The following is a 72089-nucleotide window of genomic DNA, read 5'->3' on the forward strand; positions in this document are numbered from 1 at the left end:
TAATGTTAGGATGTGGGAATAAAGCTTTATGAGACAAGCTCGTCTGGCCTTGTGAGGCCTTGTGACATACAAAACATTGGACGATAGTCCAGCATTGTTTACGTATTTGTATATTTTTAAATTAAAAAAGTAATTTCAAAAAAGGTAATCAGCTATTCTTGGTGTAAATGATACTGTCTAAATATTTGCATTTAATAAGTGTATAAACTTTTAGTATCGACGAGGATAAAGGCTTATTTATTTTAAAGATCACATCATTATGAACATGTCTACTAAGTCTCAAGTGATTGTAACCACAACGTTATGGTAAACTACCTCAAACCAAGTAAGCTGCTTTACGTTCTTGCGTAAACCAAAAGTTTAACTTGATACTAAAGGAACATGTAGACAAACAGACGAATTATAGGACGGACATGCAGGAAAACGTTATACCCCAAGTACTATCGCAGGCGGGCATACTTCATTTATTCGGAGTAATATGCATGTAACCCCATTTCGTTAGTTTTGCTCTTTTTTCTGTTATCATATTACTATTTTTTCTATTTTTTATTTTTTTCTGATTTGGTAAGTGACAGAAGAGAACTGAAGTATCAGATCACATTAATCAAAGAAATAATATAAGACAATTGATTATCAATGATAAGTATATCATTCCCGATTAAGACTTATCACTGAATTAGTAGTTATAATGTATAAGTAACACGACGGTTGTCACATGTGGATTAGCATCTGCTTTCTCTTCCGGAGCACCTAAGATCACCCCCAGTTTTTGGTGGGGTTTGTGTTGCTCAGTTTTAATTTTCTATGTTGTGTTTTATAGACTGTTGTTTGTCTTTCCGTTGTTTGTCTTTTTGTGGTTTTTCGGTTTTTGCTTTGCGTTGTCAATTTATCTTGGACATGAGTCATTAAACAAAGAAATTTAATGGATGGAAAATTAAAAAAAAAAAGAATATCAAATATAAATAAAACGTGAATTTGTAATTAATCAGTGAAGTTTGTTTGAAAATAAGTTTATTGTTGTTTAATTTTTACTTTCATTCTATACATTTGATTGGTTTCATGTAATAGACAAAAAATAATTAACTTGATAGAAATTAGAACAACGACATGTGTGTAATACATTTCAGTTTTCATACAATCGATTTTACGTGTTTAACATTTTTCAAAGCTTGTGCAAAATATACAATTGATATATGAACAAGGACAACCAACAAACGGATAAACTGTTAAAACACCAAAGACAGACCAATTAAGCATTAGTCCAAATCGACGATTAAACAGGTACCATCAGTTTTATAGAGATGTCTTTCTCTGAAAAATTTCTTTTTCACCCGGAGAAAACATCTGTTCTCTGATATTTGTGCGAAAATAAAAACTGTTTCTCTTTTTTCCTGTCAATAAATTATGTATAAAAAAAAAAAACGAGGCGCATATTTTATGTTATGGCAACTATGTTTTGATTAGAAAATAGATAATGAAAGCATATATTAAATGTTGATGAATCATTTTAATTCACGAAACCCTAAATGAGTAAATACTATGAGTAGCCGTGATTGCATGTTTATAAATGTTTGTTTTAGAGGATTACCACTGAGAAATCTGTGTAACACATTAATAAAGAATTTCGGTGAATGGGTTTATTTTTTTTTTTTTTTTTGCTACAGAAACAACTTTTGAAAGCATTGATATGGGTACAGATGTTATACAGAAAATAATTCAGCTCGTATGACACATTGATTTCAACGATGTGCACCTACAATGTATAAAGGTTGTTTTAATTGTACAAAATGGTACTGTTTACTCTAGCAATAGTATAATAACAAAATATTCTTGGTTGAAACATCTGGGACAATTTGTGAGCACATAGTAGACTTTGGTCTCGATATTGTGAATGATTGTTACAAAGAATTGTTTAAATTCGTCAACTGGGCTAGATAGATGTGTTTAGTGACCTATTGCAACCCAATGTGTCTCATTGAAAAAGGCTTATAAAGCATGTTTAAGAACTACTATATAGTTGTTTATATGTTTGTCCTGTTTAAATCATGGATAGTTGTCTATGACAATTATACCACATCTTCTTGTCTTTATATTAATATAACTTCAAATGAGCATACCTATTATACACCTTTTCGTAGTTTTACCCATGCTAGTAATTGCGCTTTTTGTTTAAAAAATAATGCTATATTGGTAGAATAATGTGTCGACTAGATAGTAAGGACAACGGGAGGCAATGTAACGATGTTTTCTTGGGTGTAGAATGGTACTAAGAAATTAAAATTCACTGGTTCGAGGTGAGGAAACTCGATTTTATTTTCCAGAATTGATTTTAATATTGTTCAATTTGGATTCGTAGAGCAGCCAACTCTTACCAATACAAAAGATTAAAGAGACAGGTAATTCTTCACAGTTCCTAGACCATTTCTAGACTGATGAATATGCCATTTTAAATGAATGTTTTGAATATTTAACAGTTGGGGTTGTTTTATTTTATGCTAATTTCATCATGATAGAAGCAAGCAATTTAACAAGTTATAAATTGTTTACGTTTATTGATACATTGTCAATGAAAAGTAAAAGTAAATGATTCCCAAATTATATTAACATTGATTGATTGCTGCTTAACGAACAGTGGCAAATATCACAAGCATGATCAGAACGATCATATATAAATATAAATGTGGATGAGATGAGAAACGATATTTTAGGTTAGTTGATTCTAGGTGTACATATCTTTTAGAAGGTAGTTTAGTTTGTGTAAAAACATATCAAGGAAGGAGAGCGGTTCTTATATTTGTCAACATAAAAAATTCTGTTGTTAAAATATTAACAGCGCAAAAGTTTCCCTTTCATTAGCCTGCGCACCTTCGCCAAGATTCTAACTTAATTCCTGATCATACACTAAATCCATGGTACATTTATGTCGTACTATAGATATTACCTTCACATCAATTACTGATATACGATTATAAAATCAATGTCAATGTTCGTTCTTTACTTTACTCATTTGTCCCAATTATGTAAATACATATTAAATCAATGCGAAAGCTTCAAATAAAAGACAATATACTGAAATATAAATTCGAAATTTCTTAAAAATGAAGGACGATCATGAAATATACAACAATGTTATGAAGTCAAAGTCATATAAAAATAAAAATCATATTGTAACACAATCTATAACGGCTTGATATAATCATTGTGTTGGCCATAATGTATCAATTGCAAAGAGAATATCGTTAATATTGCCATCAAGTAGTGTGTCGTTTAAAATGACCTCTTCATTTGAGACTGCTTTCATTGCTTCCGTCCTATTGTCCTCGTTCTCTGAAGACTTTATTGTCATCAGACTGCTACTCTTTCTTCGTACAAGTGACTTCAATTTTGAAGTCTTCTCCCTTATATTCCCAACACTTCGACTCAAAATTCCTAAAGGAGTACGCTTGTTTTGTTGGTTTTTTGATGATTCAAAACTGACATCAAATTTTCCGGCGTTATCGTTTTCAACCGACAATGGTCTTAAAGGAATCATTTCCTCTTCACTATCCTGGTGAATATTTTCAATTATGACTCCATCTTCATCTTCGATGCTAATGGTGGTTTGTCGGCTCATTGAATTCTTTGACGATTTGACACTGTCGTCGAGGAAAATGTCGAAAGATTTGACAGGCTTGTTCCGAATACTCATTCGATATTTCTCTTTCTTTCGGAATCCTTCCTCACTAATTGTTCTTTTACCTTTTGCTCGAGGACTAGTTGATATGCATCGTGCAGAATCGCTGTCAAATGATTTAGAAGATGTTGATAAATAGTCTTTCTTGCTAGAAGAGCTTTCGTCGCTTGACTGTCTTATGTATGCCGGTGAAAATGGCTTGGGGACATCCAAAAAATTATCAAATGATTTAGTCCCTAGTCCTAGCTTTTGTCTTGGCTGCAATTTGTTTCTGAAGGATTCTGGTTCAGAGCTTTGTTTAATAAGCGTATTTTGTTCTTTTTTCGACATAATATTTTGATATCGTGCCTTCAATAACTCGGTTTCTTTCATTTTTAAGTTAGGTTCTATATCCTTGCGATCCCTAGCAGATTTTAGAGATTTCATTGATTTGCTCATTTCTGAAGATTTATGTATATCAAGAGATTTATTTAATTCCTTTGGTTTACTAAATTCAAGCGATTTGTCCCTGTTTAAGGCTTTTGGGGCTGTTCTTGAATCACAAGCTACCGAAATTTGCTTCAGAAAAACACCTCGTTGTTTTGGTCTAACTGATTCAATGTCCTCTGACTGTGCACGACCCAGGTAACGAGTTTCCGGTATTGTGCATATTGACCTTGAATCGGGACTGATAGACGACTTCCAGGACATATTTTCAGAACCACTGCCTACAGAATCAATGGAAGCCTGCTGGCTTGACAAGTTAAGAGATCTTGATGTGTCCGAGTCAGTACCAGTATTATGTAAAACCGTTTCTCCATCTAGCATATCTTGCATAAGCTCTTTTCCAGTGCAATCCGTATCCGCCATATCTATAATCCATGTTACAAGTTTCCCATATGCGTCATCCTTTAAATTATCGTCACTATTTGTTTCTTCCTGTAATGCATTACCTGAAATTAGCAAAGATGAGTCATTAAAAGCTCCATTATCCATAATATAAAACCTTTTAGACAGATGACTAGGGAAAATTCGATGGTTGTTGCATGCTCACTTTTAATGGTTTATTGCATTGATTGCTTTTTTATGTCATATACATAAAAAGGATCACTTAAGGTCTTTCTTTGTTCTTTTAAAATGAATATTTGATACATATATATATATAAGTTTCTAATTAATTGGAAATGCTACGACATTAGGGCATTTAAGGTCTTCACGTAAAAGGTAACCTCTCTGATAATGTATCTTAAAATTCTTTTTCATTATTAGCCGCACAATTAATTAAACTGAAAGGAGGCAATGTTCGAGGACATCATAGAAAGGTTAGTGTTCGATTCCTTCTTTTGTCGAATTTGTTGTATACACTAGAATGAGGTTGCTTACAACGTTACCATCTCGTTTTCCCTTGTCATCTGTGAATAGCTACAAGTCAATGTAAATCAGAGAACCATGGGAGAGAAAAAAAAGTCTGAATCTCAGACCTCCAACTAGGAGTAAGACAAGGGCCACGAACAGGACAATATTTAAATAGGGAGGTTTGGGATGCTTGTCCTTGCCACAACTATTTATTAAAAACAAGCAAAATGGACAATTTCCTGCTATATCCATGCATACCCGTCATTCAAATTCAACAGCAAATGTCACGGCTAGGAAATGACATTAAGACATCCTTGTCTTCTTTGATTAAGCAGTCAATTTTTCTCTCGCCTTGTATACATCATTCGTGTCCTTGTATTGTTACTATATTTGCCGCGTGTTTGTTGTTTTTTATTTCTTTTTTTTTCTCATCTTCAAAACATTTTGCATAAAGATTTTGTACTAATCCTAAAATGGTAACTTATTTAAAGACATCGTGTTCATAGTTTAGCCTCGAAGCAGATATATTATTTTAAAATGAGTTTACTTATTAAGGGTTAAATATCAAACAAGAATCGGTATCATAAAAAAATATCCTAACCTAAGTAAACGTTTGACAGAATAGATCAAAAGTAATGGGTAATTAATTGGTTTCGAATGACTCCTACCTGCCATATATGATAAACACATTACTTCTCGAAAAAGTTTCTTTTTTAATTAATCAAATGTTATCTAGTAACAAGGTAAACAAGCGTATATACTGTTAAATATATTCTGGTAAAAAAGAAGTATCTGAAACTAAATACTGATTTGTTTCTATTGAAAGATTTTTAAAAAAATCAACAAAAAGAACTGTATTCATTATTCTGTTTAATATTTCATCCGTTTCTACGAAATTTCAATCACTGGTATTATACGATTTTTTTGTTCATCATCGGAATAAATTTTATATGTAGATAATATGAATAAATGAAGATGTCGGGTATATGCACATGAAGGCGACAGAATCCCCCAAAATACTAGAAAAAATAAATTCGTCTAACGTCACGGTACCCAAATTGCACCTATTTAGCAAAAATAACAGTGGAAGTCTTGCAAGATTTCTTAGAGACTAAATGATCTGTATGTTTATGATTTGACATTATACACGTTTTTCAACTTAGCTAAATATGTTTGAATATACACAAAACATTCACAGTATATATCAAAGATGGAGTATCCACTAGGAAAAGTAACATCTACGGAAACGTCGCCATAACACAAAAAGTCAACTTTTAAAAATGAGCAATTAAAATATGTTACAGGCATCAATTCTTAAAAAAAGTGAATAGTAAGCATGGACCATTGTAAAATTGTTCTAAATATTTGGAGAAATAAAATAAAACATCAGTTATTTGATTTTTACGGATGTGAATTTAAGCATGGGTGCAATTTGATTACTCCTCATAACAGAATCATAGATCGTTGGAGGTCGGTTCAAACCCATTTTCTATGATTTAATAAGGAGTCAAAATTTAATTGGTGGAACTATAAAGTAAATAATGATACATCTACAGAATGGAAACTTTTGTCGGGATCATAAATAAACTTAGGTGAAAAAAATGTCAAAATAGATGCAATTTATTTTTATTGGTTGGGTTCATGTTGCTAAATTTTAAGTTTCCTATGCAGTGTTTTTTCTTCGTCGTTTTCTGTTGCTCTTATAGTCATGGTTTTTTTCTGTTCGTCATCGCTCTCTATGAGTGAAACAAATGTCGGGAAAAGATATATTAGACGACTTTCGAATTCGTTGACTTTCCCGTATATTTCCTATGTCACACTGCTTAATGCTATTCCATCACAGTAAGAACCGATTGTTCGTTGACGTCGTTTACGTTTGGGAAGTAATGTAGGATATCAATAAAAACAATTGTTTATCGTGCAAACATAATATATGGACGTGGACACGTATATCTACACTCGGGATCTTCTTGGGAACATGTGTTCTCGTTTAATACAACTTGAAATATGATACATTTAAAAGAAAAAAATATTTAGAGCGCTTTCTTGTCAAGTCCAACAGAGTTGATGAGTTAAGTTCGAGAGGCTGGTCTCGTCAAGTAAAATTTTACACTTTGCCTTATTAGACTTATGTTTCAAAGCTGCCAGCATTTGTTTGATAACCCAATTATCATTAACCTTCTTTTTCAAATTAAAATTAACATAGGTTAACGAAGTAAAATGGCTTCTGTAATTGTTATGCTGTTATCTACAACATTCAGATGTGGGATAATGGACACGTTTTCTTTGTATTGATATAAAGTTACAGATGTCATGTTAAGATTTTACTAATCAAGAAAATTTACTGTACTCAATTAACTTCATTAAATTAAGTGTTGTTGTAATTGAAACCAAATCTTAAACATGGCATAACCGGATAACATACAACACACCATTGAACAGACAGAAAAATCAATGATATAGGTGGGTGTTCAGGTAAGAGCTTCGCAACAATGGTTAAGATAACTTATTACACTTCTGTCTACTCAAAGACCCCAAACGGACAAATATGGAACATCGAAAACAAAATCTTCTTATTACTTGTTAAATAAATAAAGCAACTGAAATAGGACTGACACAAAAATTTTGAGGAACCTTGTCAGTCAAACACAATTAGTCATATAAAATTTGGTTCAAAAAATTTGTTGTATTCAATAGTAAATTGCAGGTATGTTACTTTCTTAGTTGAAAACAAATTATGCCGTATGGGCTTTGCTCATTGTTGAAGGCCGAACGGTGACCTATAGTTGTTCATTTCTGTGTCATTTGGTCTTTTGTGGAGAGTTGTCTCTTTGGCAATCATACAACATCTTCTTTTTAATTAGACGACTGAGGAATCAAAAAGAAAAACATGTATATCATCCAATCGAAATGTTTAGAGTATGATAGTAAAGACAACCGCGAAAACACAGAATCGTAATACGTATTAGTAGTCATTTTGTTGTTGACTGCTTTAATTGTGTGTATATAAAAATTGAAATAAGCATTGAAAAATAAGCGCGAACATATTCCCAAAGTAGAAACCTTGTTTACAATTAAAAACCAATTGTTCAGAGAACAATTGAAGGTCTTTCCACTAATAAAGATCTATTTTGAAATAGAACTATTAAAATTTGGTTTAAAATATCATATTCAGCGTTTAATGATAGTTTATTGTACACTGATTCCAAAATTACATGATTTCTATACATTTTTTTCAAAATAAGGGAGATAAATTGTTACTTCCGGTTTTAAAGATGTCACTTCCGGTTTTATTTGATAGTTTACTTGATACTGATTCCAAAAATATAGGGTTTAATATACTTTTACATTAAATAAGTACAAACAATAGCTACTTCCGGTTTACACAAGGTCACTTCCGGTTGGCTTTTCCATGGTCAAGTGGCTTGCAACGTAATGCAAAAAGTCCTATGGCTTTATCACGTATACTAACGAGGAAAAAGCAAAGGTCAAAATCTAGAACGTCAAATTTACCTATGACCTTTAGCTCAGTTTCAAGGTCATAAACCGAGGGCTTCAAATCAAAAGACCATAGGTCTTAATTATATATGGTTAATGATTTATATCACTTTACGCCTAATTTTTAACATAAGAGGGGAGAAAACTCCAATTTAATGTTAGCGTACCATTTCAACCAAAATTTATGTGTTACGACATGTCGCAACTTACAATTTAGTAAAAATATCTTGTCGATATCTTATACGGTTTTTGAAAAGAAGTGAAAATAAGCCAAAATCAAAATTTATAATATGACCTTGACCTCTGACCTTGACCTTATTTTCTTTTTTTTGGATCAAGGACCTCAAATCAAAAGATCCTAGGTCTCTATCACTTATGGTTTACAAGATAGAAATGCATATCACTAATAACAAACGCATAAGGGGAAATAACTCTCATATGGAGTGTTCATATTGCTTCGGTCAAAATAGGACAAATCATGCGAAGGATATAACAAGCAATTTTATAAAATAAATTTGTCGTTTTCTTTTACGGTTACAGAGGAGATGCAGTCACAAGGAAAACAGTGTTCGCGGAGATAACTCCTACAAAGAAAAGTATTCGGTTAAGCATGGTGAATTTCAAAGGCGCATAAACTGTTCGATATCATATGCCAAACATCTAAGCGACATCTTGCGAAACAAAATTTATACGCAAGAAATAAAAGTGGCGGAAGAAGAAAAAAAAAAAATAATAATCAGAACAAATACAATAGGTCTTTCCACCGAAAAGTGGAAAGACCTAATTATCTTTTCCTAAACAAGTTTGTAGAACATCCTTATTTTTATGAATATAAAAATAAGATGTGGTATGATTGCCAATAAGACAACTCTCCACCGGAGACCAAATGTAATAGAAGTTAACAACAGCGATAAAAGGCCCCTTAAAATGACAAATGTAAACAATTCAAACGAGAAAACTAATTGCCTGATTTATGCACACACGAAAAAAACAATGAACGAAAAACAAATATGATATAAAGCAACAAACGACAACCACTGAATTACAGGCTCCTGACTTGTGACAGACACCTATAGAATGTGGCGGGGTTAAACTAGTTTGCTAGCGCCAATTTCTCCCCCTTACCTGGGACAGCGGTGTAACAGTTGAAAAGGGCTCAATAGTACGTTTCTAAGTATGTTGGCGTTTGTTTTTGTTGCAGTTCAGTGTTTCTGTTGTTCCTTTGTTTTCCTCTCATAATTGATGTGTTTCCCTCGGTTTTGGTTTGTGACACGGATTTGTTTTCCCTTAATTAATTTATGACTATTGAACAGCGGTATACGACTGTTGCCTTTAGATCGATACAAAGCAGAAAATATCTTACAAATACACAGACCGCACGTAGATGGGTATTTATACATCCCCACAACAACAAAAATACAGATCTGAGAGTACTCGCAGTTACTGACAGCTAGATCAAAGCCAATAACAACTTATAAAATCAAAGTACTGAAGTACTGAACATCGGATGACCGCAGGTTCTTGTGGATGGTCAAAAGCACATGTCACAGAAACAGATCACATCTCTATACCTGAAACTGAGGTTAATTTACAGAGATTTTTTTTTCTTATACAAGTTCGTACTTGGATGATGAATAAATGACAGGAAATTCAACCTCACCGTAATAACTATTATATTGTAGTGATACAAATCAGTATACCTTAGACTATTATAATAATATAATAATAGTTCCAGAGAATACACTGGTTTGTTGTTATATATTATATTAATATTACGGTTGCATGTATATATAATTTTCATCTATTTGTATATCATACTATTCTACTATTATTATAGTGTAATGCAAGTGCATGGTGGACACTCTTCTGTAAAAAAAAAATCAAAGTCTTAAAGGCTGTAAAAGCAATTGCTGCCATGTTAATGTTTTGTGGACTTTTATTTTTCATCCATATATATAAGAATTAAACCTGACAGGACAGGAGTGTTGACTAGTGAGAAGCAAGACGGTTTTAACTTTATATCAATATAAGACTTTAGCAGGAAATCATTTTAAATATGTTTTATATTTTACAAGGAGACAACAAGTTTACCAGGCTAAAGTTGGGGTTAATTATACATGTGCTGAAACATATAACTGGAAAAAAAATCATTATGGATTATCCCCTGGTAGTGTTTGTAACTGGGCAATAATTTCCTTTATTGATTTAATTTTAACCATTTTCATAATTAATTTTAATTAACCATTCAGTTAAAACATTTCAACTTTCCAGACGCAAATGTTGAAAAACGGGACAGAAATAAAATATCTTACAAGACATAAACATGTAAAAAATAAATATATATTTCAGCTTACTAAAAATATTTTCATAATGTTACTTTGACATCATTTCTTAAAACTAAGTCCCAAACATAATTGCTCAGTTGACATGTGTCATCCTCATGCGATACGAGATAACTATAATTCTGATGCAATCCCGAAAAGGGGGGTCATCACAAACAAACATGACATTAAATTGTCATTATACGAACTAGAACAAACAGCTCTATGTTGCTTTGATATTTATCAATTTTCAGGAAACATGTGAAATAAATTTCAGGTCCATTTCATTATAGTGCCTAACAAAATTGTGTGAGGTAGACGAAATTGACCTTAAAACGATCGTATTGTCTTTTGATGTCCAAAAATAAGCAGATCGGACATATAAGGACTTTATCTAATGACTACATAAATTTGGGATTTATTATTATTATAATATTCTAATGAAACTGAAAATTGTATTTTTTTTTAGGATAAACAACAATTTTACCTGGCGTAGCCGTTCATAAATGTTTTTCTGCATTTATCTTCGAAAAATGGCGTATTTAATGGAATAGAACGTTAATACAGTAAACTTTCTCTTTTTTTCCGCAATAGGCTATCAAAAATAATTTATCTAATGTGTATGTGGAAAATTATGTGAAAAGATAAAAAGTGGCAATTGTTACCTTTCATACCTTAAGTTTCGTTCATCTGATTCTGACCAATGCTTATATACTAAATATCTATTTATATGCCGCTATTATTGTTGTTGTTACCAATTATGTAAATCAATTGTATCTGATTTTATGCCCTTTATGGGCCCTGTAATTTGGGAAATAAAAAAAAAATCTATTCATTGATAAAACGTTATATGGACTGGTCCAGTGTCCAGTTTGCAGGTCATTTAATTTTCTGTACACATTCATGCACGCTCTGATTTAATCAATATACTCGTACGAAAAAGCATGAACAGTTTGAAGGTAATCTAATAATAACTTAACCCAATCAAATTGCATAAGATTCAATAACAATGTCAAGTCCACATCATAATGATTAATAGAGGTAAACTGGGTAGGGAGAAAATGACAGATATTTCAAGTTAATATTTATGCAATAATGAATTAAAATTTGTCAACCAAAAGTTTTGCTACAATTTCAAAAACATGTCGTTCTGTATGGGTATAGTTTTCGGATCTTTCATTAGCGTATTTAAGGCTATAAAAAGTTTGGGCTTCAAAAGTTCACACAATTATTGACTTTATACAGAAAATTCGTCCTTGTAAAACATTTAATAGTTCACAAATGATACGCGATTCTAAAGTAAAATTATTTCTTAAAACACTGCAAAAAATTTCATTCATATTGATAAAGTGGTATCGTCATAAAGTGCGTTGAAATGAACAGTGGTATAGCAAACATCGAATTCCCTGACAAAATGTTATCACACACTACAGTAAGGAGTCAGTTAAGTTTGTCTATTTTTAGATACTATACAGGTAATCTTTTGACACTACGTATACAACCTGTGTGACCTGTGTAGTGATTTTGATTTTACGATAAATTCATGAATGAACGATAATTTTATGAATGAACATGAGCACCTGACCTCTTTCTTAAACACCTATTAAACATATAAAACCGTATTTAATAAGGAGATAATTCAGTCAAATTTTCAGTACTAAATCAACAACTGAAATGATTCCATTTTTTGATGAAACATCGTACGAACGGAGAACGGAATCGCAGGTATAAAAATGCACTTTTTTCCCTTGTAATGACCGCGGATCTATAATTTTTATAGATCGGTTGAAATCCTAAAACTAATTTGCATAATGGAAATTTAGGCGATAGCAATACAGCGGAATGACCTCAAGGTCATCCTCTGTAAAAATCATGCATCTAAGACTAAATTGTCAATCAGTACACATCCAACATCCAATGAAGTTAGTGTAAAGACGTCATTATCAGCCAGAGAAAATCTTGACCTTGTGCAATGGCAAGACACAGGTATCGATAGATTGTAGAGCCATTAATGAGAATATGTATATAACAACCATATTTAGTTTGATTTTAATTTACTGAAAACAAAATCAATATTTATACCAATGAAAACAATATTCAAAGATCTAATTACAGTGTTGAATTGGTAACATGTTAGAATAAGTTTATTTAAAGGATCGATAAGTTTACCCGGATCGTATTCTAAATTACCGGGCTCGGTAAACAACATCACCGTAAAATTTAGGATGTTCTATCCCGTTTGAAATAAAATTTCTATAGGTACAACCAAATTTCCAAACCAAATCTTGTTATCTATAGAAGAATTAAGTAAAGGTTTTCAGGGTAACAAAATCCCTGACTTAATAATTTACTAGTAATACATACATGTAGATTACGTTCATTGAAATCCAAAACGACATTACAGACACGGGCATAACGAACGAGTTGTGATATATAAACACCGTAAGATTGTGCCAAAGGAACATCATCGTCCCAAAAAGGAAAATTAACAATAGGAAACGAAAAATTGTCCCTTTTGTCGTAATTTTTTTGTGTAGAGTTTCCCGTGTAAAACTGAAATATCTTAATCTAGGAAAGGACGGTTATTGCCGCTTAAATTTATTTAAGGCAAGTTCCTTTTGGGTAAATTTCGGCAGTATATTTAGAAAATTCTTGAAAAATTATCATCAAGATAACGATAAGTGTTATTGAATTTATCAGTTAGATGCAATTATGACGGATCTTTACTGGGTTTGGTCATAAACTGTGATGCATAACAGTACAAGCACAAGAGTATGTTATTAAAGGGGCGCAATTGGTGACCATAGGAATACCTACAACCTGTCGATAAACTTTATTGCTGAAACGTATATAAATTTCAAGGAGAAAATTAAAAGCTTCAATCATTTCATCACACATCCAGTATGTATATCTAGCATATTTAACTTTCTCATGAGAGAAAAGGCTTTGAATGAGTTGCAACAAATATATTTGCAATCAGATTTATCAAACGACCATTTAACTGAATAGGAAAACTTTAAAAGAGTTTAAAAGTCAAATCTGCCAACAGAATCAAAAGGACTATCAAAAGCACGTAACTTATCTAAAACATCCAAAGATTTTTGTACACTCCAAAAATAGTTAATTCCACTATTTTCATGTGGTTTATTACAAAAGTTAATGATAAGTTGTTTGGTAGTAGTTAAGGACCTAGTTAAAAGTACTGAAAGAATAGTTGTAGAACACTTATTAGAGGCCGAGATGAAACGATCTTTTACGGCAACCAATACATAGTAGGGACCTTCACGTGTTCAGAAGAGGCCTTAAGCTTTGATGTGTTTATGCCATTATTGTTTACAATATGACTCTCTGTGGAGAGCACGGACCTGAATGTAGAAGAATTTATAATTTCATTCTCAAGAACTTCCGTGTAGCATTTATGGCATACCACCATCACATTGTTGGCTGCTTTGTCGGCCGGTACAAACACAAACTGCTTTAATATGCGTTTTATGTACTCTTTTATTTATATCTAAATTATTTTCAAAATGTGATATTTGAATATCCACAACATTCATACATTTATTCAAATAAGAATCAAGAGATTTTTTATCAGATTTTCCTCGTTTACACTTAATTTTCACAATACGACGAAAGAGCGCCCTCTTAAACCTGGCGAAACTGTTTCCAATCTATTTTAGATGGATGTCAATATTTTGGTTCTTTTTACAAAAAGTTTTTAACCTCTCGGTCTTAAACGATATTGTGGTACCCCGTAATAAAATGGCCATAGGGATCATATCCTAAATTTTGACGATTCAAAGTCTCAAGTATTTTCTACAGTGACGTCTGATGTTACTGACGTATTATGAAAAATTAAACTTCTGTTCTTTTGTATGTATACTAAATAATAGGTGGTTCTGTGCCATCAAAATAAGGTGTAAAGTTTTGAATGGTAGAGTCTATAAATATAATAGATAAGTTGATAAAATCAATACCTCTGTTGATATATTTAATTTTCAGAAAAAGCCGATGAAGTCCATTAAATGCAATTTATATAGATTAAAAATTTCGAGACTATAGTCTTGTTTCATGATTTATTTATTATAGTTGACATTGGCTTTGTTCATTGCGAGTACTCTTAGATCGGTACTTTGTGCTTTTTTGTTAGTTAATATATTGGTGAGTTTTGGTAGCTTCTATGGGCCATTCAGATACCCTCGGAAACAAGATTCTCGAAACGTCTCGATAATTTTCGATCATTTATACAGGTAGTTATCTAGGTCTTCGACACGGTCCCTGTATGGATAGGCTACCACGTGATATTGTATATTTCAACAATCAAAGTTCATTTGTAGATCGGGAAAAAAAGTAAAGACTAGACTGAGGTGAAAAAAAATCACTTATATATTCCAAATTTTTCGCTTTTTGACAATACATGTTTGTTTTTATATAAACGTTTATCAAATATTAAGTATTATTAAAACGCAATTATATAATTTAATGTTTTGAGACTGTCCTTGTACGCGTTGTGTGTAGCATTTAATACAACCTGGGACATAATATATTGTTAGAATAATTGTCCCAGATACAACGTGCTATTGTGCATCGTGACAAGAAACCTGGGAATAATATACTGACAATATATTATATCCCAGAATAAAATGATTATTGCTTAACGTTTATCACGTGATATTTTGTATTTAGCCATCATAGCCTGAGCCGCAAATGTCGGAAAGCAAGAAGAAATGGTGTTTCTGATAAAAAAGTATTTATCTTTAGGTAGGGAAAGTGGAAAGATAATTAAACAAAACGATATTTCTGTCAAAAAATATTTTATTTTACAATAACAGACCAAGAGAATATTCATTATAATTATTAAGTTTAAAATATGAAACTAAATTTATCATTAATAGAATATAATTAATAATGTGATATCATGTCCAACTGGTTTTAACAGTGAATACATTCATGAAAGTTATATGCAACAATAAGAGCACCAATTATCAGGGATGCACACAAATCGATTAGTATCTAAAATTCCAACTGTAGTGAATGAAAAAAAATATACTTGCATGGTTTCAATTCACAAGGATTTTAAATTCTTGCATCTCACAGAAAAACGTAATTAATATTTTACAACAATCTTTTATGTACTACGTTAATTATTTCATACTGTTTTAGTTTTGGTTTTATAAGTCGCTGCTTATATTTTGTATAGCAATATGTTCTGAAAGCTAGACTAGAAGAAGAGATTGATTTGATAAAAAATGTCCATCAGTAAATACTTTTCTAACGTTTGTGTTTATTGATAGTATATTTCAAATTTTCGGAAAAGATTTATGAACAGAATGTATGTTTATAAATTTTGATTCTTTTTTTGTTTGATTTGTTTTTAATAGTTCACTCCTATAGCATCTAACTCTTTGCATCCCCAATGACTGAGGGATAGATATACGGTAACTCTTGGTCTTCCTCCGACCCGCCGTAAAACTCATAAATCAAAGTGGGGTCCGTTTGGCTGTGCGCGATGTACAAGTACGCAGATACGTCCGGTCAGAATGTTAACGTTAAATCCGATGCCTCGTGTAGAAAGAGTGCCATGCTCTTTGCACGTTAAGAACCTTTGCAACAACTCTTTGAGGGGTCCGTATCTGGCCTGTTGCAAGACAAAATTTCTGTCCCATCCAATATACCCTCATTTTCAAGTGGTAGTTCAAATTTCCCCGACTTTCATCACGGACGGCATACTACTACAGGACCTACCTATTGTATGTATTGTTAATTTGTTCTCTTCCTGAACATGCATGAAATATTTGCCACTGGACGTTAAGCAACCAACAATCAATCAATCAATCTCAATCTTTGCAATATAGTGAGATTTTGAAAATTGTATTTGTGTTGACCAGCTATCCTGCACACGTCTTTGTTCATTTATATTATCTTACACCCTGGTCACACGACACAACAAAATAGGATTTGATTTGAAACCCCGATTTGACGACAATAGCGGTTTGCATTCACACAAATTCCGGATTAAATGGCAATGATTCCGGAGTCAAGCCTATTGATGTAGGTAGTTGACATCCGAAATCAACTAACATTAGATTTAAGAATAGATATACGTTTAGACGCAGATGCATATTCTAATCTAGAATATCAGTGCGTATGCTTTCCATTTACTATTTCTTGCGCAGGAAAACCACGTGTATGCATAGATATTAATTTCACGCACGGAATTTGAATTTTCGCATTTCTTATCTAAATTCAGGACACGGCAGTAAGAGCTTGACAAGTGACTTTGATGCATGGTCATCATTAAGATATTCTGACCACTAGGTATTTCTCCAGTGAGTGACTGTCCTATTATAAAAAATGAAATTTTCGAAATATTAAGGATGTTCTATCCCATGAATATATTACCTTTGTCGTATTTACCAAGACCTTTCGGAATTTTTAGGTCTTCAATGCTCTTCAAATTCGTACTTTGGTCCTTTTAACTTTTATGTTCCGAGAGACACTGATGGAATTATTGTAGACGAAACGCACGTTTGGTTTACAAAATTTTAATCTTGATATTTATGACGATTTTATTGACTCACATAAAACTTTTCAAAACAAGATATTCTTCAAGAAAAACATACGAAACCTTACACTTCAAATGGAAATTGTACTTTCAATTTCTCTATACCACCTTTACCATGAGTACAGAGCGCTTAAATAATGAGTATAAGATTAATTGAAGGCATCCAGGAAAAAAATATGAAGATATGAACGGTAAAACAAATGCATTCAAATTATAAAGCAAACAGAGTGCTGAAATTTATGTTGCTATTGGTCTGTCTTTTCTTAAGACAATCCGATTTGCAGATTAACCGTCAAGTCTTAAAAGGTAAATTCAAATGTTAGCTGTATATACTTTTCTATTCACAAACTAAAATCCATCAGTGTTTTTTTATTAACTTGAGCAAGAATCTACACACAAATACATATTTTCAATAAAGGTGTTTTCACATCAGCATTTCCTTATTCTAGTCAACTATTTCAAATCAAAAGCAAAAAATTCAGCAACAAATGTTTAGTGACTAATGGCCCGAGAACACAGTTATTTCGTAGTGCATTTCTTATAGACAATAAATTCAAATTAAAAAAATCGCACCTGCTCTATCTCAAAAAGATTTTTACAGTGTAGTGTACTACTATTGATACAAATAATATCAAAATTATAGAAACTTCTACCAGCTCTAACTCAAAATATTGACAATTCTGTGTTAAGGGGGGGCTAAAATTCAGTTTGACAGCTTCAGACATTCTAATTTTTTACCTTTTTTAACTGGACCAAATCACTACTTAACATAAAGATTCAGCACCCAAATTTTTTTAACGTGTAATTTCATCCCCTTACTTAATATTTCATGCATAAAACATCAAGAAATAAAATGGGAAAGTGTATAAAAAAAAATGAAAGTTATACACTGTTCACACTAGGGACTATATTCGTAGACAACGAAAACCAAAGGACGATAACTGTGTCCTTGGACCTAATTAGCGGTCTCGGTTCACGTGTTGCTTTTCTTTTTTAAAAGAAAGCAACTTGTTTAGCTACGTGCCGATCTGATGATTCAAGCCCTTTCTAACGAAATTCTATATTTTTTTCTTATGTTGTATGTTACACCACTGTCCAGGGCTAGCGGGAGGGTTGAGCGCTCACAAACATGTTTATCCCCGCCATATTCTGTATTGCCAGTCCAGAAATTCTGTATCGCCAATCCAAAGGCAGGAGCCTGTAATTCTGTGGTTGCCGTTATTTGCTGTCTGTCATACTTTTTTTCTTTTTTGTTATTATTAGAAATCAGGTTTTGTTTTTTTTCTTCTAAATTGCGTTACATTTTGTCGGAATCTTTTAAAGCTTACTGTGCGGTATTGGTTTTCCTCATTGTTGAAGACAGTACGGTCCACGTACATCCACGTCATTTGGTCTCTGGTGGATAGTTGTATCTTTGGCAAAAATTCCACATTCCCTTAGTTGTATAAGTCTTACATTTATTTTGTAACTGAAGATAACATTTCACAAAAAAACGGAAGTGAACAAAGGTCGGCAGTCCCGTTGTATCATCAATGTAAAAACTGGTATGATAAAAATAACATCGAGCCGACATATCCATGATTTGAAATAATTAACAAGAATGAAACATTTAAGCGTAGATACGATCTTTAATTCTGCAAATTGTTTAAAACAACATAAAGAATAAGAAATCACTAACTGAAACGAGTTTAAACCATGAAGAATGACAAAGATGCATTCGTAATAAAATTATTGACCCGATTATCTGTTTTGTTTGATGAATGTAAAAATCCAAATGCCTGCAGGAAATTAGAGAAATATTGTATTTTCATTATCCATTTACTCACAGTATATCATCCATCCCATCATTATAGTAGGTCATGACAATTCGAAACCTTGAAGATGATATTATAAGAATTTTTTTTTCTATGTAACAATGAGTAAGAATGACAGTTAAGACAACTGACATGTGATAAAGAATAAAGTATCTGTTTAATCGTTAAAAGGATTGTAAGGTATTTTAGCCATTTTGAACAAGATCACTGGTCAGTATAGATAAGAAGATGTGGTATGAGTGCCAATGAGACAAGTATCCATCCAAGTCACAATGTGTAAAAAGTAAACAATTATAGGTCAAAGTACGGCATGTTTTCCCCAATATAACACTTTTCTGACTTGATTATTTAATATTTGGTATGCATTATTTATTTAGCTGTATATTTAAACAGTTATAAGATTCTATAACTCTAATCAATAAGAACAATCAATAAGAACATGACACAACCATCTCTCTCTCTCTCAAAATGTCTTTTTATACAAATTTCTGAAGAAAAATTACAATTTTCAATGTTTCATAATAATTGTTTTCAACAATAATGTGCAGGACTATATAACATTTTGATATTATATATTAATGATGGGAAATCTCTGAGGAATGTCATGTAGTTTCTTTGATATATAAATTTAAACTTGTTTCATTAGCTATCAGGTGTTTCGTAAGTAAACATATATAACAGAAAGATATATCTATTTAAAATACAGATGCATTCAGCGTGTATCGTTTCCATTTTATAAAAAGTTATTTCAATATTCAGGAAACTCTTGACTGTTAACAATACACTGTATCATTATTTGATATCGTCTGCATGCAATTCTATGAGAAGTATATCTAAAATCAGAATCAGCAATTTAAACTAATGTTATAAAAGTATTGTGTTTGATCGAATTTGTCGCTGTGCTGTATTATTTGCAAACCTATCAGACCGTGTAATTTGGTTTTGTGAATATAGTATTGATTTCTACTTTGAAGCAACATTTGCTGTCAATAGATCACATTCTGACTTGTTTTACTGACTTACTTTCACCAGGAACGCTCAAAACAAACAAAAAACTTGAAAGCTAATATGACCAAAAGGGACATAAAAAGAATAACTAATCGTATCTAAGGTCAACTTTGTCTGAGAGTTATAAATCATGTCAGTATCGTAGCACTGATGACAGAGATGATAACACCCTTGGGGACTAACAGTCCACCAGTAGCGGTATCGACGACCCAGTGCTAGGAAAAGAAAATAACACGTTAGAAATTGGTGCGTCCGAAGCGCTTTCCTGGAATTTTACCTTCATCAAGAAATCTCAAACTAAAAAGCTTGAAAGCCAATGATGTATAAATAACGGAACGAGCTATATGACCAAAGGAGACATAAAAGAATAACCAAATTCATCTTTGGTCAACTGTGTGTTATGGAGTTGGAACCATAATAATATCTAATTTTTTAATCAGTCCACTAACAACAGTATCGGATCAGTGCTAGAAAATAATAATACATATCGCATTATAAATGTGTTGCGTCCGAAGAGACTATTTTCTGGAATAACCTTTACCAGGGACTCCCAAACTCAAAAGTTTAAAAGCCAATGATGTATAAATACCTGATTACGCGAGGATCTACACTGTATATGACCAAAGGGACATAAAAAAAATAGCCAAATTAACAGTCGTCTATCAACCCGGGAAAAGGGGGGGGTATAAGCGGACGTGCCGCTGGTATGAGTCTATTTTTTTGAAATGTCAAATATATCAATAGGTTGCAAATTTACAGAGGTAATATGTGGCTTATGGCGGTAAACGTCATAATGAGAAAACCTCGATGTAAAGTCACGTAACGTTTTCGGAGCACCTGTTATTGAATGTCTAATTATATCATGCGGTAAAATAAGTTTAATTTTTTCTTGACATGAGGAAATTTGAATCTTATATTAAGATACAAGACAAGTATATTTTTTACGTAAAATTGATAATTTAGGTAAAAATCCCGTTTAGAATGGCGTTCTAAATCACACAATTTTTCTTTTAGATTTCATTGTATTGATCTGAATTAATTCTCCAAGGGGCCTGAAAATAAACTTTAGATCATTATAGGCATTTCAAAGTGCAGTGTTTATATTTTTCTCTAATTTATTACTAATAAGACTGCAGAATGAACACGAAGTTTTTGGAGTAAATTTCATTGTCCACATTGTAAGGGAAAATATCTTGGTATTCACTTTCTTAGCATTAATGAAGATTTCCTTAGGAGAAAGACAAATGTTTAAGTCATTATTATTAAGTTAATATCATTGAAATTGCAGATTCCGGTATATTGTGGCTATGGCAACCGAATGGTTAATATAAAAATAAAAATTCTTTAGTTGTTTTGTCCAAAAAACACCCCTTCCAAAAACAAAACACAAAAAAAATATGTGACAAGATTCAAAGATAACTATAATAGATGAAAATGTAGGTGAAAAATTGAAAAAAAGATGAAATTTTTTAATAAAATCTAAAGAAACAAAAAAGAACATAATTATGTTATTTTGCAGAATCTAGCAAAATAATTTGTCAGGATGTTTTGAATCTATGTATACCTCATAAAAATGCAAAAAAATCATTTTGAACATAGTACTTCCATAAGCCTGAAAATCTCATGGCTGGTCACATATTAATGGGTAAAATTTTATTTGTCAATGAGTCATACAAGTTCATCTTCTATCAAGATGTCTGTAAAAACTGTCCGAATCTTTTTATCTCAGATCCCATGCAGTTAACATCTCATGGAAGTACGATGTCATGATAGCTGGGAAATATGTATAAATGGGTTGTGATTTTCTTATGAAATATATGAATGGGTAGGGATTTTCGCATGAATCAATATATGAATGGGGGGATTTCAAAAACCCCAGCAGGACGTCTGTACCCGAATCTTTATGTTGAGACCCCCTCTCTCCCGTGTCTATCAACAGCGATTGCTAGAAAATGAAAATGAAATTCTTTAAATTTGGTGCTTCCGAAACGCTTTTCTTGAATCACCTTCAACAGGATAGTCCAAACCCAATGGCATGAAAGCCAAGGATATATACATACCAGAGTACGTGACGAGTTATATAACCAAAAGGGACCTAAAAAAGAAAAGCCAAGTTTATTTAAGGTCAGCTTGTCTGAGTGAGTGGAATCTCATTTGTTTGATAATTTCTAAATTTATCAACTGAGAATTTAAAAAAAGGTGTGTTAAAATCATGTGAGTACCGAAGCATTGACCAGCGCTAATGGTACGTTTGGGGACTAACAGTCTATCAGCAGCTGAGAATCGACCTAGTGCTAAAAAATGAAAATAACACTTTCTAACTTTATAGAGATTTCCCATAAAATCGTGTTTTAGATTTAATTTAGAATAATAAGTTTCCTAAATATCATACGAGCTTAAACTGATCTTTTTATGAAAATACAAGAAGATTCCAAGAAGGCAATCGAAGATTTGTAAAAGAAGAGACCGCAACTCTATAGTAAAACAAACAAAATCCCCTGGGATAACAATATTGCACAGAAAACTGGCGAGTGTGCATAATTCAAACCACTAATGAACTCAGATTAGCTAGCAGTTTCTGTTCTATTTCTGACACCCATTCTCATGTTGAAACCAAAAACAATCAATTCTTGAAAATTTTCTGAATGTAAAGCATTACGGTATGGAAAACCACAGAAACATACCAATCAAGATAAAAATGAAGAAGAGTTGTGTTCACTTTTTTAATTGAACTAATGTGCTGTAGGAGGTTAAGCAAGTAAAATTTGTGTTATATGTTGGGCTGTTCACGACAAGTAGCCATTGATAAATTGTTATACGCTCCAAATGATAACATTATGATAGCATTGCATGGTCCACTACACCAAATGATCTGAGTGTCAAAATTCAACTAAAATGAAGTGAACCCGATGGATGATTTATGTAGGTGGCTCGTTTTCGTGTAAATATCAATTCAGATTAAACCACCACAGTCGAGGGGTGAGACTTGCATTTGCAAAAATAGCAAAGTGATTCAATCTTTTGGAGTGCAATAGTTTGTCGTCGAAGTTCTGTGTTAAGACGAAGACACTCTTCCTCGTGCACCCTTTGAAGCTGATTGGCATGAAAATATACGGTTGTAGATGGTAATTGTATCGAATAATTGGGAACAATTGTGAAAAACTATTGACAGTAAGCAAGCGATCACAAAAAGTTATATTGTCATTTCTTTGAATTGCATGCTTTCCAGCAATTTGTCTGAAAAAGTAATAGCCTCTCTAATAAGTACAAAGAATACCAATATTCGAAATCACACAAGAATATAAAAATAAGAAGATGCGCCTAGATTACCAATGAGACAACTATCAGAATCCAATTGACGTGGATGTAAGCCTACAAAATTATATAGGTCACCATACGACCTTCAATAATCAGCAGACCCCATACCGTATAATAAGCTTTAAAAGGCCCCGGCATGCCAAATGCAAAAAAAAATCTAACGATTAAACCAGCCTGATATAGACAACAAACGAAAAAACATAAAGGATAATAACCAAGGACAACCACTGAAACACAGGCTCCTAACTTTAGACAGACACATACATAATGTGGCGGAGATTCACAGCCTGCTCGGGAAAATATTGATAACGTTCATGTTGCTCTTATTGTCTAGTTTGTTTTGTGAAAATGCAATCAACATATTATATGGTAACTATATTTAAACACATCAATAAATACGTGTTACATTACATACATGAACATTCAGTTGCTCTAAAATGTAATAACCGTAGTATATTGGACACAGATTGGCTACGATTACGCAACTACAAATATAAACGCTTAGTGAAGTAAAAAGATACTGATAAACGACTACTACTACTGACATTTACTACACAATTTTATAGCAGTATCCTATCAATAACTTTAAATACAAAGAAAGCTAGATATATTTTGCTTCTTGTTTAGGAAATCTCGATTATCTCGAATGAAAAGTGTTTAAAAATTGTGAATAAATAATTTACCACACTTTCGATGACAAACTCTTGCTCTTTGTATTTTTTGCAAATGCCATTCTCAACCCTTGACTGTGATGGTGATAATCTTCAGTGATCTTCAATCATAGGGTCCACTTCAAGTTAGTTGGTCTTGATACTGCGATCATTTCGTGTAATGAATCAATGGCGTAATGATGTCGTATAACGATTTATCCCCAGGTACTTCCATACAGTTTCCACAAGGGTGAATATACTGTATTGGTTTTGCTCTATGTTTTAGGTCGTACTATGACCATAGTTGCTTTAGTTCTACGTCATTTGGTCCCTGATGGATAGTTTATCATTGGCAATCATACTCATATCTCCTTATCTTATATATGTGTACTGATTTTGATATCACGCTTTCTTGATTCTTCTAATTAAATGACTTTTCTAACATTAAAACTTTGGTAAGGCGACAAAAAAACAAGAGGAAATAAAACATAATATAAATCAAGAACATACGGGTATCTCCTCTAGAACATAAACAATCAACAAGTAACAACGCACATAAACAGATAAACGAATGAGAACTGAAGGAAAAACATAATCATATCCGTAATTTTGGTCCAAGAAAACGTTTATTTAAGTAAAATTTATTTATCAAATACGATAGTTCTGTAACAAATTGAAAACGAATTAGTTTCTAAAATATTTAACGATACAAATTTTTTTCTGAATTTATTTTTTTTATTTTTTTCTATTTTATAAATGAATTTGATGTGACTGTCATTACAAAATTTGCTTGTACCATTGAAAAACGTAATGGCGATTATCTCACTACAGATGTGCACACATGATTTTCTTTGACACGCATGGAAATCCTTTACCATTTTTTAAAACTGAAACCGGTTTGCGCAAATGAGCGTTTCAATTCAGATATAAAAGTTCTTAATCATGAATACATGGTATCTAAAAAAATTATTATTCAGTGTATTTTGAACAAAAGCTGTTTTGGGAATTATAGTATTAATGGCACAATATTTATGCAAATAATGTATTAATAAAACCATATATGGAAAATGAAAACAATCATATAAGAGAATATGAAAATATAAAAGGCGATTCATAAAAATCAAAATTAAGATCAAAATGAATTCTAGGACTAATATATGCTTATATATTGGTCCCAGAATCTGAGATGAATGTAAAATAGTAACTTTCTAAAATATCTAAATATAAGAAATTAATAAGTGAATATCAAAACCAAATGAGCAAGTGAATGTGTAAATACCAAATTCGAATGTGGGTGGTCTCAGAGAATAGTTCTTCTTAATTCAAAATAGTCCTAAAGGGTACAGAGGGTTTGGCTTAAAAGAATTTTACTTGATGATATTTTAAAAAGATTTTTAGCTGCTCAAAACAATCAGATGATGAAAGTTTTTTTAGTTCTCAAAATTTACTTTAACATATTTGTATTCAGTACTTTTTTTTGTAAAATTTATCTAATTGTTTTCTCGATTTGCCATTTGCAGTAAATCATCGATCACAATATAATTAATCACATGAGAATTTAAATCAATATTGGTGTCTGTTATGAGCGCGACTTCATTATATTCGACACTGAGATAACATTTACAGCAAAAATATACCAACTTAATTGTACAAATGCAACAAAAATGTCGACCATATATGACAAATATTTCCAGTCACTGTACATCTGAATTAATTAGGCGCTAAATGTGCAAAACTTAGCATTTTATTGCTTTACTAGCTGCTACAAAAACGTGTATCACTTACGCAATGTGTACTTGTGAAAAATACTATATGAACAGAGCTTACAAAAGGCCAAATCAATGTATTTGATGTAAGTACTGTTGTACAAACTGTTATTTTAAACAGTTTTTTTAAAACACAGTAATTATACGTCTTCCTTCATAATTGTTTGGCCGTCATCACAGTATTTATACGTCTTCCTTCATAATTGTTTGGCCGTCATCACAGTAAATATACGTCTTCCTTCATAATTGTTTGGCCGTCATCACAGTAATTATACGCCTTCCTTCATAATTGTTTGGCCGTCATCACAGTATTTATACGTCTTCCTTCATAATTGTTTGGCCGTCATCACAGTAAATATACGTCTTCCTTCATAATTGTTTGGCCGTCATCACAGTACTTATACGTCTTCCTTCATAATTGTTTGGCCGTCATAACAGTAAAAATACGTCATCTTTCATAATTGTCAGAATAAAAAAAAACGTATGAGGCTACAGGACAAAAAGGTAAATCAAATTTTTGGAGCAGGATCTGCTAATCCTTTCTGAAGCATCTGAGATCACCCCCAGTTGTTGGTGGGGTTCGTGTTACTCAGTCTTTTGTTTTCTGTGTTGTGTTTTGTGTTTTGTGTACTGTTGTTTGTCTGTTTGTCTTTTTCTTTTTAAGCCATGCATGGCGTTGTCAGTTTATTTTCGACTAATATGAGTGTGAATGTCCTTTTGATATCCTTCGCCTCTCTTTTACAATTTTGTAATATAACCTGTAAGTGGTGTGCATCATGCAAAAATCTCGATTTTGTTCTCCATTTTGTAATGTCAAACTGTTTTACCAAGTCAGGAATATGACAGTTGTTTTCCATTAGTTCCGTTGGTTGATAAAGTCTAACGGTTGATATAGTCTAACGGTTGATATAGTCTAACGGTTGATATAGTCTAACGGTTAATTTTGTCAGGTTTTAAATTTTAAGGACTTCCCTCTTTTTTAATTTACCTTGGAGTTCGGTATTTTTGTTAATACGTTTTTACCATTATCTGATAAGATGACAAAGGATATTTTACTCCTTTTTCCCTTTTCTAAAGCCTGTAATAATATTACTTGAATTCATTATTAATACGTTTTTACCATTATCTGATAAGATGACAAAGGACATTTTACTCCTTTTTCCCCTTTCTAAAGCCTGTAATAATATTACTTGAATTCAATCGCCTTTAAAGATTAACAATTTTATCAGGCAACATTTTCCTAATAGAAATTTCATCAACATCTGTTACTTTTGAATCTACTCCAAAGTCGTTCAGAACAATGGACTCGATCTCGAAAGTTGCCCCAAAATTCAATCTACCAATAAGTTATAGAATTGATAGTTTTGATATAGGTGCTTGTACACCATTTAAGCTACCCAACATTATTTGTATATATATCCCAAAAGTGGCATTGAAGCCCATGAAACACGTAAACGAACACATTACTTATTCAAAACAAGTTTGGTCCAACTATCGGTTATTCGATTGACGGCCATATCATACGAAATAAATCTTTCAAATTAGCATTTTTCATTTACTTGGTTTGCTCAGATGATAATTGAAAACGTGCACTTTATATTTGTTAATTTAATGCAAATTAAAAAGTCGAAGCCATATACTGAATTGGATAATTTAAAACTTGTTATTAATATTTGTTTTCCTCTCGGGAATTTTTATAAATGCATTATTACGTCACACTTTTCATATATATTCTATTAGGTATATTTTGTTTCACATGTTGCTATTTATGTCAACCCCAAGTGACACTTTTATAGGTACTAGATGAAAGATTTCCGCTTTAGTTGCAATATTCTTGAATTAGTTTTTAATGGTAACTGATCACGCAGATTGGCAAAAGTTATGTCCAACTCCAGAGCTGTTTGTTGCATGGTATCAGATCAAAATAATATGAAAAATGCTTAATAATAAACGTTTTATATAATTAGACTCAAAGTAATTGAACCGCAAAAAATCTTAACCGTTGTTATAACTGAAAGTACTTTAGGAAAATATTAATTGATGAAATAAAAAATAATTGTCACGGGTTCATCCCAATATCATATGACTGACTAGTAGTCTTACAATGGTTCAACCAAATGAACGTTTAATACAAAAAGAAAAAACAAATCACATCTAATATATTGTATTCATAAAGATATACCATGTAATGCAGTTTAATTACTAAATTTCAGGAGGTTTAATTTTTTTTAATCTCAATAGGACACAGGACGTTTGCGCTTATTTACCTGTAACACGATAGGACATTTGCGCTCCAAACAGTATGGTCATTTGCGCTTCAAATTTTGATACACCTGTAGTAAATTGACCGGACATTTGAGTTTTTTACCTTTAGTCGTCTACCTGTAATTTTAATGAGTTACGTAAATAAATTCAACTTGTATTTGTCGTTAGTTAGTTCACATTGACACAGTCTTAAACATAGAGTATAAAGTTATAGAGACAAGTAAAGGAAAAAAATGTATATGTCACGATGAATTTTTATCACTGAACAACAGTCGGTTAATTACATTAAAATTCGTTATATTGATGAACACTATACCTGTCTTTATGTCTTTAGAATGTTTACCTTTAGGTATATATAACTATATCAATGTGCTATGGAATGACTTTTAAACACGAATGTGCTATGGAATGACTATTTAACTTTTAACCATAAAGAAAATATTGTAAAAAAGGCAAATGTCCTATACAAAAAGCGCAAATGTCCATATTCAAAAAGCGCAAATGTCCTATGAATTGAAGCGCTAATGTCCATTAAAAAAAGCGCAAATGTCCTATGAATTGAAGCGCTAATGTCCATTAAAAAAAGCGCAAATGTCCTATGAAAAAGCGCAAATGTCCTATGAAAAAGCGCAAACGTCCCGCGCCGTCTCAATAAGAAATGAACAACGTCTATCTTTCCACGAGATTTCAATTCCATATAATTCATTTAAACCATACCAATCAAATTAAACCAAATGTTCCATTAAATGCAACTTAGATCATAATTTGCATATATACAAAAAATACTATAATTATGGTTTTACCTCAAAGGAGGGACGACAGCCTATGTGCTGTGTGTAGGTCCAGGTCACTTTGATTTCAACGTCCCTTCGGCAATTTTAAATATTGTAAAAGACCGATTTGTTTATAAACGTCTTTAGGGAGCTACCATTTGATTTTATGGGGATATGGGGAGCTAGGATGAAATATTTTGTCCTGCATTTTTTTTTTTAGTTTTAATCTCTGTCCTGCCTTTTTATTTTTCACTCTATTCGGTCCTGCCTTTTTTATTAGTCTATCCTGACTTTTTATACATAAATTGTCATCCTGCCTTTTTTTTTGCCAAGTTGCTCATCCTGCCTTTTTTTTACTCAAAACTCCTGTCTGCCTTTTTTTTCAAATTTCATCCTAGCCCCCTCCCCCCATAAAATTCAAATGGTAGCTCCCTTACATCAAATGTTTACATTCTTTATATCATGGCATACTCGAATTTATCTAAAGGTAGAAACTGAGGAAGGTGGGTATCGCGTTGTCTCCATTTTTTTAGTATCTCTATTATTGTCGAATTAAATATTAAAATTCATAAGGGACACTTCATACTATAATACTGTTAGCAAAAAGATCAAAGTACCTGTACAATTATAATAAACAATACCTAAAAGCAGTTCAATAATAACTAGATCCGTATTAATCATGCTCGCAGTTACTGAAAGTTAGCTCAAATTACTTGTAACATGTTGGGACGAATTCCTGCCGATATATACTGTAATATCGGCAATCTTGTGCAAAGCCCGGAGTAAATCTGTTCAATGCAGGAAAAATAAAAGAACGCTTTATTCTTGCTTCAAACTATAAATTAGCAATTGATGAAAAACCCAAGATAACCAGACGCAAAGATTGAACAACAACAGTATAATTATAACCTTACCCAAAATTAAATGACAATGGTCATTTGTAAAAAAACGTTAGTTTGATATCAGTCAACCATGGCTAATTCGTGATGATGACCGTGAAAGATTGTAATGATGAAATCTGTTCAAACTGAATATAACCCTAACGAAGTAATTTTTGTGAAAGTGATTGTTTATCTGAAGGAAGTCGCTGTAATGGATGGATACTAGCTCTTGAGTAGCGAACCAATTGTGTAAAACAGAGGTGGTGAAGAAATGCTGCTACTTATTTAAATCAAGTTTGTAAGAGGGTTTTGTGTTCAATTGTTTAATGGTTTAATGATGGTTGTTTTGATTCAATATTGTCCTAAAAATTCTAGCTCATCGGGATCCATGATAAATAGTGAAAAACAGTTGTGTGCCTATTTAGGAACATTACTGTATGGAAACGTTAGCATGTTATCTTTCAGATACAAATAACTTCATTTCGGTTCTGAATGTCCTAGATGTGAACTTCCATAAAATTTGTAAAAGGTGCAATAGTGTATCAAATAATGTCATTTTGAATTCATGGATATATGTAAAATTGTTGAAAAATTCAACAAATGCAGGGGAAATTACAAAAACTATTTACTATCTGCTATCTGAAATATCAACTAATTATTTTAATTTCATAAATTTCAGTCAATGTTACCTTTTAAATAAATAAGGCGACATTTATTTACCGATGTTCAAATCTCATAAATCAAAGAAGTACAAACCAAGGAAACAAAAAAAAAGACTGAGGGAATTGCATAAACTCCAAAAGGAGCGAGAACGGGGGCGTCAACACACGTAAACGCCCAATACAATTCCAGTACTGTCGACAAACACTTGTTTCTAGATTAACCTTCATCAGGTACTCTCGATACCAAAAGTATGATAGAAATCTTGGCGCAGTAAAATTAAAATTATGATGGCTTTTTTTCAGCATGAACAAGATGAAACAGTATAAATAAATAACATTCACTTGAAAGAAAGCCTTTTGTATACACCTATAAAAAAAAAAGAAAATGAGGAGTTGTAGTATGATTGCCAATGAGATGTAATTATGATCCATCGACGACCGACGGACACCTTCATGGCACTGTACAACAATTATTACACAAAAGCCTGGTTTAACGTTGAGTCGTTCATAAGTAGTCTGGAAGGAAATTACGGTGTGCAATGCCAAAATAAATCTAATTTGAAATTTGCTTCTGTAATTTAGCATTTACCTAATATTCAATTAGTACACACGCAAAGGATTTGATGTATAGACGTCATAAGTAGTCTGCGCGGGATAATAATCGTTTGCAATGACAACACAAGTCCAAACTCCAATCTCCTTTACAAAAATTAACATTCCCCATCAGAATGACAAAATAAACTTATTTTAAGTAATTTATCTTACTATTTCTATCATTTGGGTGCAAGGTTCTACATCTATAATAAACGATTATGTAATAACCCTGTATTCCCTGATATAATAAAACATAATAGCTATACGTTGTTTTTAAAGTTGGATTTGTTTTTTATGGAAGATCTATTTAAGGCCAAAAATGTAACGGAGGAAATAACCTACTTAAACTACACTGTGACTGTTTTTATCTGTATCTCGCAGATATCGTGTAATGCTCTAATATCCAAATTAAATTCTAATGACTTTATAAGGAAATTGTTAAAAGCTTACAGCCAATCAAATATCTTCTTTTATTGTGATTTCATGACTTCATTAAGATTTGTAGCAAAAATATAACAGAAATCATGATTTCCATATTACTGCACAGATTTATATTTGGTCGTGGTCGATTGACTTTTGGAGTTTTAAACGTGAGCTGTGAAGGTTGTAACTTAATTAGAGGTTCTATTATAATCGTAATTGTGATTTTGACTAGGAAAGTATCTTAATAAGGTATAATCAACACAGCTAAACAACGGGTGATGCGATATATAAGTCAATGAAGCAACAACCCAATGACACAAAAAAGACAGCATAGAGGTCAATATACGATTTTCAACTTGACAATATATCGTGCTCGAAATCGACATATAAAAAAGTTTGAAAGTGTTTTAATTAAATTGAAGTTTATTCAAATGTTGTCTTGTTAACTAATTGTCCACGGTTAGAGGTGATTTGAGTGGTCAAACAAAGGAAATAACTCGTTTCTTTTGTCTTGAAATTTCTAAGATCAAATTGTTAAAAAAAAAACTTACATATCATTTTAAGATTTTGTTTTGTGTCAAGTAATGATTATATCAACTTTGATTATATTGACAATTTCAGCTCTGTGTTGTTCTACTACGATTTCCATTTCTTTTTGTAGATACAGATACTGTTGTCACACATGACCGTCTCCATTAACACCAACAATAACAAAAACTTAACAAATAAACAAGAAAACCCATGGCCCATCTATTTCATCAAGCAAACTAAAAACGAAAAACTGCCTATTAAAAGCTGCATGTATATCACAATTATTTTCGTTTAAAAGTATCAAAAGAATAGGGTTTTCTTCATATACATACCCGTCTCCAGGGTCATTAGGATGAATAATATTTTTGATAAGCAATCGTTGTGACTTTTTTTGGAAAGAAATCATTATTTATACAAAGTGCAAGTGTTTTATATATACTGACCGACTTTAAAAACGCAACAATGATTTTGTTGATTTTTTTTATCAAATCATGTTTGATCCTCATACAACTACTATTAAAGCTTACCATACTTCTTTCTCTTTAGAAAAAGTCAACATCCCACTTACCTGTGGTTATTGAACATACCGGATTATTGAAGTCGCACGAATTTCTTAATGCGAAATTTGAAACTCATAAAAGATTTTTTCAGTTTTTTTTCTCTTTGTGAAACAGTTCTTTCAATCCTTGGCCACACTTGAAACAGTTAACCAATGTTCCATCTCCATATTGCCAAGACTGAGGAATAAAAGACTGAATCAGCCCATAAGAATACTGCAAACAGGAAAACGTGAACGTGCTGCAACCAAACAACTTGACTTCAGAAACTCGTCTTACTGTCTTTCCGACAACGATACAGGTAGACGGGGTTTGTTGAAGACCATCAATGACCAGATCAACATGTAGTGACAATGCAACGTCAATAGAATTTGATTCCGCAACGTCATTTGCGAGACATGTTTACGGCCGCAACGTCAACTGCTAATCAAATTGCCGAATGCCATTGCACACAGATTCATGCCATACATGTCTTTCATCAACCGAACTGCCAAAGAATAGAATGCAGAAAAACATTTAAAGCCCTAAAGTTTCAAGCGCATTATTGCCAAAAACCCATTGTAATGGGTGGAACAACTGCAAAATCAGAAGGTGCAAAACAGAACATAAAACATGCCGAACAGAATTGGTTGACCTTTCTGACAATCATTTTGGCGTTGGTTACAGGCGGTCATTGCTTTGGACGGTGACACGTTCATTGGTAAGGGGAAAACCAGGGTTTCAGTGTATACCACATGATTTGAACATTAGAAATGACGTAATCAATTCAACTTTCGAACTGCCATTTTTTTTTAAACAATGAAGTAATGAAAGAATTTTGTGTTCATCAGTTTGTTTAACAAAAAAATGCATATTTGAAAATGGAAAATTAAAAAGAATAATCTAGTGTTGCGTTTCTAAAGTCGGTCAGTATATTATACATATGTTATATAAAGAAATAAACGGGAGTATTGAAACGCTCGAAAAAGTAGGAATTGGAGGTCAAGTTTAAACTGGAGTAAACAAAAATTATAATGATGATCATATATACGCACAAATTAATTCAGTGCGGACAGCAGACAAGTGTTTCTGGTTAAACCATCATCAGGTACCCTCGATACAAAAAGAAAGATATGAATCTTGGCAAAATTAAAATGATAATAGCTTACCTATATCACCATGAAAAAGATGAAACAGTATAAAACGACAGTGTCGCACTGTAAGTAATCGTGTTAAGATCAAAATCGCCCAATATCTGAATGTTAAAAAAATCTCAAAATACAATTTTAACCAAGAGATAAATCGTTTAAATAAAAAAAACCTCGAAGCAAAAAATGATGACGGTCTGTTAGTCGCCATAATTCAGAATTTATACAAAAAACTCAGAAGACAGAATAAATAAATTGAGAATGTGTCCATGTGACAAAGATGATGTCCCGCTTGCATATAACGTTATCAAGGGACATAACGCAAGAACGGTAAAGTGACGCCACCCAAATTCGAACTTGATCTGAATTTTGTGATAATAAGCATTGTTTATAAGTTTCATAACATTTGATTGAGGCAAACTTAAGTTAGAGAACGGAAACGAAAAATTCAGCAATTTTTCCATTTGTAAAGGGGCATTTCTCTAGAACGGTAAAAGTGACGCCTCCCAAATTCAAACTTGATCTGTGTTTGTGGTAATAAGCATTGTGTATAAGTTTCATAACATTTGGCAGAGGCAAACTAAAGTTAGAGAACGGAAACCAATTTCGGGACGTACGACGTACAGACGGACAAGGGTAACACTTAATGCCCCCTCCGCTGCGGCGGGGGCATAAAAAGTCCGGACAAGTACATTTTTTCTGATTGCTGGTAAGTCAAATACCAAAGCTACATTATATTTGTGTGTCAAATTGAATAATAGATTATACTGCACCAAATGAACATTGCAAACAACTAAATTAATGTCTCTTTATTGATGATCGAGGGCAAAATGTTTAAAATCGTTGAAGAGCTGAAAGCCAAAAAATGCCGAAAGTATCGCGAAACCTTAGACAAGTAATCAGATTTACACATGAGGGGGACACATTCCTTAATTTTGATTGATTTCCTAAGTTTTAAAACAGCAAAGAACAAAAATGATCTGTACCACATCAGTATACGATCAAACATGTCTTCAATGCCGAGAAAAAGTAACACGACTGTTGTATTTCAGAATAAAGAAAATCACTTCAATAAATGTTTCTGTCAATCAATGGCTGTTACATCACTACCCTAGTTACAGGATATAAAAGAACACATATAAACATACACACACACTTGATCGATGGACTCTTTAAGGTCATGAGTCTGTTTCGTAGTTGCTGTCTTCGTTTCGTGTTCATTCTTTTTTCTTACATAAAACTATGGTTGCTTACTTTGAAATTTTCATATTTGCTTTACAATGGATCACTTATAGGTATCTTTACGATATGTAACTTTGTCCATTATTGAAGGCAGTATATTGTTTATCGTTACATTTCTTTAATTAGATTTTGATAATTGTCTCCATCATACTAGATTTCCTTATGTTTCAGCAATATCATCTTTAAGCTTATGTATTCTTCAATCTTTTGAACAGATACGACGACCAAAAAAAGAAAGTTTTTCCAACAAAACTTGAAGCACCATAAATTCTGGATACCAAATCATAATAAAAAAACATGTTCTAAAAGTACGAGAGTTTTTCTTATTGTCTTGAATTATTTATTACTTTTTGAGTTATTGCCATTTTAGAGATGGTTGTTTCGTTGCAAATGAACTTTTCGAAATGTCCATAATTAGATAAGTAACACAATAATATATTTAAAACTCAATGAATTATTAATGACTTCTTATGACGCAATGTTACCATAAACGATATACATAATAGACATTATTTTCTATTTTTGGTAAACCGTCATCTATTAAAATATCTGTAGAATAAAAAAAATGCAAATCCGTTATACTCAATTACACATCAAAAGGATTTAACAGTATTACGAAATATTGTTTTCTAATTCAAATAGCTACGCAAAATATAATTTATGTTAGCTTCTTCTTACTATGTGTCAGAAACCAATGAATTTGAAAGATAAGACATATTTTGCGGATACATCACACATTCTGTTTACCGGGGACTGAATTCTCTGACGTCGTCTTAAATATAAAAATAAGAAGACGTGGTATAATTGCCAATGAGACAACTCTCCACCAGATGACAAACGACATAGAAGTTAACACTTATAGGTCACCGTACGGTCTTCAACAATGAGCAAAACCCACAGAGTCAGCTATAAAAGGCCCCGAAAGGACAATGTAAAACGATTCAAATGAGAAAACTAACAGCCTGATTTGTGTAAAAACAATGAACGAAATACAAATATGATATACAGCAACAAACGACAACCTCTGAATTACAGGCTTTTGATTAGTACAGGCACATACAGAATGTGGCGGGGTAAACATGTTAGCGGGCGTCCCCCTCCCCCTAAACATGGGACAGTGGTGTAGCAGTACAACATATGAACAAGCTATAAAAATCAGTTGAAAAGGGAATTTATAACAAAAAAATGTGGATTAGTATAAAAACAGTAATTTTTGTAGAGGATAATTGGGACTTTAAATTTGTATAATTCTTTTCACTCATTTTTAACAAAATGGTCAATGTCGATTGTATGGTTTCTGATTATAACACACCAATTTTGCAATAACACAAGATAGATTGAAATTCTGGGTAATCAAACAAAAAAGAAGAAAGTGTTTTCCACATGTACTAAAATCGAAAAAGACATTATTATTAAGCAAGCTTCTCAAAAGACTGATACAGTGTAGGAAAAGGTGAAACACCTTCATTTAACTCGGTAATTTAGTGTGAAATTATGCTGCTAGCTAGTCGTATATATATAAAAAAAAAAATTTTAAAACACTGGTCACGTGTTGCAATCAAACCAGAGATACTCTGCAATCGAACAGAGAATATTAAAACTGTGATGTGCATTTCACGATTAGATTTAAGTGCTCATTTATCTTAATTATTTATTATTAGATTATCGTAATGTCCCTTGTTGATTTCTTAAGAAATTGTATTTTTTTGCGTGTAAAGATTCCAAGAGTCAGTAATTAGGTAAGTGGTATTAGAAAATTATCATGACTTAAATTCTTAATGTCTTTGTATGACGCAGTGAACTCAGATATTATCAATAATCGATGTCTTACGTTCTGCTTCAGGTTGTTATCACATTGAAGTATCAGAAGAAAATTGCATAACACTGTTTTTGTAAGGATTAATATTGCGCCATAATACTTATTTTGCATGAAGCAACATTCAAACATAAAACCCTTATAAGGGACATTAAGATGAAACATTGTTAGATTATATTTCAATTTGTATCTGGGATGGTTATATTTAAGTATATATGATTGATGATTACATATTTTTTCTTTCTAGTAATGACCTTTAAAATATTGAAGAAAAAAATAAGTTATTTTTAAGTAGGATTATATTAAAAATCTGAGGTAGGATTTGGTTATATGCCCTGTATGATGAGACAAGCATAGATATTTTTATAGGTCAGCTCTAGTTTCATACGTTATGAACTTACTTATCTTTCCATATTAAAGGTTTATATGATATGTCAAATGAGATAATTCCAACTGCACGTGAATACTAACTCAAACATTTCCAGTAGATATGTTTTGTCTTTCACTAAGAATCTTTCAATCATCTTTATTTCAAAACATCAGGAAATATAACAATGTTCTTGCATAGTCATTTGAATTATGTTTAATTCGTCAAGGTTCTTTATTTCTTATAAAACCAAGTTAATGGTGTAAAGAAAGTTACACACACATTCGGGGCATGACAAATTGGTAAAAAAAGCAGCATGGTAATCATACATCTCCTTATTTTATATTCAATCTGTATTAAACTGAACCGCAATGTTACCAGTAGACAACACCTGTAATTTCTATCCAATTGACGTTGCATATACTTTTACTTACCATTTTTTTTATATTTAGTTTTTCAATTTTCCGTAGAATTCTTTAACATTTTCAAAACCATGTAAAATAGAAAAGTAGACTAAAATCAATTAAATGGAAAAAATCATATATAAATATTAAAAAAAAACTAAAAATAGGGATACGGAAAATAAGAATTAGTATCTGTATTATACTTCTTTAGTGGTTACTTGTACGCCTGATATATATTTGGATAGTTGTAAGACTGTACTGAACCTGGCTCTAATACTTTGATCCATGGTAGTGCAGTGAAAACTTAGATTAATCTTTCTGATACACTTAATTCAATAAAATTGTCATCACAGATACAACTTATTTAACATAGAAAATAAGTAGGTGCCTTGGTACATGTGTTTCCATTGACAAATGTTCATAGAGTTTCAAAGCATGTTAATTATTGTCTAAATGCCAAAATAATTTTAAAATCAAGTGACATTCTAGTTTTTTTACCTTTTAAATTATTCAGGATATTGGGTTCTTTTACAGTCCTTTGCCCTGCTAACGAGACTACACTCATTTATGACTTGGCAGAACTATTTGAATGACATTTATAAATCAAAATTTTTCTTGATTCTTTTCGGATTTCTTCCCTGTGCTTTAGGGTATGGGTTTATTTATGGTTAGTGTTAGGGTAAGGTTATTTCTAGGTTAGGGTTAGTGTTATTGTAAGGTATGGGATAAAAGTAGCTCTATAGGAGTTGATTCCCCTAACGTAAAAGAAAGGCCCATATATCGACTAAACGACCGTATATTTTTCAATCGATATACAGCTTGCTGTTTGGTGTGAGCCAAGGCTTCGTGTTGAAGGCCGTACTTTGACCTATCATTGTTAACTTTTTATACATTGTGACTTGGATGGAGAGTTGTCTCATTGGCATTCATACCACATCTTCTTATTTATATCAAAGTTACAAAACTATAATTTGGAAAAAGACCAGTTATATACATTTATAAGCATTTAAATGCTAAAGCGTTCAATTCCAGTTATCCATAGTATGCAAAATTATTACGTTGTGAGATGATACTGCTTTTGATAAAGTGATTACTTGTATCTTGTCTCTTAAGTATAAGGAATTATTTTATATTTTTTTAAATGTAAAGATACATATAAACGCAAAAGGAATTTATTGGACAATTTTTTGGTGCAAAATCATAATTTTCATAGACATATCTCTTAAAGAATTATTTATAAATGAATCGGCGTTTTTAAGATTCAAAATGTAATGTTTTAGTCATATTTTGTAAGCAAGATGTTTGGCAGAATCAACATCATTACTCGTGAACTAAGTTTATAACGTGAACGTAAAAGACTGCATGAATTATTTTGATAATGAAGTTGAAGTGACACACACACTGACTTCAATATTCAATTCTTATATCTTCAGAGAAGGTAAGGTGTTTAAGTAATTAATGGCATAATCTTAAATTAAGTACTCTATACGAAGCTTAATCCGAAAATAGCAACAGATTGCATGAGAAATGAATGCTCCATATTTATAATTAAGAACGATCACATTGTTAGAATGTTTAATGGTCTGTTGTGGTACTATTACGGTCATGTAGGGACGCATAAACGCAACGTTTTTGTAGCAATATTCAACATTTTATAGCATTTCGGCTTACAATTCAAAAATGTCGATGTTAAGCCGTGTTTATCTGAAAATAATTGATAAGTGGCAGAAACAATCCAACTTTTCATGTCAGGTCAATTTCTTATAAATTGGCTGTTAAATTTTTCGGTTTCATTAAGTATGTTTGTAATTTAAGAATTGGTTACTATATGAATTCATCACAAAAATAAAGCGACAACAAACACGTAACGCATTTCTTAAAGATATATATATGTAGTTATAACTTAGAACATAGAATGACATCAAATATGAACACATTATATTATATCGCTTCAAGAATTCCTTCAATGATTATATGTTTAAAATTCTAAAATCTTAAAATAATCAAATAAAAAAAACAGTCCTGAAAATAAAGTATATTGAAATTAAATGCGTTTGTTTACCTGTATCTTCTTTTTCATCAATAATTTGTTTCTTCCTGCAGTTGCAATTTCCCATTTTCTACTACAATCAACAGATAATTTTCCAACACGAGTATCCAATTTAATCAAATCATTTTAGCAAAATTGTATCACGCTAATCAATGGCGTGCATGATTTCCAACATACATCCTTAAGAAGAACAGTTAAAGAAAACCTAACCAAATATCCTGCCTTACTTTACTTTCCAATTAAGCGGCTTATGAGACAATACCATTATGACCACAAGCGATTCTTTTTACATCGCATTTTAGATGAAATTAAAATCGATTGATTTCCGCCAAATATGTGTTTCGTTGACAGCGCATACATGATATAAATGTTCAAAACAACATAATAAGGTTTTAATAATTTACTATGATATTGCTATCATTTTAATAATTAAAATTCTGCTATCAGAGTTGACGTGTATTGATTATTGGGATGAGTGCTGTTCATGTGTAGCTGAAGTTATAAAATATTAACTAGAAATGTTATCCTTGTGTCACGAACCTTAGGGGAGGTGCTTTCGGTGCTTTGTCCTAGAGAGGGCGTAATGACACTTTTTTTATGTTTTATCAATCAAGGTCTTAATCAATTCAGGAGTGTGCTAGTTTTTTCAGACTCCTACATTGTTTGTTTAACTAATTCCAGGAAACAAGACACATGAGATAGTAAGTCATTGGCTCATCATCGCTTCAAAAAATATGTAGCATAGTTGTTATCTTTTTTTATTTAGTATTAAAAAAATTGCTTTGTTGAATTATAAACAAAATTGTGCTTCACCTTAGTAAGTTAAAAAAAAAAAGAGTCGACACACTTAGCTAACCTGTCTGTAACCTTCAGTATGTATCTGCAATAGAATGGATGGATTGTTTTAAAAGTCCGGTGGCAAATATAACATGCATATCCAGACGAAAACATGTTAATGACGATTTATGCACTGAGCCAGACTATTAACGTGATACTTCACAAAGTAACAGTCCGCAGGAAAACATGCAGCCCTACAATGAACCATTATTCTGACACTTGGCCAACCAGACAAATACACCTTTTTATTGACCAGGATTCGAACCAAGGACCTCTCGCAATTTTGGCAAGCATGCTAACACAAGAAGACCGAAGCGGTTAGAATATAAGGAAATCAACGTAGGCCGTACGGTTGCCTATAATTGCTTACATTCACTTCATTTGGACTTTGTTGGATAGTTGTCTCATTTGCAGTCGTACCACATCTCTTTATTTTTATAGGTCTTTGGTATTCCGACTTATACATACTTTCCAGTTTTTATTAGCCGAATGAATGATAGAATCTAGAAATACCTGAGTTGTGATCGTTAATTTGGGATTCTAATGCAATATGATACGAAACGCCCTTTTTGATCGCCAATTCCAGGGACAACATTGTGAAATCACAGAAGCCGTTTCCGGGATATTTAAATGTTTAATTTTCAACAAAGTAAACAAGAATGTAGAAAACCCACTTTGAACGTATTTCTCACACACTAATGTATTATATTTTTTTATCCATTGTTAGAATGAAACGTTAATGAACAGGTAGCGAAGCAGAGTCAGTTACTCCAATTTTTTAAACGTAAAACAATGATAGATTGAGATCAACTTCAAAAATAAAGTTCGGCGAAGGTTTACATAATTCATATTTCCCTGATAAATCAAGGGAAGTGGACAAGCATAACTGATCAACAGTTACTCTTAAAAAAAGTAAAGCACATCGGCAAAGTGTTTTTGTACAAATGGTAAGTTTGAACACATAGAAGAAACCATCATTACTGGATAATTCCTACATACCAGATTGAAAAAAAATATCGGAGTGAAATTTGATTTTTTAATGTTCTGTTAAATCTATTTGTTAAGATATAATCAAATATAGCTTGTTACTAGTGTATAAATTGTTCTGCAGTCAAAGACGTACTGCAAATTTTAAATCAATTCATATCATACAACAAAACATGAGGGAATCGCATTAACTCCAAATGAGCGAGACCGGCTTAATTTTACAGCTCAGACGACTATTCTGGTATATGAAGATCTAAGACCGTGAAAAATATGTCGCTATTGGATTGAGACACTTACACATCGGTCAACTAATTCGTAAAACGTACCGTAGTGTCGATTTCAGTCTATGCTCCTCATAACCCTATTGGAGCAGTTTTCGTGTGGGAAGCCCAACTCTTCTAGTGAAGTCCAAATAGTTTGAACATGCACGAGCATAATGTATCAATTGAGTTATGTAAACGTTGCGTGATGGGACAGAGGGAATGTTAATGTTGAGGAATGAAAAGTTGACAACGAGAAAACTAAAGTCATCACGTTCGTCATTGATTCAAGCTGGAAGCCGTCTATTTAATGACCATGCAAATGAAATAATTTCGTATCATTTATGATTACATGTTTATAGAATATTAGGATGAAGTCGGACAAAAAAGTCATGCATTTTTAATGTTGAGCCCTTCTATGTTTCTAAAGATCAAGAGGTATAGGTTTCATCTTCTTTATTTATATAAAGGATTTTTGAATACTGGTATTTGGATTAAAAAAATAATAAAAGATATGATAATTTGCTGTTCTATATCATTCGCTTTCAAATATTCGGCTTTGAGCGTTCCTGATGAAGGTAAATCCAGAAATTTATAAAGAGCTGCATTCATTTTTTAGGCACTGGGTCAATACTTCTGCTTATGGACTATCAGTCCCCGAGGGTACCATCAGCTCAGTAGTCAGTACTTCGGTACGGACATGATTTATAACAAATCTTTCTTAAATTGTCCGTTTATAAATTCATAAATTCTTAAGAAACTAAGGTTTCAACTCCCTTGGGCAAAGTTGACCTTAGACGGATTTGGCTAACATTTTTAGGTCCTGTTTTGTCATATAGCTCTGCAACTGTTTTGGTTCTTATACATCCTTGGCTTTCAAATATTCGGCTTTGAGCGTTCCTGCTGAAGGTAAATCCAGAAAATCGCTTCGGACGCATGAAAATTATAAAGTGTTGTTTTAATTTTTTATGACATTTCATGGAAAGCATGTGTAACATTTGAAGCAAGAACTACCAATAAAGTAAATTTTACTGTAAGGCAAATATCAGAACATCGAAAATCATACAGATCTAAATACCTCTACTAAGCTTAGTTTTGATTGTCGGACTGGAAATCAACTTACAAGTTATGAGCAATAGTTTGTATTTGTGATATAAAATAAACATTGGACGACATAATTGGAACGCACAGGTCGTACATTTATAACATATTGAATAAAAGATAAAGATATCATTTGTGAAAAGGGGTGGCAGCATCTTTTAAAAGGATAAAGTAATCACGAATTATTGGATGGGATGGTTAGTTGGTATTGGGTGTCATGGCTATAAAAGTGAAGTTGCCTCTTGATATAACTAAGACTATTTTATCTTGATTAGTAAAAATAAATACTTCTAGCTTAGAGATACAGACGAAAAAGTCATAAATAGTGGTCTATGTAACTCAACAAGATTTTTTTTTTCAAAATGAGAAAACATGAAAAAATTCATTGCATGATACTGTAAAATTCTAAAAGATGCTATGTAGATGTAAAAACTGTATATGTAGTTCGACTCGTTCTTTTATATATCAATATACGTGACTTATCATGCAATAAATGTATTAATTAATAAAAGTTACGGTTAAAAGGCGTGGGTATTTAATATACGGACAGAAAATAGATTTTTATTCGATGAATATAATTAAGTCTTTAAAAAGGCTTTGTCCTAATTAATTACAATATTTTATGATAGCTACATGTTTCAAATATTGATATATTCAGTTGATACAGGAAGTTATTGTAAATATGTTATATTTATAAGTAAGCTGATAATAACTATTTCATTTTGTTTGCTGTGCTTTAAATATTCAAATCATATAGAATTTTATCGTTTTATTATTATTATATTTTTGTAAATTCCCTGAAAATTAAAATGTTTACCACCCCCACCCACACCCACCCCAAACCCCAAACAAAGAAATAACCAATAGGGTTTTGGGGTGGGAGAGGTGGTAAACATTCCTGTGGTCATGACACGAGTTTTGGGATAAAGAACGTTTAGAACTGAAAACTTGAAACTCCAAAAAAGATACATTTAGTTAATACAATAAAATACTTTTATCTTCTGTTCACAACAAGATTACGACAAAACAACAAAATAATACACAAGGGAGGATTCTAATGGTGTTCAATCTAAAAAGATGTATAACAAATGTCTATGAAAACTAAGCAAGTTATTTCACATTTTACAACACGTATGTCTGCGTTATGTGAGTTAAACATTAAAAGTTAGAAAGACAAACACGTGAAATATTTGGGATCATAAAAACTAAATAAAAGATATGTACATTTACATGTTGCTCGAAAGGAAGCTATAAAACCAAGAGTTACAAGTTGCAATCATCCCTTCGAAAATTTTACGGACGCCATCACGAGTTGGTGGACCGTTATGGAATATCTGTTTCACTGATGACGACGGATATCTTCCAATCGTCGTAACCACAATCCCGTCCTCCTTTTCCCCAAACGTGACCTACCGAATTAGACTTATCAGCGGCTTTGTACTTCAATGAGTAGTCTGCATTAGATTCATTTACAGTAAGTTCCTTTGGGTAAATTTCCGCAGTTAGATTACAGAATTCTTGATTGATTGTTTAAAGCAAAATATCAACAAGGTTACGGTTAGTGGTTTTTAGATCTTTACTGTATTTGACCATTTGTCGTTTGTTCATTTTTTAATTTTTTTTTCGAGTCATTATTTTCAGTATACTTGATTTGTAATGAATATATTGAAAACATAAGCGTTTGAAGCTATGCGTTTTGTTTATACCATGTTTAAGGGTACATTAAATCTGACAAAAAGTAGCTGCAGGAGTACAGGTTGATATTTCTATTGACTTGTAAAAAATCAAGAATATTAAGAAGCTACTTTTCATTATTGATAATAATATTCCATATTTTGATGTATTTCTTTATATTAACTCTTCTTGTGGGCTAAAGGTTCTATCAAAGCCTTGCAAAATATGGAAATACAACCAGATTGAAGATCAAACGGTAGTAAAAGTAGAAAACCGTCTAGAAGATTTCTCAGTAAGAACTTCAAGATAAAAAGCAAACCTTCATCAAATACATAATTACCAAATTTTAGTGGAATTGCTTTCTAAGTGATGCATTTTCTATCTGCATCTCATTTGGTTCATATTAATGTCTATTCAAAACTCGTGTTTTTTTCTAAATCTTATCAGTCAAAAGAATTGTCGTGCTGTCATACTTCTAACATCAAAGACAATAAAAATCAGAATGCAATTTTGATCTAAATGATATATCTTCTGCTCTTACATGTCCCGCAGATACATAAAAACAAAACATGCAGTAAAAGACTGAATAATGACGATATCATCATCGATTTGGAAATGCTTAGACATGACAACAGACAGTTTTCTATGACTATCCAGCGTAAAAATCTGTTAATGGAGTGGTATCGAATGTAATCATCAATCTATCGCAGAATGTCATAGGGTAAGCAAATGTTAATCTGTTTATCAAGGTTGATTAACGTTACTTTGTGAAGTTTGTCGCGTGTTGTTGATGTGTTTACTCTACCATTAGAACAGTAATGTTATTCATTAGTACAAAAATAAAATGTTCCTGTGATGGTATTGTTTCCTTTAAAATCAACATGGTTTAAACAAATTCCTTAACAGTTTTGAAAGTATAAATGTGATTGTTGGCTGCAATTTTGTAACTGCGTCAAAACTTATATGTAGTTCAGAGATTTGAATGAATCAAAATATTTTCCCTTTTTTTCATAAAACGCTGTGAACGCAGATGAAGATCTCTTTTTTTATTCAGAAGCATAACATAGTAATTGAGTTTCATTGAGTACTTTCATTTTGAGCAGGCACTGGTTTTTGGGTAAATGTTTGATGTGTTTCAGAGTAAGCAACTTTTATCAAATAAAAAAAAGGCTTATATTGCTGCACAAATTTTCAGTGGTGACTGCATTAAGGACTTTTATTCTTTTAAATTATAGCATAATTAAAAATTGTTTATCATGTTCACGGTAGGTATAGCGTCCGGCTAATTTTTCGAGTGAATCGGTCCACTTTTTTCGAGTGAAGATCAGGTTTTTCGAGTGATATTACATGCGATCAGATCGATTAACTGCTATTTCGCGAAAACAATAGTTGTATTCATGACTGTTCATCTTATTCCCAATGCTATACATGTTTTGAGCACAAACGACGCACAATTTCTGTGTAGTTCACTCACAATTCAGTATTTTATATTTCCCTGTTTTTTCGAGAGCAACATCTAAAACGTCCGGGTTTTTCAATAAATGGTCTGGTTTTTTTTTAAGAAAATGTGAATAAGAAAGAAGACAATCTTGGGCTTAAAAACTGACCATTTCTAGTTTGTTACTGTTATTTAACGAAGGACAATATTATTTATTCTTAATAAGTCACAAAAAAATACTACTATGTTGAGCAAATTTAATACTTTTCAATTTAATGATAACTTTCTGTTCTGAAAACATACGTTACCTTAACCTTGCAGTATTAGGATATATAAGAAATTACTGGGTCCTTTTTAAACGGTCTGTAGAACGGAGGAGTGGGACTCATAATCTTTTCATGCTGCCTTTGTTATTGCGGTCAATACTATTTTATGATTGATATATATTTATATTACATTGACGAAAAAACATAGGAGAACGAAAACTAAGGAAAAGCAGTAAAAAAAGAGCCCCCCCCCCCCCCTCCCCCCCAAAAAATATATTACAATAATATTTGAATCGAATGGAATATCTTATAAAAAATGAAAACAACACTTTATAAATTTCATGCAATCGAAGCGCTTTTCTGGATTTACTTTCGTCCAGAACGCTCAAAGTCGAATATTTGAAAGCCAACGATGTATAACAACCGAAACATTTGAAGAGCTACAAGACCAAGGACATAAAAATAGCGAAATCAATCCATGTTAAACTTTGCGTGATGGATTTAAAACCTTAGTTTGTTAATAATTTTTACATTTTTAAAATTAGGGTATGTTGGGTATGGACAGAAATTTTGCCTTGCAACAGGCCACCTACGGACCCCTCAAGCTGTTGCAAGGGTTCTTGACGTGCAGTGATCGGAGCACTCTCGACATGCGCCATTCTGACCGCACGTGGCTGCGTACTTGAACATCCTGCACAGCCAAATGGACGCCCCACTTTGGCAAGGGTTTTACTGCCGGTCGGAAGAGGACCTAAGTGACCATATTTCTATTTCCCAGTTCCCCTTGGAAGTAAACAATTTTAGAAAGGTTTGTTATAAACCATGTCAATACCGAAGTACTGACTACTGAGCTGATGATAAACTCGGGGACTTATCCAATATATTTAATAAACAACGAAATGAATAATCTGTAAGCATTAACACGATCCTTTTGAAATAATAAAAAAAACAAACAAAATGTGCATATAACATGCGTAAACCTCACAAATATAATTCTTTTAATTTCTGGTGGAAATGAAGCTATGATAGTGCTTTATTTCTGACCAAGTATAGCATATGTTTGATCAAACTCCTCTTCACAGTAGGAGCATTTGAACATTGTTCTTGATTTCCATTTCTAGAACGATAAAATATATTATCATTAAGACAAACAGTAAATGAAACATTTAGGATGTATTTTCTGTTAAAAAAAACACACACATTTACCCGCTTTACACACTATGTGCACGTACGTCTCCATCCAACATGTCTGAGTTCACATAAAGATTGTTTACATTACGTAATGTTTACTGTATGAAATCCATATCGGTAATATTATCTGAATACAAATGAACGATGCCTTTTTATGAAATGTACGTATTAATACAGCATTATCAAACTGGTTTATTGCATTGTTTCGTGCTTTGAAAAGTACTTTATTTGTACCTTTTTCTTGTTTTTTGACGTAAATGCATTGGCATATTACATTTTAAACCATAGGAATTTTGTTTTCTCATACGATGAAACAAGGACGCACTCGAAAAAAACTCGGACTACTCTCGAAAATACACGGACATATAAAAATGAATTTACTCTCCAAAATGTACTTTTCAATGCGAAACAAGAATTTTTGTCCAGTGTCTGTATATCTAAATATATATATAGTTTCCATGTAAGCATTTCCGTTGACATTTGCATTGGTATGTGTATAAAAATGGCTTAAATCTATATTTTGGAATAAAGCATTGTAAGGCTGAATTAAACGCTTTTAAAACAAAATAATGTAGGGTTGATAATAAATTTTTATCACAAATACTTATTTACCTTCTATGATATTAAATATAAGGTTTTGGCATCTTTCTTTAAGTCTTACCAGAAAAGAAGTCTGTTTTGGTTACATTTTTTATCATATTCACTCGAAAAAACGTGGTTACACTTGAAAAAACCCGATCAAATCACTCGAAAAAACACGATTCCAGCCGGACACTATACCTACCGTGATGTTTAATACAAGAAATTGACACACCTTTACGTATCGAATCATCTTCACGGTAGGTATAGTGTCCGGCGGAGATCGTGTTTTTTCGAGTGAATCGGTCCACTTTTTTCGAGTGTAGATCAGGTTTTTTCGAGTGTTATTACATGCGATTATATATCGATTTACTGCTATTTCGCGAGTATATTAGTTTTATTCGTGACTATTCATTTTATTCTGAATGCTATACATGATTTGAGCACAAAAGACGCACAATTTCCTTGAAATTCACTTACAATTCAGTGTTTTAGTGAAAGTACGCATCATCGAGAAAATTTATCACCACACAAACAGCCCTTCACTTAGTACTCCTTTCCGAAAAGATAGCGAAAATTTCTGGATAAGGGAACTAGGTACTGCAATGTCATACGGTTGCAATTATAATGTCAAAGGAGTAGGAAATTTGTCAAGTCCAGCCTTCAATGATGTTAATGTAATGAGTTTATTTAATACTACCTTACGAAACCAACGTAGTCATGGGCAAAAACGTTACCATCGGCCTAATGTAAAAAAGTCTTCCAAATCTAGATCGCCCTCTGGGAGCTTTGACGACCTTCTTTCTCATCTTCATCATCCTATAGGGTTACATTACATTAGAACTATTCATTTTGCACTGCCTGTTAATTTTCTAAAATGTTTGAGAGATTATGCACTTGACAAAGGATGCATAAATACATTTTCTCCAATATTCAGACTTGTCAGTATAATTTGTGATGTAGCTCTTTTCCGTCTTTTTAAACCAGTAAGATCGGAACCTTTACATGAGGAAAAGAGGAAATTCCTTCCTGTTTACTTTACCAATAGAGGAATTGATGCAATCAACACCAGCAACGTTCTACATCACAAGGAGGTAACATCTAAAATTCCTATTTATTTTTCAAAATCAATCTGCTCCTATTGTATCCTACAGTTACACCAAAACCATTGCACCCAAAATATTTAACTTTAAACAAGCATTACAGGACCTTGATTTAGAACAATACCTAAAAAACACTCTGATATGTGACTTTTCCCACTCGCCTTACAATTACAGCCCCTCTGGCCATGTTATTACTGGGGATCTAAACATAATTCAACATGAAAATCTCCGAAAGGTGATTTCTCATGGTCCTAAGTTTAGAGAACCCCAACACATCAATTGGAACCATAACTTCAAAATAATTATGGATTCCATTGAGGACTTCGCCAGAGCATGAGCTAAACAAGAAGAAGTTCAACTGGACACTTTATCAGAATGGGTCAAAACAATCAGGTCTCTGATAAAACGTCGCATTCATAAGTTGAAAACTGTGTGAATGATCGACCAAATTAAAGTCCGTTTTCAGAGACAAAGAGGCTGTGAAATGTCTATCATCTCTTCAAGATAAGTATGTTGTTGTTCCTGCGGACAAAGCTTCAAAAAATATTATTTTTATATGTAAATCGTATTACTACGAGTGTCTTGTAAAAGAATTAGGAATAAATGAGCACTCAGGTAATCCCACATACAAAAACATATCATTTGACAAGGATGAGATTTTGGCGAATCATAAGTCCTTCATAGCGTCAATGAAAATTGCATTGAACAACAAATCGGAGGACTTACCTTTTTTGTATTGGATACCTAAACTTCACAAAATTCCGTACAAACAACGGTACATTGCCGGCTCATCTGCATGTTCCACTAAAGAATTGTCCATTAGATTGACTAAAATTCTGTCCGCAGTGAAAGAGGGTCTTCAGAAATACTGTGAAACTGTTTACTCGCGTGATGGTATTAACCATATGTGGATTCTTAAAACCTCTAAAGAACTTCTGGATAATTTTAAATATCGGTCTTTTTCTGAAATTAGTTCTATCAAAACTTTTGATTTTTCAACCTTGTATACCACCATTCCCCATGTGAAATTGAAAATCCGTCTAAAAGAAATATTCCACAATGCTTTTCATCATAAAAATGGTAGCAGACGCTATAAATTTATTACTTTGAACCACACAATTATTTTATTTATTAATATTACTTTTACTGTTAAGTCTGTTTTTTGTGATATGCATTTGACGTGACTCTGTACTTATGCATCCCGTCATACTTTGAACCACACAATTATTTTATTTATTAATATTACTTTTACTGTTAAGTCTGATTTTGTGATATCCATTTTACGTGACTCTGTATTTATGTATCCCGTCATACTTTGAACGACAAAATTATTTTATGTCTACCTGTGCGAATTTCAAACGCGCGATTTCACGCCAGTACTTAAAACCTTCCATCCTTTATGGGTGGATTTTACATAGATAAATAAAATCGTATAATATAAGCAAAATGAGGATGTTAAATTTGATGTATGCCTTTTTGTGCTTCTTCGTTACATTTTGTTTGTTTTTATAGTGATTAAGATGATAACACAATGTTGACTGCTGTACCCCTATTTTTGACATTTTTACTTATTGTGTCTGTTTGTTTTGTTCACGCATCGTTGTCAATATAATGGAATTTGATGCGACTGTCATACAAGTGAGAGGTTTAGCTAGCTATTAAACCAGGTTCAATTCACCATTTTCTACATAAGAAAATGCCTGTACCAAGTCAGGAATATGACAGTTGTTATCAATGCGTTTGATGTGTTTGAACTTTTGATTTTGCCATTTGATTGGGGACTTTCCTTTTTGAATTTTCCTCGGAGTTCAGTATTTTTGTGATTTTACTTTTTACATTGTCTGTGTTTTTTCGAGAGCAACACTTAAAACGTCCGGTTTTTTTTTTTGAAAAAAATGTGATTGAGAAAGAAGACATTCTTGGGTCTAAAACTGACTTTTCCTAGTTTATAACTGTAATTTAGTGAAGGGCAATAAGTCCTAAAAACATGTAACTATGTTGATCAAATTTAACCCTTTTCAATTTAATAATACTGTGTAAATTTCTGTTCTGAAAACATTTTTACCATAACTTTGCAATATTTCCATGTATAAGAAATCACTGGGTCCCTTTAAACACGGTCTTTAAAACAGAGTACAGGGACTCATAATCTTTTCAATTTCATTTGAGCTGCGTCGGATAGAAATCAATCTTTTGCAAATGAATATAAATACATCTGTTAACTTGTTTCGGGTTGAAAAAATCTCTATGCACAGTCTGTACTATTTGAAAATTGAGTTGATATAAGAAGCCTACAAAATAGACCAAACTTCATCTTTTATTTCGTATTTGAATGTTCAAAAATCAATCAAAGTCTTATACATGTACATGTATACGTGCACTTGCAGTCAATAATATTTTATGATTGATATATTTTACAGTGACGGAAAAAACATAGGAGCAAGAAAACTAAGGAAAAAATTCAATATAAACCCAAATATTCTATAAAGAGTGGCTTCTCCCCTCCCCCTCCCCCCAAAAAAAATAAATTACAATAATATTTGAATTGAATGCGTGCGAAGCGCTTTTATGGATTTATCTTCACCGGAACGCTCAAAGCCGAATACTTGAAAGCCATGGATGTAGAAGAACCGAAACATTTGAAGAGCTATATGACCAAAAGAACATTCAAAATAGCCAAATCCATCTAAGGTCAACTTTGCCTCATGGAGTTGAAACCTTAGTTTCTTTATAATTTTTTAATTTATAAACGGAAAGTTTTAATGATTGATTGTTGGTTGCTTAACGTTCAGTGCAAAATATTTCATGCATGTCACGAGTCAGGACGAGAACAAATCAACAATAAATCCAATAGGTAGGTACTGTAACAGACAACGTCATGGATGAAGATCGAGATATTTAGACTGTCACTGAAAATGAGGGTATATTGGATATGGCAAAATTTTCCCTTGCAAAAGGCCATCTAACGAACCCCTTCATGTGTAGTAAGCGTGGCACTCAATCTGCACGCCCATTTCTGATCGGACGTGGCTGTGTACTTGAACAACCCGCACAGCCAAACGGACGCCGCACTTATGTTATAAATCATGTCAGTACCGACGTACTGACAACTGAGCTGACGATAAACTCGGGGACTTATCCAATGTATTTAAAAAACAACGAAATAATTCATCTGTAAGTTTTAATACGATCCTTTCGACATGATAAAAAAAACAACGAAATGTGTATATTATATGCGTACACCTCACAAATGTACATTGTCAATTTTAATTCCTTTTGTTTTTGATGGAAAGGAAGCTATGATGGTGCTATATTTCTGTTTGACCAAGCATAGCATACGCTTGATCAGACCGCTCTTCACAGTAGGAGCATTTGAACATTGTTCTCGATTATTTCCATCTAGAACGATAAAACGTAGTACCATCAAGACAGATAGTTAATAAAACATTTAGGATATATTTTTTGTTAAAAGAACACACATTCATCCGCTTTACACACTCAATCTAACATGTCTGACCTCTTAGAAAGATTGTTTACATCACGAAATAGTTACTGTATAAAATCCATTTCGGAACACTAACATGAAGATTTCCGAATACAAATGAACCATGCCTTTTTTAAAATGTACGTGTTAATACAGCATTATCAAACTGGTTTATTGCATTGTTTCGTCTTTTGAAAAGTACTTTATTTGAACCTTTTCATTGTCTTTTTAAACTTAAATGCACTGAAATATTACATTTTAAGCCATGGGAATTTTTTTTTCACTCGATAAAACAAGGACACACTCGAAAAAACACAGACATATAAACATGAATTTACTCTTCAAAGTACCCTTTTCCATGCAAAAACTAGAACTTTTGTGAAGTGTCAGTATATCTAAGTATATACAGATTCCATGTATGCATTTCCGTTGATATTTGCATCGGTATGTGTACAAAAATGGCTTTAATCTATATTTTGGAGTAAGGCATTGTAAGGCTAAGTTAAACGTTTAAAAAACAAAATAATGTAGGGTTAATAATATCTTTTTATCACAAATACTAATTTACCTTCTATGATCTTGTATATAAGGTTCTAGCACCTTTTTTTACGTCTTACCAGAAAGGAAGTCTGTTTTTTTTTTACATTTTTTATAATATTCACTCGAAAAAACATGATCACACTCGAAAAAACATGATCAAGTTACTCGAAAAACCACGATCCTAGCCGGACACTATATCTACCGTGATCTTCGAGAGATGGATTTATGTTTTAGATAATAACCTATGCGTTTTGCCATCATAGTTAAATATATTACATGATAGTTTATTAGAAAAATGGTCTTAGATATCCATAATAAGAAAGGGTATTAGCTTTATTTACTTATTTTAAATGAATTCAAAGATAACGAATTAATGTGTGTATTCGATAACTACTGTTGCCTTTAATTAAACAGAACTTTATGTTCGAAGTTTGTTTTGCCATGTAATTAATATTGTCATAGTACTTCAATGGTAAGTCCTAGGTCGTTGAATATTTATACAAATCACCTTGTGGCGAAAGCAGCGCCTGATGTACTATATATAATATTTGGAAACCATTATGTAATCTATATGTAAATTAGCGGCAACTTAAATTTTCCTATGTTTTAACATCGTAAATCCATGTAGAATATACAAATTAAGATGAAAACAAACCTAAAAAATTGTATGAACTCCAAACGGAAGGCGTGTGCGTCGACATGGTAAGAGTCTCCTGTTTAAAGTATATGATATAGTGGATTTTACAATATTGTCATAATTTGCATATGACTTTTTATATTACTTAGGAATAAAGTACCTTTATTCTTTCCTCTTCTTATCAAGTTATGGCTTCAGCATTACATGATTATATATAATTATTGATAATAGAGTCTTGATTAATGATTTCGTAAAAGCTGACTGTAGGATTTTTCCCATGGGAATCTTGTTAATAAATATGTTGTCTTCCGATTCGTCTCTTATAGTTAATTGCAAGGAACCTTTTAACATTTAAATAATGGTGATTTTTCTGTTGCCACTTTCGTTTGGAGACATAATAATGCTTTTTTTTATTATCTGATAATGTCGAAATTGAAGTATGTTGGCTTCCTTCTTAACACCATTTGGTACAGCATGGATAATATAGTTTCCTCAAACATAAAGACAGATATTTCCCATCAGAGATTTTTTCGTTGATGAATTCAGATTAATAAGAATTTATTATCAAAATCCAGTACAAATTAGAATTCCAATATCTATTAAAAGAAATGTGGATATCCAGATTTGTACTAACGGTTTCTGGATTGTACTAAATTTCTAGTAGGATCCAGGATAACACTAAAATCTATAGTAAGTATGATCTGGATTGCACCGGATTTATTTTTAATTATCTAATAGTTTTACTGATATATAGGAAAATAAAATAAATGGTAATACAATACCACAATAAATAATACATAGCAAAGAAAATACTTTAACTTTCTTGAAAAAGAGAGGCGAAAGATACCAAAGGGACATTCAAACTCATAAGTCGAAAATAACCTGACAACTCCATGCCAAAAAACGAAAAAACACCAAAACATAAACAACAGTACACAAAACACAACTTATAAAACTAAAGACTTAGCAACACGAACCCATCAAAAACCGGGATGATCTCAGGAGCTGCGGAAAGGTAAGCAGATCTTGCTCCACATGTGGCACCCGCCGTTTTGCTCATACATACAAGTACAAACCCGGTGATAGAATAGAAAAACAAAGGATATGGGGTATCCATCCATGACACAAAATCAGTACATGCACAGCAAAAAAACACACACAATAGGCAAAGGAACAGCGCTTTTATTGCTGTTCTTCATCTCAAAGCCATAGTGAGGCCTTCAACACGGAGCAAAAAAACTTTCACCTCACTCCAAGTTTAAGACGGCCCTAGCAACGGGTTGAGCGGAATTCTTTGCAAAAATAAATTTGGATAGACTTTGTAAGATGTAACACCACCTAATCGGGCCCGGTCAAGAAAGAACATACTGGAAAGTAGTACATATTTAAAACAAAATAGTTCGTACGCATAGGTGTAAATCTAAAACTATATAGCATATATTTTAGTAATTAAGGTATCAGATGAAAGGCGAAGGACTAGAGATTCTTGTAGAACATATGATTTACTGATAATTTTGAATAATACAAGTATGTATGAATGAATTCTAAAATTGAGATAAGTCTATCTCGGTAGGTAAAATTCGAGCAAAATAACATTTGAATTGAATGCGTTCGAAGCGCTATTATGGATTTATCTTCACCGGAACGCTCAAAGCCGAATATTTGAAAGCCATGGATGAAGAAAAACCGAAACATTTGAAGAGCTATATGACCAAAAGGACATTAAAAATAGCCAAATCCATCTAAGGTCAACTTTGCCTCATGGAGTTGAAACCTTAGTTTCTTTATAATTTTTTTAATTTATAAACGGAAAGTTTTAATGATTGATTGTTGGTTGCTTAACGTTCAGTGCAAAATATTTCATGCATGTCACGAGTCAGGACGAGAACAAATTAACAATAAATCCAATAGGTAGGTACTGTAACAGACAACGTCAGGGATGAATATCGAGATATTTAGACTGTCACTGAAAATGAGGGTATATTGGATATGGCAAAATTTTCCCTTGCAAAAGGCCATCTAACGAACCCCTTCATGTGTAGTAAGCGTGGCAATCATTCTACACGCCCCTTTCTGATCAGACGTGGCTGTGTACTTGAACAACCCGCACAGCCAAACGGACGCCGCACTTATGTTATAAATCATGTCAGTACCGACGTACTGACAACTGAGCTGACGATAAACTCGGGGACTTATCCAATGTATTTAAAAAACAACGAAATAAATCATCTGTAAGTTTTAATACGATCCTTTTGACATGATAAAAAACAACGAAATGTGTATATTATATGCGTACACCTCACAAATATACATTGTCAATTTTGATTCCTTTTGTTTTTGATGGAAAGGAAGCTATGATGGTGCTATATTTCTGTGTGACCAAGCATAGCATACGCTTGATCAGACCGCTCTTCACAGTAGGAGCATTTGAACATTGTTCTCGATTATTTCCATCTAGAACGATAAAACGTATTACCATCAAGACCATTATACATACAAGTCTTATATACCGCCTGTACACTGACTACCACTTGACTACGATATCAAGTGGTAAATTACAGACAACAGTTATATATCAATTTTAAAAACTCGTATATCTATTTGAATGATACCAATCAAGAGAAAACAGCTGTTGGAATCGCATGAGCTCCAAACAAAGCGAGATCCGGTGCGTTGTAAGGTTATACGTCTTATGCTATGCATTCACCAATGCCCTGCGAGAAAAAAAATCTCAGTCCAAATTTAACAATTAGAAAAAGGAACAATCGGTAATTCTAACGATGAGACGATGATTTTTCGTGTGTAACATTGTGTCTTGTATAAGACTGTAAAACATCTCCCGTGAGTTGAGATACAGACATATCGTTACAGGCAACTAATATTATTCAGTGATGTTGACCCTAAAACTTAAGAACTGTCAAAATTTATCAAACATAACTGTTTTTTTTTATTTAATATGTCAGGTGTGTGTTTCCTCTTCAAGAATTACCAGTAGCACTGAAATTCAAACAATTGGAGAGTCAAATCAAATTATAAATAGTTGTTCCAAATTCAGTTGTTCTTTTTTTCTATATCCTTGCTAGAAGTTTTTTTTTTGTGTTAGAATCATACCACTGTTGATTAAGTCTGTATAATTTCAAAATGAACATGCACGCTTGTAATGTATAATTATATATAAAACGCCATTCCATAGGACAGAACAAGAATCCTTGAAAAATAGAACTCGTAAGGTATTTTAAAGCTCCATACAGCTTAAAATAAAGATATTTGAAAAAAGTTGGTAATAGGACTGAAATTTGATGCAATCCTTTGATCCTTTAATTAATGGCATTAGTATTGTTTTGTGTATAAGTCATTTCGGGTTCCTTTTTCGTGTAAATTTAACATAGAGAGGAATACGATATTTAAAAGAGGTATATGGGGAGGGTTGGGATCTCACAAAACATGTTTAACCCCCGCAGCATTTTTGCGCCTGTCCCAAGTCAGGAACCTCTGGCATTTGTTAGTCTTATATGTTTTTTTTAATTTTTATTCATTCATATGTTTCGGAGTTTAGTGCGACGTCCATTTTCGCTGGACTAGTCAATATACATTATTGTTTAGGGGCCAGCTGAAGCGCACCTCCGGGTGCGGGATTTTCTCGCTGTGTTGAAGAGCCATTGGTGGCCTTTGGCTGTTCTTTGGTCGGGTTGTTGTCTGTTTGACGCATTCCCCGTTTCCATTCTCAATTTTATCATATTTCTGCATTTATTTAGTAGTGTAACTTGTATGTTTAAAACGAAATTTTAATTATAGAATGTCGAAATATTAAAATTTGGATGGTTCGTTAGTGCCATGAAATATGACTTATTCTTTGTTCAAGTAGGGACAAATCACAATTTTAATATCGATTCAGTTGCTTCATACTTTTTTTCTGTAAATCAAATCAATATTAGACAAAATCATCAAGATAATACTAATAAATCACCATGTTGTTTTACCATTTGAAAATAAAACAAAGATTTCAATAATGTAAGGTAAAAAAAAAGACATTAATGCGATTGTTAACATTAAGTTGATAAATGTCAAAGGCAGTCTGTACTATGTTCGTTTGTCAATAAACAGGAGTGTAAATGCGAGTATAGCATAAAAATAAACAGGAGTGTAAATGCGAGTATAGCAGAAAAATAAACAGGAGTGTAAATGCGAGTATAGCATAAAAATAAACAGGAGTGTAAATGCGAGTATAGCATAAAAATAAAATCTTCTAAAACAAAATTCGACATTAGCATTCATCACAAAAACGAACGCTTGATTATTTTGATCATCTATAGAAATCAGAAAATTAATGTTATTTTTTTATGCCCCACCTACGATAGTAGAGGGGCATTATGATTTCGGTCTGTGCGTCCGTTCGTTCGTCCGTCCGTCTGTCTGTCCCGCTTCAGGTTAAAGTTTTTGGTTAAAGTTTTTGGTCACGGTAGTTTTTGATGAAGTTGTAGTCCAATCAACTTGAAACTTAGTACACATTTTACTCATGATATGATCTTTCTAATTTTAATGCCAAATTAGAGTTTTGACCCCCAATTTCACGGTCCACTGAACATAGAAAATGATAGTGCGAGTGGGGCATCCGTGTACTATGGACACATTCTTGTTTATCAAAATTTGAAGCTTCATTCAACAAACAGACATAAAGATTGAATCTTTAGTGCTTTTAAGTAAGCATGACGTGATATTGTAAATGTCTTTATTGAGCTAGCAATATATCGCCTTATAAAAGAAGAAATGCAATTAACATTAACTCTCAGATGTAGAGACGATAAACCTTCAATCAACACTATTCCCATTCACAGAATTCATACAAATGATATATATCTTAGTTTTCATTACGTGTTTGTAGGATATACCAGCTATAATTGTCTCCCATATTACTATACGGATGACAAAGGAGAGGATTTCAGGTGTCTATAAGGTTAGTGTACCCTATGAATACGACTATATATGAAGTCTTGGTTTTGATAATCTGCTCATTACAAACCTTTAAAACTAATTATCTCCAGTTTCGAATTTGATATGGCCTTCATCAAACGAATGGAAAACAACTGTCATACTCCTGACTTATCTATTCATGTGACGCACAGTTTATATTTCCTTTGTGGTGTCCTGGTGTGCTGTCGTAAATTCATGGGAGGTGTGCGTTGTTATTCTGCGGTTTACATGTTGTTATGTACTATTATAATATTTATTTATGTATTTCTCTGTGCTGAGTGTTCTTGCGTTTGTTTGTACTGTATTCTTGTCACGTAGTGTTTTCATTTTAGCGATATTTTTAACATTGTCATATAAACGGGAGGTTTGGCTAGCCATAAAACCAGTTTCAACCCACCGTTTTTTCTTAAAATGTCCTGTACCAAGTCAGGAATATGACAGTTGTTATCAAATAGTCCGTTTCTATGTATGTTGGCGTTTTTTTTTTTGTTGCAGTTCAGTGTTTCTGTTGTTCCTTTGTTTTCCTCTTATAGTTGATGTGTTTCTCTCTGTTTTAGTTTGTAACCCGGATTTGTTTTCGCTTAATCGATTTATGACTATTGAACAGCGGTATACTACTGTTGCCTTTATTTGGTACAGGCATTTCCTTATGTAGAAAATGGTGTATTAAACCTGTTTTATAGCTAGCTAAACCTCTCACTTGTATGACAGTCGCATAGAATTCCATTACATTGACAACAATGTGTGAGCAAAAGAAAACGACATAATAGGTAAAAATGTAAAAAATTGGGGTACAGCAGACAACATTGTGTTATAATCTTAATCACTATAGAAACAGATAACTATTTCAACACAGAAAAACAAAATGGCATATAGACACTCTATAGACAAAGTACATACGCAAAATGAAAGACAAGAATACAAAAAATTACCATACCACAATAACTCAATGGCGGGATGTATAAATACCGAGCCTCGCCAAAAGTATATCATCAAAATGGACTAAACAGTAAAGGTTAAAAATTTACAAAGACAAATAAAAAGGAACAATATAACACGTTCTTAAGTTGATTAATAACGTCAGTACCTAGAATCTATACTTCAAGACTATCATGTATTATTTGATACAGACAATTTATCAACAAGGTTTTGGTATCTTCCGATGAACTTGTTTTTAGAAAAAGGACGAAACGTTCTTTGACATAACCCTGGTGCATCAACTTTCTGCTCAGACACTGGTGACGTTTTATTAAGTCTGAACAGCAACTGCAAGCTCTTGAGTATCGAATTTATTGGAAAATGTATATCCCATATGCAGGTAAAGTCGGTATATTGCTGCTTAGGCGGGGAAAGTTTATAATTTCAAAATTAAAATCGTCTTTTTTGTCATTGATACTGAGATGACTGCTTATGTCAAATTCGAGGTATAAATCTAAACAATGAGGCGGAGGAAGCCGTGTCTATTGTTTCTTTAATTTCTTGTTCTGGAGGATAAATAAATGGGATCCAATCAGAAAAATTTGGATTGTTAATTGAAAGAACATCATCAATACATCTGAATGTGAATTTCAATAATCTGGCTTCTTTGTTCTTCTCTTTTTTGACAAGTGTCTGAAGGAACTTCGACTCATATATAATAAAAAGAGGTTGGCAAGGAGAAGCGCACAGTTCGTTCCCATAGGAATGCCGACAATTTGTTGAAAAAGTCTTCCTCCAAATTCATCAACTATGTTTTCAATAAGAAACTCCAGCATATGGGGTATGGCGGTATAAAAAGTTGAACAATCAAAAGTTTTGATAGAATGAATTTCAGAGAAAGATCGATATATAAAATTATCCATAAGTTCTTTAGGGTTTTTTAGAATCCATTTCTGATTAATACCACTACGTGAGTAAACAGTTTCACAGTATTTCTGAAGAACTTCTTTCACTGCGGACAGAATTTTTATCAATCGAATGGACACTTACTTTGGAGATGAGCCGGCAATGTACCGTTGTTTGTACGGAACTTTGTGAAGCTTATGTATCCAATACAAACAAGGTAAGTCCTCAGATTTGTTGTTGAAAGTTTTGTTCATTAAAGCCATGAAGGACTTATGATTCGCAAGAATCTCATCCTTGTCAAATGATATGCTTTTGTGTATGGGATTACCTGAGTGCTCATAAATTCTTATTTCTTTTACAAGACACTCGTAGTAGTACGATTTACATACAAAAACAATATTATTTGAAGCTTTGTCATACAAAGACAGAATTATTTGAAGCTTTGTACAGTGATTCATACAAGTTTTTACAAACATTTGGTCGATTCCACTGCTGTCGGATGTTCCGTCTATAAGGATATGACTAGCCAAGAAGTTTGAAGACTTTTGGATTGAATTGACATGAACTTGAACTATTATTGTTCTTATTATGTAAATTGACTGTGTGGTATGGGTTTTGCTTATTTTTGAAGGCCGTACGGTGACCTATAGTTACTGACTTCTACGTCATTTGGTCTCTGGTCTCTGGTGGAAAGTTTTCTCATTGACCAATCATACTAAATCTTCTGATTTATACATAAATATGTACATTTTGAAATATTCGAAACAATAAGGTTTGTCTAGCACAGGCAAATAGTGCCTTACCGGTAGTCGTATTTTGGTTTTAATGCTGTTCAACTTCGTATTTGATTTGGCTTTCCAACTGTTTTGGTTCGATCGTCACTGATAAATCTTATGTAGAAGAAACGCGCGTCTGGCGTAACAAATCATAGGCAGGGTGTCTTTGATAGATTTTCCACGTTGAACTCTTATATGTTTGGTACATTCTATATGATAACTTGATTATCTTATTTGTTTGATAGTATATATAGTGCTTAAGGTGGTTGTGCAATGTCACGTTATCAATTTTGCTGACTTGTTTGTCCGATTGACATGATAAGCAGAATTCGTTCCGAGTATTCTGTTCTTAATCCGATTATGATCTGATATGTATATTTCGCATGGTAAATTACGACCAAATCTGTCTCGATAGCGTCCCGATTCTCCTAATACGATCCGACAGAGATCAGTCGGTGACCAGAAGTGACCCGACAAAGAAGGTTTGCATTCGGCAAGATCAGGACACAATCTGGATTGAATCACTAGGAAACTACGATTAAAAACTTCTACATATCATGCCCGTTCCACTGGACACCGTCCAAACAACACAGGGCATTGTAAAGATTTTGATAAGATACAATAGAATCTGTCATTACACAGTCACGATTGTAAGCCGACTGGACAAATCGGCTATTTCCAAACAAAATCGCTATTACAGTGTCGGTATTGACGATTAAGATTTCAATGAACGTAATCTTTTTTACTGGTTAAAATTGGCGATCTCGTTTCTTAAAATTAATTTACCCTTGTACAAAAAAATCATAGATACAAAGATTTTGTTTGGATGTTCGGATGTATATGTAGAATAATTTAACAAACCAGTTATCACACCCTGATTTTTACGGTCATGTTAGAGTACATAATGTATAGTCGATATGTATACACATGAAGTTTAATTCGAGATTTCATAACCCGATCTGATGTTTCCTTCCCATGTCAGTCCCCGAGGGTATCATCAGCTCAATAGTCCCTATTTCCGTACTGACATGGATTATAACAAAACTTTCAAAAATTGTCCGTTCATAAATTCTAAAGTTAAAAAGAAACTAAGGTTTCAACTCCCTAAGGCAAAGATGACCTTAGATGGAACAGGCTATTTTTTTAGGTTCTTTTTTTTTTATATAGCTCATCAACTGTTTCGATTCTTATACATCCTTGGCTTTCAAATATTCGGCTTTGAACGTTCCTGATGAATGTAAATCAAGGAAAGCGGTTCGGACGCATGCAATTTATGACGTGTTGTTTTCATTTCTTACGTATACGTTAAATCCTAATTCACTTCTGACGTATACATGTAGATTATTATCGCTTGGGAGTGAAAAGTTTGAAAAGTATAAAACTATTTAATTTTCTTTGTAATTTGAGTGTTAATTTCGTTATTTTTTCATTAGTGTTCATGTAGAAATGTATGCCTGCCCAAACAAAGCCTATAATGTATGTTTAGCAATATTACAGAATGAATTACGCAATTACCAACAGAGACACATATTTTGTAAAACTCTGAAAAGTAGTCAATATTAAATAAAGGCAACAGTAGTATACCGCTGTTCAATAGTCATAAATCGATTAAGCGAAAACCAATCCGGGTCACAAACCAAAACCGAGGGAAACACGTCAACCATAAGAGGAAAACAACGGAACAACAGAAACACTGAACTGCTACAAAAACAAACGTCAACATACATAGAAACGGACTATTTGATAACAACTGCTTTTAAGTCGGAAATAAATATCATTCACATCCAATTTTAAATGGGGTTCAAATGTGTATGGTTTCTGTTGAGCGTTTTGTGGACGTTTTTTGTCTTATCGTTTTGAAATTAAAAAAACTAAAGAACAGGACCTATAATTGTTCATGGTTTTCAAGTAAATTTCAAGGTAGTATATGTTGGGATTCAAGACCTGATTTACCTTATCATGCAGTTAACTTGAACTCGTCAATATCGAGATCCTGTCACACGTGTTTGTTGTTAAATTTTAAGTCGCAGTAGGTGTGGTATAATTATGAAAGATGATTGAAACAAACTGATTTTTAGAGTAAAAAGGTTTATTTGTATTGGCCCTGGGTATCTCCTCTCTCTTTTTTTCTTAATTTATAACTTGATAAACACGATGTTCCATGATAACAAATCATTTGCTAGGTTCGTGCATAGATATGTTTTAAGAACTTTGTCAATCACACCTGAATAATTTATCTTCAAAGGCCAGAAAACAAGATTGGCGCTCTTGAAAAACTAAGTACTAAAGCTACTGCTTTGGAAATATTCTACAAAATGTCATTTCAAATATGCATATTTCGATTATTACAAATGATATGTGATGTTTTAAAACCTTTTTTTATTTTCAAACAAAAGTAGCACTAAAAAATGTTTTACGATTTTATTATATATTTGTGGTAAAATAATTAAATGGTTATTGCAGATGTACTGTCCCATGCAATTAGAATAGCATTAAGTGAAAAATTGTTGACTAAATTTTCCATTCCACGCCTTTAAAGGTATATGTTGGGCATTTTGACAATTTTGACTAAAGATGGAAGGAAGAGAAATGTCATGGACGACAATTTTATTATTTCCCATTAGTTTAATTTCCGGTAAAAATAGTTCATTATCAAAGTACCAGAATTTCAATAATGTTTTGTTTATTTGATATGTCATGCCTGTACATTCATAATAAAATAAAATTGAGAATGGAAACGGGGAATGCGTCAAAGAGACTACAACCCGATCAAAGAGCAGAAAACAGCCCAAGGCCTCCAGTGGGTCTTCAACACAGCGAGAAAATCCGGCACCCGGAGGCGGGCTTTAGCTAGCCCCTAAAAATTGTGAACACTAGTTCAGCTAATGGACATCACACTAAACTCCGAAACATACTAATGAATTGCGATTGCACCTGCCCCGTGCGGGATTCGAACCCACAACCTCAGTGTTGACTGGCTAGTGATACAGTAGTTGGACTACTCAGACCACTCGGCCACCGAGGCCCCTGGTAACAGAAAAAAACTAAGCAAAATGACAATAATAGGAATATATAGTTTGTTTCTTCTTCGCAAACGGTTCATTTAAAAAAATAATTAGTAGAATTCGCCAATGAGACAATAACGTAAAACAAACAACTAAAAGTTATCTACAGGCCAATATACAGTTTTCAACAGTTAACAGGTGTCCATATAATATGGCAATTTGAAAAAGGTGAGACTAAATAAAAATGAAATTAACAAAGATATGCCATCAACCTCCAATTTTAACCGTTTTGGTGGAAAGATATTGGATTAATTGAAAACAGCAGAATGGTGTCTTAGATTTGTTTATACAAAAATAAAATACCAAACTCCAAAGTAAATTAAACTAGAGGCTCTAAAGAGCCTGTGTCGCTCACCTTGGTCTATGTGCATATTAAGCAAAGGACACAGATGGATTCATGACAAAATTGTGTTTTGGTGATGGTGATGTGTTTGTAGATCTTACTTTACTGAACATTCTTGCTGCTTACAATTATCTCTATCTATAATGAACTTGGCCCAGTATAACAGTGGAAAATATTTTGTAAAAATTTACAAAAATTTACAAAATTTATGAAAATTGTAAAAAAATTGACTATAAAGGGCAATAACTCCTTAAGGGGTCAATTGACAATTTTGGTCATGTTGACTTAATTGTAGATCTTACTTTGCTGTACATTATTGCTGTTTACAGTTTATCTCTATCTATAATAATATTCAAGAGAATAACCAAAAGCTGCAAAATTTTCTTAAAATTACCAATTCAGGGGCAGTAACCCAACAACGTGTTGCTTGATTAGTCTGAAAATTTCAGGGCAGATAGATTTTGACCTAATGAACAATTGTATCCTCGTCAGATTTGCTCTAAATGCTTTGGTTTCAGAGATATGAGCCAAAAACTGCATTTAACCCTATGTACTATTTTTTAGCCATGTCGGCCATCTTGGTTCGTGGGCGGGGTCATCGGACACATTTTTTAAACTAGATACCTTAATGATGATTGCGGACAAGTTTGGTTAAATTTGTCTTAGTAGTTTCAGAGGAGAAGATTTTTGTAAAAAATTTACAAAAAATGGTTAAAAATTGACTATAAAGGGCAATAACTCCTTAAGGGGTCAACTGACTTATTTGTAGATCTTACTTTGCTGAACATTATTGCTGTTTACAGTTTATCTCTATCTATAATAATATTCAAGATAATAACCAAAAACTGCAAAATTTCCTTAAAATAACCAATTCAGGGGCAGCAACCCAACAACAGGTTGTCTGATTCATCTGAAAATTGCAGGGCAGATAGATCTTGACCTGATTAACAATTTTACCCATGTCAGATTTGCTCTAAATGCTTTGGTTTCCGAGATATAAGCCAAAATCTACATTTTACCCCTATGTTCTATTTTTAGCCATGGCGGCAATCTTGGTTGGTTGGCCGGGTCACCAGACACATTTTTTAAACTAGATACCCCAATGATGATTGTGGCCAAGTTTGGTTTAATTTGGTCATGTAGTTTCAGAGGAGAAGATTTTTGTAAAAGTTAACGACGACGGACGACGACGACGGACGACGACGGACGACGACGGACGACGACGACGACGACGGACGACGGACGCCAAGTGATGAGAAAAGCTCACTTGGCCCTGTGGGCCAGGTGAGCTAAAAAGGGGACGTCCATCAAACATAACAAATTCAAACGTTCGACTATATCAACCAACGGAACAACTGGAAACAGACATTTACCATCTGATCGAATATTTGTATTGAAAACGAACCAAAATAAATGCACTGAACTCCAAGGTAATGTTCAACACTGAAGGTCAAAAGTTAAATGCAGTATTACATTTAATATATAGAACATCTTTGATGTAAACTTTCATATTCCTTTCTAAAAAGAAAATTTTTAAGTGGAGGATTGAACATGGTCATAATGCTTAACCTTCTACTTGGGCGACAATTATTAAATATGACTTCCCGACACGAGTCAAATATTCGTGGGCGCTTAATTTGTCACCCGATAAAAATCCAGAGATCTTACTAAATTAACAAATACTTCATCATGGCAGATATATTTTTATTTACTTTCCTTTATATAACAATATCCTGAAACTCTTCCACGGGCGGAGGTAGATTTATATATCATTTCGTAGGGGTTGACAGGATACACATAATCGTATGTATTATTAACTTTAATGCTCATCTGCAAGCAAATGAATCAGTTCACGTGTTTTTGGTTTTCACCGTACATAAGACGTATATCAGTGGACTGATTTTTTTTTTTTGAAGTAGAATTCTAGACAAACGAGATTCATTTATAGCAATGACCTGGAAAACCTGTTTTGCACGATTTCATATAGGATGGGCTATATCAAAGGCGTGGGAATATATATTTCCAAACGTTGTCGAATATTAAAAACGTGCTAAGAACAAGTGAAATCAAGAGCATCGACAAATATATGATGATGATCCTGCTGATTTGCCTTATTAGCTGCCGATGTATTTATAATAAGGCATATATTTATAAATTGTGCGCTTTAATACACCGCTCAGTTTGATTGTTAAACACTAGTTAATTCAAATGTATGTTACAATTTTCTGGTGCAATAAACCAAGTGGCAGCTTGTTCAAGAAGACGTCGCGTAATTGTTAGCTTCTTTTGCAACAGAATAGCAGCTTTTCTATTCGAACATTGTGTTTTACATAAAAAAAAAACAACAACAAAAAACATATGAGAATAACAAATCTTTCTTTTTGCCCTCGTGAGTTTCAATATTTCTCCACAATCGATAGTTAAATTTTAGCTTTTAGCATTTCATATAAATCTCACATATTGCAAACACACAATTTCATTATCGTGAGTAAATCTATCATAAATCTCTTACACCAGAAAGAAGATCTAAACAGTATGGAAAATCGTCAAAGGGTGTGAAAAAATTAATAGAAATTATCAATAATGAGAACAAAGATACAATCATTTCAGCCTGAGTGTATCAGACTTATTGGGTTTGAATTTCCCTATTTTTTAACTTATAATTGTCGTATGTTATTATGTTTAGTTCTTTTATAATTTCCGGTAGAGGTGCTTGGTGAATAATTCAACAAACTTACCAAGGGTTCCTCAGTGATTTCTAAAACGTAAGTCATCCCTTGGAAAGTTTAACGAACTGGTGACCGTTATTAAAACTCTATGTCAAAGATGACCTTAATATGTTCATATTATTGTAGCCCCGACCCCGTCCTCTTGCCTCGATCGTGACATCACCAAATGAGACTATCAGCGAATTTGAACTTTCCCAGAGCAACATACATGACGGATAACACATGTGAAATGATATCTACTTACACTTCTGGAGCACATGCGTTCATCCTCAGTTTTTGGTGGGTTTTGTGTTGATCGGTCTTATTTTCTATGTATTTTTTGTAGACTTCTTAACTTTTGTGTGTTTTGCTCTTGTATCATGTGTTTTGTCGGTTGTTCTTCGACTTATGATTTTTTTTTTGATTTTCTTCTGCCTATTTTTTACGTATTAGTTTGCTATACAAAGTCTTTTCAAATCATTGTTGAAGATATAAAAGAAATCAAAGAAAATTAGAGAACTATATTTTATAACGGAATGACATACGACACCAAAGCTATACATGTTTAGAATATAGCAAAGTACTCTCGACCAATGGAATTGTAGGATTGGATGCCTCTTAATTGTGAAGAATGAATGTAAATCATGTTCTTAGTAAGGTATTATCCTATTATTTGGGTCTATTTACAGTTAAAAAAAAAGAGTTTTTATAAATGAGTTACAACTGCCCCGAAGCACATTTATCAGATTGAAAGGATTTATCACACAGTGATTGAAACTGACTAAAAAGTGAGTTGTGACACAAACAAAAATCTCAAAATAAGTTGAAGTTTACTGGTGCAGTAAAATTGGTACCGTGAATGTTATTATGAAAATATTAATAACTTCAAATTACTATAAAATGAAACAATACCAAAGCAATGCAAAAAAAAAAAAGAAAAAAATCTTTCAGATAAAAAATAACCGAAATCTTTAGCTTTCCAAAACTTTGATTACTTGATCAGCGGTTGGGAAGAATAGTTATTTCCAATACATGTATTCCGATAAAAAAAAACAGGAATTTAATTTTGAACATATTAAAGGCTTTTAAGGGCGTATTTTTTTTTTTAACATTTCCCCGACATAATGAAACAGTATTTGATGTAAAAAAGCCGGACCAAATTATTGGCTGTGAAATAAAATTTAGTTGTAACTCAAATGTATTAATTGATTTAAACTGTAAATAAAAAAGGATAATTCCTCACTTAAATATTACATGATTTACATTCATACTCACAATCAGGAAACATACAATTCCTACCTTTTCTTTCTACTGTTGTGTCACCTGATATCTATAACGCATTTTTTTTTAAAAATATTTCCAAATGATAAGAAAGTCCTCACATCACTAAAACTAATCCATAAATGACATGCCGAAATAGGAAGTCATGCATCAATTATAAACATTGCACTGACAATGAAACTAATTCTTGAATAGATCATTTGAGCCTTGAGCACTTTACAATATTCTAAGTTTGTAAGAGAATGATAATCCCTTACTTCATGAAGAAAGGGATTATCATTCTATTACATATACATATATATTAGGCAACAGTTGTTTATCGATGTTCAAAAAATTATTTCAAATATAAAAAAAAACAAGATAAAAAACTGAATGAATCGCATGAACTGCAAACAGATGTGGATTGGATTCATCGACATAGTAAGTATCTTCTGCCAAACATGCACTAACCAGCAGGCGACTCAAAATCAAGTCAAAATTTACGACAGAAAAAAGGGACACAATCAGCAAATTTACAGATCAGACAATTTATCTGGTATCTGAAGATCTAAGAACTCAAAGACACATCTCTTGTCAGTTGATACACCGACACCTGGTATCGTTCAACAAATTCATTATGTTAACTATAAAAGTTTTGAAATTTCGATTACTTCCTGAGCTCATAACCCGTCTGGATCAGTTTTTGCGCTAAGAGCATACACCTATAATGTGAAAATACACGCGTTTAAAGTTTCAAGTGTGATAAGTGAACGCCATTCGAAAGGACATAGGGTATTTTACTACTGAGAAATGAGAAGTTGACAATTGGAAACTGAGATCAATCGTCAAGTGTGTCATAATTCCTAGTTTGAAGTCGTCCTTCTGTGACAATTTCAAGAACAGACGCATAGACAAACCACTGTGCACCAAAGATAATAAAACAAGAAAAACAACAAGAAAAACAATTATAAAAACCGTTGATTACTAGAGATGGTCCAGAAAGTTTCCGTAAAAAGTCGTTAACAAGACAAGAGGAATTGATAGATAAAGTATATAATTTTTTTGTCATTATATGTTAGTAAATTGAGGTGAAACTTTTATTTGTACTTGTATTCAGCCTTAGAGATAGGACAGTATCCTGTATAGGTATATGCTCAGGTTTGAATACTTGTAGAAGGAGAAGATTATATTTTGGTGGTACTGGATCAGCTCACCAAGATGACGAATCTCCGTTCCCATATGGAGGAGTTTTTTATATACATAATAATTATTTCTATGACTGCATCTTACGATCCTTTACGACAGATAATTTAGCTAATCTGCAATCAATTCCATCTTCATGCTTAATTTATCATGTGTAAATTAATTGTTTTTATTTTTGCTGTATATATCAGGTTGTAGTTTTTGGAATTCCGGGCCTTTTATAGTTTGCTTTACGGTATGGGACTTTGGTCATTGTCAAAGGTAGTATGTTGACTCGTATTTGTTCACATCTTTGTCCGTTGGACTTTATGGATAGTTGTCTCATTGACAATCATGCCACTTTTATGAGATGTAAAAACTTAATTCTGCAATAGCTGTTATCATTTTGATATTCTTATAAAACATTTTACCACTGTTATCATTGGCACTTTTAACACGATATCTATTCAAATGTTAAAATATTTAAATAATGTCATTATATCCCGTGGTGCAGTGATGCAATTTATTTCTCTCATTATCTAAGACAGTATTATGTTCCAATTGTAGTGAAGCTAAAAATAGGACACACAATTAATTTAACAATTAACAGTTTTAAAGTATAGTTAAGCATTTGTAATTAAGCATTAAATTCTTTAATAAGGCTTAACGTTTTTAGTTTCACAAATGAACCTGTGAAACTTTGAACTTAAGTAAAGCTTCATCACTAGGTACCGAGAACATTAAAAGAAATTTCACCTGGATAAGGTTATTATCCAAATATTATGACGGTTCATACCGTGTTATATAATGGATATGCTTCTGACGGCCAGGGTATGATGATCAGAATTAATGAGATTGATGTAAGTTGCTTGTTGCCAAAGGTCTTTGAGTGATGGTGCGAATAGCACAGCTTATAGTTATTAGAATGTATTTGATATGCCGCCCCAAATGAATTATATAGTAAAAAATGTACAAATAAAAAATTTACTTATTTCAACAAGATTATGTAGGTGTATCTGCAGTTCATCTATTTTTTATGAAGTTCGCAACATCACATCGGTCAATGATAAAGCGTATGACTGTAGCGCATTGATCACAGCTAAATTTAAAAATAATAACTCCGAATGATGCAATACATTATCAAGAAAATATTTAATTTTTCGATGATAAATTTAAGTACAATAAAAGAACGCATCAGAATCAGTTGAAGAAAAATAAGTTTTAATAAAGTAAAAAAAAATGTTTTATAGATATGTTGATCATGTTTAAAGCATTCGATATATAATTGCAGAAACAGGTTTGTTATTTATGGACTGGTGATCATTTTACTTGTAACTGATCAGACGAGCCCACGATATACAAGGAACGTAACATTAGATTGGACTAATAGGTTACTGCTTTAGTTTGTAAGTCAGTTAACTTTGTGTTCTGATTTACTATAATCAAATATTCACTTATCATTATGGACGGTTATAAAAAGTTATACTTCTTGTAAACGGATAAACGTTTATCATTTTTTCGGTCTTTTTAATCATAATTCGTAGTAAAACACTATATTAGCTAGCCTCGATTTTACGTTGCATAATATCTATCTCAATGGAATGTTGATAATTTAATAGTATAAATAATTGATGAGATTGTGTAAAGTAAACAAAATTACTTAACTTGAAAATGAGTGCAATTTTTTTCTGGAATTTCAATTCACCAAATTACCATGGGATTATAACTAAATTTAGTACTAATGACTACAACGGCTTATAATTTTTTGGAATTCTCACTGAAGTGATCTAATTTGATAACCGAATATATGTTATTGATTTAAATTTTGTAATTCGGTTTGATTCCAAAGTAACATATAACATTAGTTTTCCGTCATATTTGATGTAGTACGAACAAGAGATTTTGAATATTAAAAGAGGACGCTGACCTTTTATAACGGGAGACCTTGGCATTGTAAACAATGACTAATTTAGAGAGTTATTAGCCAATGCCCGAAATATAGAATTCTCCACTCCATCATCTGGACCAAAAAAATTCAGGTTTCTGATGAATGCAGTTGAGGACTATGCCAAAATTGGAAAGCGCGAGCCAGTTGAACCAAAAAAAGATGCTTTATCTGAATGCTGAAAGCGCTTCCAAAAACTGCGATGTACAATGAGCACACGGGTTTCTAACCCTTTCAAGAAGTCCGAGGTTGTGGATACTTTATACTATCTTCATGAC

The 72089-nt window shown here is 32.6% G+C and overlaps 1 protein-coding gene across 1 annotated transcript; it reads right to left on the reverse strand.

The window, feature by feature from the left end:
• Positions 1 to 1000: 1000 nt before the first annotated feature.
• On the reverse strand, positions 1001 to 40008 carry LOC127732618 (uncharacterized). The gene is made up of 2 exons (XM_052241699.1): positions 39653 to 40008; positions 1001 to 4605 (listed from the first exon to the last, which is right to left on the reverse strand). The coding sequence occupies exons 1-2, from the start codon at positions 39705 to 39707 to the stop codon at positions 3197 to 3199; spliced, it is 1464 nt and encodes a 487-aa protein (XP_052097659.1). The 5' UTR covers positions 39708 to 40008; the 3' UTR covers positions 1001 to 3196.
• Positions 40009 to 72089: the final 32081 nt, after the last annotated feature.

Source organism: Mytilus californianus, unplaced genomic scaffold (assembly GCF_021869535.1).
Source record: "Mytilus californianus isolate M0D057914Y unplaced genomic scaffold, xbMytCali1.0.p SCAF_26, whole genome shotgun sequence".
NCBI lineage: Eukaryota > Metazoa > Mollusca > Bivalvia > Mytilida > Mytilidae > Mytilus > Mytilus californianus.

Excerpts from the sequence above, each read along its gene's own strand:
- LOC127732618 (XM_052241699.1), bottom strand. The coding sequence starts at position 39,707 with ATGGGAAATTGCAACTGCAGGAAGAAACAAATTATTGATGAAAAAGAA. Across the intron at positions 4,606-39,652 it reads TGATGAAAAAGAAGATACAG|GTAATGCATTACAGGAAGAA; the intron begins GTAAACAAACGC and ends TGCTAATTTCAG.